This window comes from Papio anubis, chromosome 8, assembly GCF_008728515.1.
Source record: "Papio anubis isolate 15944 chromosome 8, Panubis1.0, whole genome shotgun sequence".
NCBI lineage: Eukaryota > Metazoa > Chordata > Mammalia > Primates > Cercopithecidae > Papio > Papio anubis.
In genome coordinates, this window is record NC_044983.1 from 52,549,225 (window position 1) to 52,621,313 (window position 72,089).

A 72,089-nucleotide genomic window follows, 5' to 3' on the forward strand; every position below is an offset into this window, starting at 1 on the left:
ATAAATTCCTGGACACATACACCCTCCCAAGACTAAATCAGGAAGAAATTGAATCTCCGAATAGACCAATAATAGGTTCTGAAATTTAGGCAATAATTAATAGCCTACCAACCAAAAAAAGTCCAGGACCAGACAGATTCACAAATGAATTCTACCAGAGGCACAAAGAGGAGCTGGTACCATTCCTTCAGAAACCATTTCAATCAATAGAAAAAGAGGGAATCCTCCCTAACTCATTTTATGAGGCTAGCACCATCCTGATACCAAAGTCTGGTAGAGACACAACAAAAAACGAGAATTTTAGGCCAATATCCCTGATGAACATCAATGCGAAAATCCTCAATAAACTGAATCCAGCAGCACATCAAAAAGCTTACCCACCATGATCAAGTCAGCTTCATCCCTGGGATGCAAGGCTGGTTCAACATATGCATATCAATAAGCATAATCAATCACATAAACAGAATCAACAACAAAAACCACGTGATTATCTCAACAGATGCAGAAAAGGCCTTTGACAAAGTTCAGCAGCACTTCAGGCTAAAAACTCCCAAGAAACTAGGTATTAATGGAACATATCTCAAAATAATAAGAGCTATTTATGACAAACCCACAGCCAATGTCATACTGAATGGGCAAAAGCTGGAAACATTCCCTTTGAAAACTGGCACAAAACAAGGATGCCCTCTCTCACCACTCCTATTCAACATAGTGTTGGAAGTTCTGACTAGTGCCATCAGGCAAGAGAAAGAAATAAAAGATATTCAGTTCGGAAAAGAGGAAGTCAAATTGTCTCTGTTTGCAGATGACATGATTGTATATTTAGAAAACCCCATCGTCTCAGCTCCAAATCTCCTTAAGCTGATAAGCAACTTCAGCACAGTTTCAGGATACAATATCAATGTGCAAAAATCACAAGCATTCCTATACACCAATAACAGACAAACAGAGAGCCAGATCATGAATGAACTCCCATTCACAATTATTAAAAAGAGAATAAAATACCTAGGAATCCAACTTACAAAGGATGTGAAAGACCTCTTCAAGGAGATCTACAAACCACTGCTCAACGAAATAAGAGGACACAAAGAAATGGAAGAACATTCCATCCTCATGGATAGGAAGGCTCAATATTATGAAAATGGCCATACTGCCCAAGGTAATTTATAAATTCAATGCTATCCCTGTCAAGCTACCAATGACTTTCTTCACAGAATTGAAAAAAATTACTTTAAATTTCATATGGAACCAAAAAATAGCCCTCATATCCAAGACCATCCTAAGCAAAAAGAACAAAGCTAGAGGCATCATGCTACCCAACTTCAAACTATAATACAAGGCTACAGTAACCAAAACAGCATGGTACTGGCACCGAAACAGATATATAGACCAATGGAACAGAACAGAGGCCTCAGAAATAACACCACACATCTACAACCATCTGATCTTTGACAAACCTGACAAAAACAAGCAATAGGGAAAGCATTCCCCATTTAATAAACAGTGGTGGGAAAACTGGCTAGTCATATGTGGAAAGCTGAAACTGGATCCCTTCCTTACACCTTATAGAAAAATTAACTCAAGATGGATTAAAGACTTAAATGTAAGACCTAACACCAAAAAACCCTAGAAGAAAACCTAGGCAATACCTTTCAGGACATAGGCATGGGCAAAGACTTCATGACTAAAACACCAAAAGCAATGACAACAAAAGTCAAAAAGACAAATGGGATCTAATTAAACTAAAGAGCTTCTGCACAGCAAAAGAAACTATCATCAGAATGAACAGGCAACCTACAGAATGGGAGAAATTCTTTGCAATCTACCCATCCAACCAAGGGCTAATATCCAGAATCTACAGAGAACTTAAACAAATTTACAAGAAAAAAACAAATAACCCCATCAAAAAGTGGGCAAAGGATATGAACAGACACTTCTCAAAAGAAGACATTTATGCAGTCAACAGACATATGAAAAAATGCTCATCATCACTGATCATCAGAGAAATGCAAATCAAAACCACAATGAGATACCATCTCACACCAGTTAGAATGGCAATCATTAAAAAGCCAGGAAACAACAGATGCTGGAGAGGACGTGGAGAAATAGGAACGCTTTTACACCGTTAGCGGGAGTGTAAATTAGTTCAACCATTGTGGAAGATGGTGTGGCAATTCCTCGAGGATCTAGAACTAGAAATACCATTTGACCCAGCTATCCCATTACTGCGTAAATACCTAAAGGATTATAAATCATGTTACTATAAAGACATGCACACATATGTTTATTGTGGCACTATTCACAATAGCAAAGACTTAGAACCAACCCAAATGTCCATCAACGATAGACTGGATTAAGAAAATGTGGCACATATACATCATGGAATACTATGCAGTCATAAGAAAGGATGAGTTCATGTCCTTTGCAGGGACATGGATGAAGCTGGAAACCATCATTCTGAGCAAACTATCACAAGGACAGGAAACCAAATACTGCATGTTCTCACTCATAGGTGGGAGTTGAACAATGAGAACACATGGACACAGGGAGGGGAACATCACACACCGGGGACTGTCGGTAGGTGGGGAGCTGGGTGAGGGATAGCATTAAGAGAAATACCTAATGTAAATGACGAGTTAATGGATGCAGCAAACCAACATGGCACATGTATACCTATGTAACAAACCTGCACGTTGTGCAAATGTATCTTAGAACTTTAAGTTTAATTTAAAAATAAAAAGAAAACAGCATTGTTACTATTGTCCCTAAAATTTTTCATCTTACTCCCAATTCTCCAAGAAATACAAATGCCAAGGCTGTTAAATAACTCCCATTTAGCTTTCCTTTTTTTTTTTTTGAGACAGAGTCTTGCTCTGTCACCCAGGCTGGAATGCAATGGCACTATCTTGGCTCACCGCAACCTCCACCGCTCGGGTTCAAGCAATTCTCCTACCTCAGCCTCCTGAGTAGCCGGAATTATAGGCATGCACCACCACACCCAGCTAATTTTTTGTATTTTTAGGAGAGATGAGGTTTCTCCATGTTAGTCAGGATGGTCTCGAACTCCCAACCTCAGGTGATCCGCCTGCCTTGGCCTCCCAAAGTGCTGGGATTAGAGGTGTGAGAGCTTTCCTTATAAAGACTTTTATTAAATGCTTTTCTTACACAAATTCTTCCTTCCTTGTCTGAGAATAAGATTTCTTCTCCTTTCCCGAGTCAGCCCATCTGTGCTTTTAAAACTACTTCCACTTCTTTATGATCTTTCTCTACAGTTGTTTCTCTTTTTCTCCAGCACCTTCGTTTTCTCTCTTCAGGTTATTTTAAGCCAATAAATATTTATGGAGCACCCCTCTGTGTCAGGTACCATGCTGGTCACTGAGAATATAAAGAAGAGTAACATGCATCCCTTCCCTTTCTAGAGGAGGAGGAAAGGGCTTCTCACTGCCTGAGAACATGATGGAGAGACAGAGTGTTTCACTGTGGCCCTTGCATGTCCTTGTTCCCATAGCTGGAGTAAAAGGAAAATAAATCTTGGGACCCCAGGCTCAATAAGCCAAAGTGAAAAGTCAAGCTGGGAAGGGAGTCACACAAAGCTACCTCTCATTTTTTTCCTACATAAGATAGCTACGGAGATAAAAGAGCTATATACCTCCCTCACCATGTGCCCACAATGGGCTCCAAGATCTTTATCCTAAAACAGTTTTGTTGAATTTCACCCTGACAATGTAAATTGATAGCTCATTTATCTTCACAAGCATGGAACAAAGGACAGAACTTAAAGTCATCCCTCTGCTCACCTGAGACAAATGTATATCTGATTTCTTCCTCTGCCCTATGTTTATTTTATCTTATGTAAAAATGCAGTTTCACTGAGTGAGAAAAATGCATAAGTGACTATCCCTCTACTTCTTTCTCACACGTAAAATGTGTATTCAATAAATGCTGATCAAATACTCAAAAGAATGCAACTGCTTGCCTCTTGTCTACCCACACCCTTATAAGCTTTTTTTTACTCTTTTCCCAATATATGCCCTTTTCTCTTTAAATATTGAGGTCCCAGATCCTCTTTAGAAAAAGCACAAACCACAGTTTTTCCTTTGTTCTATGTCTTTTTCCCAGGTGCCTCCTTAACCTTGGCAAATAAACCTTTTAAAATGATTGAGACTCACCACTGTCTTTGATTTACACTGACCAGTAAAATCCAAATTGCCCAAACAATGGCTGCACATCCACAGAACAATCCCTTCCTTCTCAGAGAATCATCCAAGTTAAACTAGTTAAACTGTCACAGAATGCCTCTTGCCCGAGCCTTGTAAAACATTTCACTCTTGTTCCCTTAGTTATACTGCTCCCTCAGCTCCTTCTAGTCCCTGGGATTTTTGAAGAAAGTCCTATGTTAATGGCAGTGTTGATTTTCACAATTTTTGATGCTGTGACTTAGATAGGGCTCGACCCTGCTATTCAGCATCAGCACAAGACAGCAACTTTAGAGAGACTGTTTAAAGAACAACCACACTTACATGAGGTCAAATCCTTTTAACAAGTTCCTTATTTTATATACACCTTTTTTTTTTTTTTTTAAGATGAAGTATCATTCTTGTTGCCCAGGCTGGAGTACAATGGCACTCTCTTGGCTCACTGTGACCCTCCACCTCCCAGGTTCAAGTGATTCTCTTGCCTCAGCCTCCTAAGTAGCTGACCATGCCTGGTTAATTTTTATATTTTTGTAGAGGCAGGGTTTCACCATGTTGGCCAGGCTGGTCTCGAACTCCTGACCTTAGGCAATCTGCCCATCTGGGCCTCCCAAAGTGCTGGGATTACAGGCATGAGCCACCTCACCTGGCCTTTTATATATACTTTTATATACATGTACATGATATATTCCTAGAGGTTGTTTTTCTGATTGAACTTGAATTGATACAGAATTTGGCACGAAGAAAGAGTTTCAGAGGGATAACATCTTAAGGACAAGTTCTTTGAATTGAATGTGGAGTTGGCTTTCAATTTGATTAGATTTGAAGGCATTAATGACCCTGTTTCCAGTGGCAAAGGGGCAGAACATGGCAATCAGTTGCAAAAGTCATGCAAATTTTTAACTACATTTACCTATAGAAGGTAAGTCTCTTGGGGACAAAGTATTTACCACTCTAGAACATTTTAGCAAAATGCAGAGTGAAAAAGGGTAGGTTGGTTTCTTCTAAATGTGCTGTAGAACTTAGGGGGAAAAAGTGAGTTCAGGGCTTTAAATTCCCAAGTTATCTGCATAAGGACCTGAAAAGCTCCTATGACTGCCTTAAAAACAATACAGGCCAGGGGCAGTGACTCATGCCTTAAAAACAATACAGGCCAGGGGCAGTGACTCATGCCTGTAATGCCAGCACTTTGGGAGGCTGAGGTGGGAGAATCGCTTGAGGCCAAGTGTTCAAGACCAGCCTGGTCAACACATTCTCGCAAGACAGTGAGAATCTATCTCTACAAAATTTTTTTAAATTATCCAAGTGTGGTGGCACATGCTTGTAGCCCTAGCCACTTGGGAGGCTGAGGTGGGAGGATCACTTGAACCCAAGAGTTTGAGGTTAAAGTGAGCTATTATTGTGCCACTGTTCTCCAGCTTGGGTGACAGGGTGAGGTCTTGTCTCTAAAATAAATTAAAAACTTAAAAAAAATTCTTATCTCCTGTGACTACAGAACTGAGATTCTGAAAAGCAAATCCAAAGTTTCATCTTACTGGTGGGTAAATTACAAGGCAAACTGAATACTCAAACTTGAATGGTCTATTTTATTAAAATTAGGGCACTGATTGGGAAGGAATAAGATTCTAAAATTGGGATTGGGTCATATGGACAGATTCTGATAAATCTGGAGACCTTGTGCCCCTAAATTCCACCAAGCCTTCTGTGCACTTCTACTGCTGCTGCCTGAAGAACCTCTAACGACTTTCACTTGGCTGCTTTACAAAGGGCTGCTGGTGCTCTCCAGGACATACTCCCACCACAGGTCCCTGAGGGCCTCAGAGGGTGAGACTCAAAATGTGGCCTGTAATGATATGCAATGAACACCAAAATAACTGCATGATTTTCCAACTTATATTGACATAAACCTGAGGAATATATGAGGGAATTGATCTTCAGGGTGTGGAATCAGAGTAGAGAAAATACAAAGTTGGACCAATAAGTAAAGACACACCCAAGACTGGCTAATTTATAAAGGAAAGAAGTTTAATTGACCTCCAGTTCCACATCGCTGGGGAGGCCTCATAATCATGCCAGAAGATGAAGAAAGAGCAAAGGAACATCTTACATGGTGGCAGGCAAAAAAGAGTGAGAGCCAAGCGAAAGGGGAAACCCTTTATAAAACTATCAGATCTCATGAGACTGATTCATGATAATCAGACTCATGAGACAGTACCATGAGAACAGTATGGGGGAAACCACCCTCATGATTCAATTATCTCCAACCAGGTCCCTCCCACCACATATGGGAATTATGGGAGCTACTATTCAAGATGAGATTTGGGTGGGGACACAGCCAAACCATATCACAAGGTATTCATTATGTGTGTCTGGAAAAAATCTGGAAATTAGAATGAGTTATGCAATGGACTGAATGTGTAACTCCCAAATTCATATGTTGAAACTTAAATCCAAAGGGGTGGCATTTGGAGGTGGGGCCTCTGGGAGGTAATTAGTTCATGAGGGTAGAGCCCTCGTGAGTGGGGTTCATGCCCTTTTAAGAAGAGGCCAGAGCCTGAGCTAGCTCTCTTTAGGCCAGGCGAGGAACAGCAAGAAGACAGTTACCTATAAACCAGGAAAAGGCTCCTTACCAAGAAACTGATCCTGCTGGCACCCTAATCTTGGACATCCAAACTCCAGGTCTGTGAGAAATAAATGTTTGTTGCTTAAGCCACATAGTCTATGGTATTTTGTTATAACAGCCTGAGCTGACTAAGATAGGTTATCACTTGTTTTCCAGATTTAGCCATATGCTAGAGTGAGTATTTTATTCATTGCACATTCATGTCATATACTACCAGAAAAGACAAGCAGAAGCTGAAAATAAAAGGTGGAGGCCTACCAAAACCTTCCACACTCATCTTAATGCAACTATTAAATGCTTCATTAAAAATTTTTAGAAATCTAGGGAAAATTTATGACTAAATGGGGTGCCAGACTTCTCGCATTGATGAGGATTGTTCTGAGCAAATGAAAACATAAGTAATTCTACCTATAAGCAAATTCCTGTCAAACTTTTAAATTTTTATGCCCAGTTATTTATATGGGTTATGATTTTGTACAGTTGCTTATCACTCAGTGCTTTTCTTACACATTTAGATGAAACAAACTTGTGTGACCTCTATGATGATGTCTGTAAAATAATTAAATACCAGACCTGGAGCTGAGCTGCAGTAGATAAGGACATTTAATCCCAGGCTACAGAAAACATAAAAGCATCTATATCTCTTCCAAGTGGCCAGCCACCATGGTATCCAATGTGAAAAGAGTTTTGTCCCCCAGAAAGCAAGGAAATAAAACCCTTTTCTGTGACAACATAAAGCTAAAAATGGATCTTAAAGAATGGACGGTCAGAAAGAGAACACTCAAAGGAAACAAACACCTGCAGGGCTGAGAAAATGAAAGGAAACCATTCCAATGGCAATGAGGAGCAGCAGTGGGCATGTGGCTGGAGGAAAGCAACTTTCTTTAAGTAGTCAATGCAAGCTCTGAATATAAGGTCTGGAATTTGACCTTATATTCAAATATAGTCTGAGAAACTATGAATGTTCTCCAGTTAAATATGAGGCACAAATTCAGGGAAATAAGTGCAGCAGTTCTGGCCCCTGTGAGACATGGACCATGTAGGGCCCACAGATGAAGCTCAATGGACTGAGAAAACTCAAAAATAGTAAAAATAGCTAACCTTTTAGGTGACGCTGATGCAGGTAAACTCCTAAATTGGAGCTCAGCTCAGGAGTTTTCTTGATAGTGAAAGAAAGCAGGTTTATTCGGGCAACAGTGTACAGCAGAATGGCTGCTCCATAGACAGAGTAGGGCTACCACATAGGCAGAGTAGCACTCGTGAATTGCTGGCTAGCTATATTTATTCCTACTCCTAACTATATGCTAAATAAGGGGTGAGTTATTCATGAACTTTCTGGAAAGGGGGCAGAGAGTTCTCTGAACAATATGAGGTAAATTCTGGGCATTGCCATGGCATTTGTGAATTGTCCCGGCACTGATAGGAGTTTCTTATAGCATGCAAATGTATTATAATTCCTAGTCCTAGCTGTTTTTAGCTTTGTTCTTTGCTTCATCCTACAGCAGGGCCCTGAAAACAATCCTGCTGCTTTCCTACCTCAATGTGATGCCTTGTGATTAGACCTTAGGGTAAAACAAATACTCCTCATTTTTCAGATAAAAAAACAGAGTCACACAGAGGATAAATCATTTGTCCTAGGTCACTCAACTAGGTGAGAAGCTATCCCATCCGACTTCTGTGCCTGTGTTCACCACTACCCCACATTCCCTCATCTGAGAAGAAACAGCTCTCTGGGCTGCTGCAACTGCCACAAAGGCTTGTTGTTGTTTTAATAGCTCCTTGAGAGATAGAATAGTAAATTATAATTAGAAACCCACCAAATAGCATTTATGGTTGCTGTACCTGGTTAACTTACACTACCTAAAGCTTGTGAAGTTCTTGTTTCATCAGGTGGAGACGATACTCTTGACAAGTCATTGTTATTTTCATAAACTGAATAGCTTCAAATTAATGCTACTTATCAATATCTCTATGATGCACACATCATATGAATATTTTGGAAAATTTCAAGTGCTCAGGGGGTGTGTTAGTTTGTTCTCATACTGCTATGAAGAAACACCTGAGACTTAGTAATTTTTAAAGGAAAGAGGTTTAATTGACTCACAGTTCAGCATGGCTGGGGAGGCCTCAGGAAACTTACAATCATGGCAGAAGGCAAGGAGAAGTCAGCATCTTCATCACAGGGAGGCAGGACAGACTGAGCGCAAGAAGGGGAAATACCAGATGCTTATAAAACCATCAGATCTCATGAAACCCACCTACTATCACAAGAACAGCATGGGGGAATTCGCCCCCATGATCCAATTACCTCTACATTTGGTCTCACCATTGACATGTGGGAATTATGGAGATTAAGGGGACTACAATTCAAGATGAGGTTTTGGGTGGGGACACAGCCGACCCACATCAGAGGGGGAGGGACAGCAAGCAGTTTCCCTTATAGAAGGAAAGGGACGTGGCACCCCTGGCTGGTACAGTGAGTGATTGACATGTGCTGTTTTTCTTGCTATCCAGAAGTCACTATGTGAGATACTGTGAAATATATATTTAGTCTTTATCCCCTTTTCCTCTCTTACAACCTTAAAATCCTTGGAATCTCCAAGTGCTTTCTGTATGCTAATGTTGATAGATAGCTTCAGTGTGGGCTGGTCACTGGAAAAGAAAGAGCTTGATTAAAGGGTTGGGACTTTCAGCCCTACCCCCAACCACCAGGGAGGGTGAGGGTGGGTGGTGCTGAAGGTCAAGTTGATTACCAATGGCCAATAGTTTAATCAATCATGCCTGCATCATGAAGTTTCCAGAAAACCCCAGAGGACTGGTTTGGATAGCTTCCAAATAGCAGAACCTGTAGAATAGTTTCCTGAAGGGTGCCCTGCCCTGGGAGGGCATGAGAACTCCGTGCCCCTTCCTGCATACCTCACCCCATGCATGTCTTCATCTATATCCTTTGTAATAAATGTATAAGTGTTTCCCAAATTCTATGAGTTGCTCCTGAACCTAAAGAGCCCTGTGGGAATGGGAACCCCAATTTGAAGCTGGTTAGTCAGAAATTCCAGAGGCCTAAGATTGCTATCTGTGGGGAGTAAGGAAGTCTTGGAGATTGAGCCCTCAACCTGTGAGATCTGCTGCTGTCTCCAGGCAGATAGTGTTGGGATTAGATTGGAGGACACTAGCTGGTGTCCACTGTAGAACTGACTGCTTGCTTACTGATGCGGGAGAAATCCCCACGTATTTTGGGGTCTGTGGTGTCATGATATATATTGGTTTTCACCCACAGTTCCTGGCTCATGGCTCCCATAGCCCCTGTTGCAGTCTTTTGTTATCAAGTTGGGTGTGTTAGGCCTCAGAGGCAGCCCTCTGACCCTCTTCTGCCTTCTTTCACTCTAACATTCCTCGCCTTTCTGATTGTGGCTCCTGAGATTCTCCCATGTAAGATTTGCTCTGTTGCCCAGGCTGGAGTGTAGTGGCGCAATCTTGGCTCACTGCAACCTCTGGCTCCCAGGTTCAGGTGATTCTCCCTGCCTCAGCCCCCCGAGTAACTGGGATTACAGGTGCTGCCACCACGCCCAGCTAATTTTTGTATTTTTTAGTAGAGACAGGGTTTTGCCATGTTGGCCACGCTGGTCTTGAACTCCTGATCTCAGGTGATCTGCCCACCTCAGCCTCCCAAAGTGCTGTGATTATAGGCATGAGCCACCACGCCCAGTCCCATCCTATACTCTTGGGAAAGGAATGCTGACATCATGAAGCTTCCATAAAAACCCAAGAGGACAGGGTTCAGTGAGCTTCCATAGCTGAACACGTGGAAGTTCCTGGAGGGTGGTGCCCTGAGGAGGACATGGAAGCTTTGCATTCCTTCCCCCATACCTTGCCCTGTGGATCTCTTCATCTGTATCCTTTGCAATATTATCTATAATAAACCAGTAAACATAAGTTTTTCCCTGAGTTCTGTGAGCTGCTTCAACAAGTTAATCAAACCCAAAGAGGGGTTGTTACTGGGTAGCTAGACAGGCATCAGCAGGGCAGGAGAGGGCTCCCTCTCCCTGCGACACACACACCAGGGGTGTCAGGCACCCATCTGGTGATGGCCAGGCAGTTGTTAAGCTGTCTCTCTAAAATAAGAATTGGTTACAGCCAGTGCCAGGGAAATACAGTCTCCCAATAGACAGAAACACATGAAGCTGGTGATCAGCTTCCTGATAAAATCTCAGGAGTTGGGCAAGTGGGCTCAAGCATGCGCACCAAGAGGCAAAATGGTGGAGTTTCACTGCTCTATGACCTTCCTCTAGGAATGCTAGACTGGTAAGGAGAAACACCTCAAGTGAGCAGGCATACAACTCCAGTAAACACACTGTGCCTGCAGCCCCTCCCAGGTGCTGGCAGGCCATTGTGCATGTGGAAAGCTCACATCCAGGGAAGAATTGTGGGAAAGGGATGCAAGACCCTGGAAGCCTGCCAACATATAAGACCCCAAGTCAAAGGTCAAACAATGCGCTTGATCTCTCAAGTCACCCACTTGGTCATTTTCCAAGCGTTCTTTACTGTCTTTTGTTTCTACTCTAAAGCTTTTTAATAAACTTTCACTCCTGCTCTAAAAATTGCCTCAGTCTCTCACTCTCTGCCTTATGCCCCTTGGCCAAATTCTTTCTCCGGAGGAGGCAGGAACTGAGGTTGCTGCAGACCTGTATGGCTCCACCACCAGTAACATGGGGACCGCAACTTGAAGCTCGTCAGTCAGAAGTTCTGGAGGCCCAGAATTGCGACTGGTGTGTGGGGAGGAGCAGACGGGGACTGAGCCCTCAGTCTGTGAGATCTGACACTGTCTCTGGGCAAATACTGTCAGAACTGAATTAGAGGACACCCAGTCTGTGTCCACTACTCGGTGTGTGCAGAAAAAAACCCCATACATTTGGTTACAGAAGTCTTCTGTGTTGATTATTGTTATGCTGTGAGAGCAGAGAAAAAACACAGAAAGAGTATTCTCTACACAAGGTCATAAAAGTCTTCTGTGCTGACTGCTGTGGTGTAAGAGCAGCAGAGAACAGCTTGAAGGCTTTTTTAAAACAGTATGTCTTGTTTTTTTGTTTTTGTTTTTTTTTTGCCAAATTTTACCATAATATTTGTGTTAATATTTGCCCTAAACACTTTTTTTATGGGTCTAGTGCATCCCAGGCTTTGTTCATCTCTTTCTCCATTTAAACAAGAAGCTTTTTTCCCAAGAAGTAGAACTGAAGTGCTCTTCACATACCCAGAGAAGAATTTCCCCACCTGACTTCAATAACTAAGAAACTGTTGTAGTCAATAAACATTGTCTCTGAATGAACTAAAGCTAAAAACATTTTCTGTGCAAAAATAAATTTATTCTTTTCTGGTTGGAAAGACTTCTAATTGCCTTTGCAAATGAAAGAGTTCATGCTCTAACTTGACTGTTATTCTGTTTTATTACCATATAAATAGCTTTTAAATTCAGTATATGACTCAAGTTCATGCAAATTACAAAAATAGAAAATGTTCATTTTCAGCAAACTAAAGTCTAGAGTTTAAATTTTCTTATACTCCAATAACTAAGCAGTTTAAATATGAGCATTATAGTAATCCTGACATTTTGATTAGACTACCTATGTTTAACCTTAAAGTGCATATTAATTCTCAAGACAGTGATCATCAAATTTCTTTCATCATAAATTCTTCATGGTTTTAAAGGAAAAAATAGTAAACTATATTTGTAGATCATGCTTTACTTTCTCTTTATTTTCTGATATTTTGTAACAACCAAGTGATAAAAAATTGATATTCAACAAAATGCTTAAAAATAAGTTAGTAAATATTATGTCCTCTGGAGCAGGGGTCCCAAAACCCCTGGGCCACGGACCAATATCAATCCATGGCCTATTAGGCACTGGGCTGCACAGCAGGAGGTGAGCCGCGGGTGAAGCAAAGCTTCATCTGTATCTATAGCCACTCCCCACCGCTTGCATTACTGCCTGAGCTCCGCCTTCTGTCAGATCAGTGGCAGCATTAGAGTTTCATAGGAGTGCAAACCCTACTGTGAACTGCACATGCGAGGGATCTAGGTTTCACACTTCTCATGAGAATCTAATGCCTGATGATGTGTCACAGTCTCCCATCACCCCTCAGATGGAACAATCTAGTGGCAGTAAACCAAGCTCAGGGCTTCCACTGATTCTACATTATGGTGAATTATATAATTATTTCATTATATATTACAATGTAATAATAACAGAAATAAAGTGCACAATAAATGTAATGTGCTCGAATCATCCCGAAATCCTCCCCTTCCTGCTTTAGTCTGTGGAAAAATTGTTTTTCATGACACTGGTCCCTCATGCCAAAAAGATTGAGGACCACTGTTCTGGAGAATATGCACCTTTTAAACAAATTTAAAATTTTGTTGAAATAACTTTTCATTGCTCAAGATGCTTGAAATCAAAAGGAACTACACATGCAAAGAGTCAGGAAAATAATGTTCATATTAAGAAAAAATTATTTTTTGAGACAGTGTCTTGCTCTGTTTCCCAGAGCCACTGGAGTGCACTGGATTGCCACTAGAGTGCAGTGGCACAATCTCAGCTCACTGCAACCTCTGCCTCCTGGGTCCAGGTGATTCTCCTCCCTCAGCCTCCCAAGTAGCTGGGATTACAGGTGTATGCCACCACACCCAATTAATTTTTTTGTATTTTTAGTAGAGATGGGGTTTCACCATATTAACCAGGCTGGCCTCGAACTCCTGATCCCAGGTGATTCACTCGCCTCAGTCTCCCAAAATGTTGGGATTACAGGCATGAGTCACTGCACCCAGCCTCATGTCCTTATTTCAAATTCAGTCATGCTTTCCCAACAGTACCCCAAAGTCTTAAACTCATTTCAGCATTAACTCAAAGTCCATAGTACAAAGTCTCATCTGAGACAAGGCAAGTCCCTTCCACCTATGAGCCTGTAAAATCAAAAGCAAGTTAGTTACTTCCTAGGTACAATGGGGGTACAGGTAAATACAGCTGTTCCAAATGGGAGACCAATATAAAGGGGCTACAGGCCCCATGTGAGTCTGAAATCCTGCAGGGCAGTCAAATTTTAAAGCTCCAATATGATCTCCTTTGACTCTATGTCTCACATTCAGGTCATGCTGATGCAAGAGGTGGGTTCCCATGGTCTTGGGCAGCTCTGCCGCTGTGGCTTGGTAGGATACAGCCTCCCCTTCAGCTGATTTCACAGGCTGTTATTGAGTGTCTTGTGACTTTTCCAGGTGCACAGTGCAAGCTGTCAGTGGATCTACCATTCTGGGGTCTGGAGGACAGTGGCCCTCTTCTCACAGCTCCACTAGGCAGTGCCTCAGTGGGGACTTGGTGTTGCGGCTTCAACCTCACGTTTCTCTTCTGCACTGCCCTAGCAGAGGTTCTTCATGAGGGCCCTGCCCCTGCAGCAAACTTCTGCCTGGACATCCAGGCATTTCCATACATCCTCTGAAATCTAGGCGGAGGTTCCCAAACCTCAATTCTTTTTGAGCACCAGCAGGCTCAACACCACGTGGAATTTGCCAAGGCTTGGGTCTTGCACCCTCTGAAGCCATAACCTGAGCTATACCTTGACCCCTTTTTGCCATGGCTAGAGCAGCTGAGAGGCAGGGCACCAAGTCCTAGATTGCACAGAGCATGGGGACCCTGAGCCCGGCCCATGAAACCATTTTTTTCCTCCTGGGCCTCTAGACCTGTAATGGGAGGGGCTGCTGCAAAGATCTCGAACATGCCCTGAAGTCATTTTCCCTATTGTCTTGGTGATTAACAGTTGGCTCCTCTTACTTCTGCAAATTTCTGCAGCTGTCTTGAATTTCTCCTCGGAAAATGTTTGTTTGTTTTTTTTTGTTTCTATCCCGTTAGGCTATAAGTTTTCTGAACTCTTGCCCTTTTAACATTGAATGCTTTTAACAGCACCCAAGTCACCTCTTGAATGCTTTGATCAAGCTTAGAAATTTCTTCCACCAGCTACCCTAAACCACTTTTCTCAAGTTCAAAGTTCCACAAATCTCTATGGCAGGGGCAAAATGCCACCAGTCTCTTTGCTAAAACATAGCAAGAGTCACCTTTACTACAGTTCCCAAAAAGTTCCTCATCTCCATCTCAGATGACCTCAGTCTGGACCTTATTGCCCATATCATTATCAGCATTTTGGTCAAAGCCATTCAACAAGTCTCTAGGAAGTTCCAAACTTTCCCATGTTTTCCTGTTTTCTTCTGAGCCCTCCAAACTGTCCCAACCTCTGCCTGTTACCCAGTTCCAAAGTCGCTTCCACATTTTAGGGTATCTTTGCAGCAGCACCCCATTCTACTGGTCCCAATTTACTGCATTAGTCTGTTCTCACACTGCTGATAAAGACATACACAAGACTGAGTAATTTATAAAGAAAAAAAGGTTTAATGGACTTACGGTTCCACGTGGCTAGGGAGGCCTCACAATCACGGCAAAGGCAAAAGGCACATCTTTCATGGTGGCAGACAAGAAAATGAGAACCAAGCAAAAGGTGTTTCCCCTTATAAAACCATCAGATCTCATGAAACTTATTCACTACCACAAAAACAGTATGGGGGAAACTGCTCTCATGATTCAAGTATCTCCCACTGGGCCCCTCCCACAACATGTGAGAATTATGGGAACTACAATTAAAGATGAGATTTGGGTGGGGACAGAGCTAAACCATATCACATTTATATGATAGAATCCCATTCAACAATTATTTTTAAAAATTCTGTTGAGCATTTCTAGACACAGAAAGACTAAGTAAATAGAATACAATATAAATATGATAGGAAACATATTGATAAGAGGCAGGAGGCAGACAAAGGCCTAGGCAGATAGGGAAGGGTCCCCAGAGAATCTCTGACCCTCCCCACAAGTGTTTACACCAGATGTTTTGTGCAGATAAGGGAACCTGCACAGGGGATTTGCCTGGGCATGCCCACAGCAGACTGGAGGCCCACAGGCACTAGGGAAAAGGGGTGGAGCAACCAGGAATTCATGCTTTATGCAGGGGAGGAGGCTGGCCCCTTAAGCTTGTATGTGGTAGCCCTGGTATTCAACTGTGACAAGGAAACCTGCTTGAAGAACCCCTCTCTTTGCTGAGAGCTTTTCTTTTGCTTAATAAATTCCACCCTCCTCACCCTTAAATGTGTCCATGTGCCTAATTTTTCCTCATCATGAGACAAGAACCTGGATTTAGCTGAACTAAGGAGCAAAAATCCTGCATCAGTATGTATATACACATACAAAGAAATCTAGGTTAATAGGACATACACCAGTATGCAGTAAAGGATTAACCTTGACCAGGAATGTTTGGCTCTTGACAAACTTTTAGGAAATAACCTCTAATCCTTGAAATATCCTGCCTGATAGGACAGTATGTGCTTACATGGGGGCTGTGAGCCACACTAGATAGTCTAGGCTAACAACATGATTTATGGCAGTGACTTTGGTTCACATGGTATCAACCTGACCTCTTAAAGAGCTGGAGACTAAAGTCAGTAATCTGGCCTGTTGATCATCCTTAAGTATCCATCCCAATAAAAACCCTGGACACCTGAGGTGAGCCTCCTGAAATAAACTTTGCAAAAATTTTAACAGTGAAAGAGATCTGCTTTAACCAACTCCATTTTGCCTTTAACCTCCAAACTGTCCTTGGCCATTCCTGGGCATGGGCCAAGCTAACTTTTGGATAAATTTAGTTTGTAGTTTAAATAATAGCTCTTTGCAAAAACTAAACTGCCTTTGTAAAACTAATTAAAGACCACCAGGTTAGGAGGGGGAGGGAGGCTTGACTTCTGCAACAAATAGTAGTTAAATGATTACACCATCTGTTATTCTGGAGGTCACAAGATTTCCAACTCCCTAATTTCTCCTATAAATAACATCACTATTGTAGGACCTAAGATTGGCCTTTTGAGATGTCTTTTCAGGCTTTTGCATTTCTGATGACCAGATGACCCCACCCAGACCAACAACTCCTCTGGTGGCCACCATCCAGAAGCAGACTCAATGCACGAGGACTGATTTTCACACCCCTATTGGTTGCATCCCCTACCAATCAGCAGCGCTCATTCCTTAGCCCTTTGCCCATCAGACTATTCTTGAAAAACCCTAGTCTCTGAATTTTCAGGGAGGCTAATTTGAGTAATAATAAAGCTTTAATCTTCCACTTAGCCTTACACAGGCTCTACATGTATTAAACTCTTTCTCTATTGCAATTCCCCTGTCTTGATAAACTGGCTTTTATCTGGGGAGTGGGCAAAATAAACCTGTCTGGCATTTACACTCCCAAGGTGGCAATACTCCATGCGTGTTGCCACATATGGTTGATGACAGAAGTAAATGCTGTCTGCATGACTCTACTGGGAGAGGAAATTAGAAGCTTATATCTAGAACTCTTATGGAGTCTGCCCTATGACCCTTTTCCCATTGTTGATCTTAATCTTTATCCTTTTGCTTTAATACACAATTACCATATAATAATTTTACTGAGTTCTGTAAATCCTTCTAATAAATTGAAGCTAAGAGTGGTCTTGGGGAGCTCTAGAACTTGCAGCCATTATGTAGTGTTTGTCTGGGTGAGGTTCTGCAATTTTGGCTGATCTATAATTTTTCTACAATAAACATACATTACTGATTTTATAAGAATGTTTCCACTACTTCAATCCTTTAAATGTGTGTATTATTTGATATAGAAGTAGTTTAAGGAAGTAATCCCAGGGGTGATCACTGTAATGTTATTTGTAATAACTAAAATGGGAAATAACCTAAAGAGAATGCATTAAGTAAATCATACACATCTGTATAGTTGAATATTGTTTTATAACTTATGCTATAATGAGTATCTACTGACATAAGAAATCAAAGCTATATTCCTAAGTTAAAAAAGCAGAGAAAAAACGTATTTCTATTATTGTTGAAATACACAATACAATTTATATTTCCACAGGAAAATATAGAAAAAAAATGCATAAAAATGTGAATCACAGTTTTCTTTGGATAGCGGGATTAGGGTGGTTTTTACTTTTTGCATTGCATTTATCTGTATTTTACTCATTTTCTTTTTGAGCATGCATTGTTTAAAATTAGGAAGACGGTTGGGTACAGTGGTTCACGCCTGTAATCCCAGCACCTTGGGAGGCAGGTAGATCACCTGAGCCCAGGAGTTCAAGACCACCCTGGCCAACATGGCAAAACCCCTTCTCTACTAAAAATACAAAAATTAACCAGGCATGGTGCTGCATGCCTGTGATCCCAGCTACTCGAGAGGCTGAGTCAGGAGAATTGCTTGAACCCGGGAGGCAGAGGTTGCAGTGAGCCAAGACTGTGCCACTCCAGTCCAGCCTGGGTGACAAAGTGAGACTTTGTCTCAATAAAAACAAAAAAACAGGAAAAAAACTTATTTGGAAAAAAAAAATTACTTTCAGTTCTACCCCCTCAATATATTTTTAAATCTTCTAAACCAATTTAATGATAGAATCTAAAATTGTTCAATGGCAAATGGAAAAAAAATAGTTTCAAGAGACATTGGTGGGTATAAGTTCTTGAAGATGGGGTGAAAATAGAGGCAGACAATTAGAGAAAGGTGATGAACATATCTCTAAGTTTCCTAGTTTGGGAGACTTTTTGGACACTATTGTCTTTAGCTAAGGAGACTACCAGAGGTTGTGTACTGCAACATAATTACTTTAGATTTGAATATACTGAATTTGAGGAGCATGCAGCATAGTCAATTAAAGATATGCATTTGAAAATATTGGTCTAAAGTGTAGGATAAATTTAAAGCAGGGACATATAAATCTGCGGTCATCAGCACATAGGCAATATTTGAAAATTGCTCTGGGAGAATATGATGAATGGAGACCCAAAAATGGTACCTTTGAAAACACAAACACTGAAGTGTGAATTGTAGCAGAGGACAGAGTAAAGAAACTGAAAAGAAAAGTCAAAGAGGTAGGAGGATAATCAGAAGAAAACAAGGTCACTGAAATCAAAGTGGGAAAAACAGTTCCCAGAAAGCATTAATTAACCACAGCAAAGTTCAAGCCAGACAGCCAGACAGGCAACCCATTAGGCAGTTTGAGAAGTCACTATTGGCCAGTATGGAAGACCATCTCTAAAATGGGAATATTTGCCTTCCCCTCCATGGGCTATAAGTAAGGTTGATGTAAGAAATGCAAAAATATTATACAAATTAACCATCCTCAGATGCACATAATCGAATTCCCCACCCTTTTATGTGGACACATTACATTTATCTTCCTCAAGTAGTTATCAAATATCCACTGTACTCTTTTGTGCTTTTTACCAGCTTACCTTCTGTGATCTTGACTCTTCCAGGTGCTACTTGTTTTTATGTAATCCATGAACAAAGGTGTTCCAACACAAGAAGCTAGCCTCTCCTATTCTGGTAGGAGCATAGGGCCATAGCAAAGGATGTTGGCTTATAATGTGTTTTCAAGGAACAGAAAAATCTTATTTCGTGTCAGGATATATGACAGCAACGAAAATAGAATCACCAAAGGAGAGCCACAGAGGCGATTTAATTCCATGAAATTAAAATGTACTGTGAAAAAACTCACCAGCAACCATACAAACACCTGGTATCTTTTGGGTAGATGGCATGAATTTAAAGAGGATGCCAGGAGTTTAAATTTCCCCTATCTCACCAATGGTTATAGAAAGAAAGATTAACTGAAGACAAGGTAGGTAAAGTATACCACTCACCTACTGCCCTTTCATGAGTGTGTGCTTAAAATAATAAATGCAATTAAATATAAATACACATATATACATAGATAGATAGATAGATAGATAGATAGATAGATAGATAGATAGATAGATAGATAATCGAGATGGAGTCTTGCTCTGTCACCCAAAATGGAGTGCAGTGGCACAATCTCAGTTCACTGCAACCTCTGCCTTCCAAGTCTGGCACCTCCTACCTCAGCCTCCTGAGTAGCTGGGATTACAGGTGCGTGCCACCACGCCCAGCTAAGTTTTGCAGTTTTAGTAGAGACGGGGTTTCACCACGCTGGCTAGGCTGGTCTCAAACTTCTGACCTCGGGCGATCCGCCAGCCTCGGCCTCCCAAAGTGCTGGGATTATAAGCGTGAGGCAATTACAGTATTTTAAAAATACAAACCCGATACTCCAATGGGACTCCAATGGACAGTAAAAAATTACTTAGGCCTCTAGAAAGCATCAAGAAGTCATAAACTTCTTGTAATACTCAGGTATTTTCTGCCTCTATATTCAATTGTAGCCTAGAGAGTGTGCTTGGAAGTATATGGAAGGAGTGGCAGTGAATTCCAGAACACCGGCCACCTAGACAATCGAGGCTGGGGCAGAATTCACCAGCGTTCAGAGCAAGCCCACAGTCTCCCCAACCCTGCCATCTTTACATGCAGCTTTGTCAGGGAAGTACTAACCTGCCAAGTCAGTAAGTACTTTTTCCAAGAAGTCCTTAGAAAATGTAATGTGCAAAATTTCAGTCATGCAATATTGGAAATAATGTCAACTTATACTTAAGAACTATAGCTGAAGAAATTAAGATAATGTGGGTAATAAAAAGTTGCTCTCAATGGACTTAGAAACAGTTTGCCAGTGATGGAATGAAAGGTCTTGCTATTTTGAAGCTTGCTTTATTGATCCTCAAAAGAAACTTGTTTTTTTTTTTTTGTTTTGTTTTGTTTTTGTTTTTGTTTTTTGAGACGGATTCTTGCTCTGTCACGCTCTGTCACCCAGGCTGGAGTGCAGTGGCATGAACTGGCTAACTGCAAGCTCCGCCTCCCAGGTTGACGCCATTATCCTGCCTCAAGCTCCCAAGTAGCTGGGACTACAGGCGCCCGCAACCACGCCCGGCTAATTTTTTTGTATTTTTAGTAGAGACGGGGTTTCACCGTGTTACCCAGGATGGTCTCCATCTCCTGACCTCGTGATCCGCCCACCTTGGCCTCCCAAAGTGCTGGGATTACAGGCATGAGCCACCGCACCTGGTCAGGAATGTCAATTTATACTTAAGAACTATAGCTGAAGAAATTAAGATAACGTTATGGGTAATAAAATCTTGCTCTCAATGGACTTAAAGGAAGTTTGCCAGTGATGGAATGAAAGGTCTCGCTTTAGGCCGGGCGCGGTGGCTCAAGCCTGTAATCCCAGCACTTTGGGAGGCCGAGACGGGCAGATCGTGAGGTCAGGAGATCGAGACCATCCTGGCTAAGACGGTGAAACCCCGTCTCTACTAAAAAATACAAAAAAAATTAGCCAGGCAACGTGGCGGGCGCCTGTAGTCCCAGCTACCCGGGAGGCTGAGGCAGGAGAATGGCATGAACCCGGGAGGCGGAGCTTGCAGTGAGCTGAGATCCGGCCACTACACTCCAGCCTGGGCGACAGAGCAAGACTCCGTCTCAAAAAAACAAAACAAAAAAACAAAACAAAACAAAAAAGAAAGGTCTTGCTTTTTTGAGCTTGCTTTATTGATCTTCAGAAGAAACTTGAAAAATTTTAAAGAGGCCTAACACCTACAAAACTTAAGAACAAAAGCCTGTGTAGCCTTTTCATTGTACCTTTTTTATTAGTGAAACTGGCCCAATTAACCTATAAAACTGATGTTTATGGGATTTTTTTCAATCAACATAGAAATTGACCCTCCTGGGCTTAAAGCTTAAAACTTACATTTGTCTTACCTAAGTTCCTTCAGGCCTCCCAGATGGTATTAATAGCAAGGAACTGAATCTTACCCAGTCATCCCAACCATCCAATGAGATGTCAGACCATTCATTCAACCACTTGCTGCCTGTTGACGCACTCCATTTTCTCACCCTTCCTGTTTTCCTTCTCTGCTATATAAACGTGTAACTTTAGTCAGGAATTTGGGGGGTTCAGTGAGATAGATTTGAGAGATTTGAGACTTATCTCCCATCTCCCTAACATCACCCAAATAAATAAAGCCTTTCTTCCTTGGCAATACTCATTGTCTCAGTGATTGGCTTTCTGTGTGGCAAAGAAAGAGATCTAGACCAAAACCTCAGTGTTCAGTAACAGTACTGCCTTTCTACAATTCTTTCCTTTCTTCTTTTGTTCTTTTCTCTATCCTCCATCTTACTTTTTAAAAATCTAAGAAAGGATTCAAGCTAGTTTTATAATATGTAAGTCACGTACATCTGTTCTCAAACAGATGACTTAAGAGTTGAAAATCAGATGAACTCGTAGAGACAGAAAGCTGAAGAGTTACTAGGAGCTGGCTCAGGGGTGGGGGCAGGGATCTTAGCAGTGGCTGGTGAGGATGCTGGAGAATGAAGAGTTACTATTTAATGAGTATAGTTTGTTTAGAAATGATGAACAGGTTCTGGAAATGGTTCCAGGTGGTTGCATAACACTGAAAACATACGAAATGCCACTGAATTGTACACTTAAAAATGGTTAAAATGTTAAATTTTTCTGTGCTTTTTACAATGAAAAAAAAAAAAGGCTGGGGGGGGGGGTTGGGGGCACAAAAAAAAGGAGATGCAGCACACCATCTCTTTTAGACATGACCAATTTATTCAGAGAATTCAAATTTCGTTTGGCAAAGTATATCGGGGCAGAGAGTTTGGGGTAATTATGTCATTGGAAGCTATCACATTATCTACAGCAAATTGCCTGGGGTAGTATCTGAAGCAAAGGCAAAACTTTTAAAAACTTAGTATGTGGGGGGTGATAATCATTAAATATTTGCAAATGTAACAAAACAAACAACCAGCTTATACAACCAAGGCACGAAACATGCTAATGCTAATAATCCTTTATTCAATTTAATTCAACACACATTAAGTACTTAATTTGTGCAAGAGACTGGGCTAGGTGCTGGGGTTGGGGTGGAAATACAAAAATCACCAAGATGCAATCCCTCTCAAGAACTGTATAATCGAGTAAGAACACATATAGAGATGGTGCTTGCAGGTAAAAACCGCTCTAAAACCATGGGGAGAGAAGAGTTTACTTCCTCCCAGAGGGTGAAGTCAGGACCCACTTAAATTTGGTAGTGTGGTTGAGGAAGGCCATAACACGCTAAGTAAACTGGTGTCTAAGCATGTGACGGCAACAGCTAATGGTCTAGTTCCTCCATGGCTTTAAATACATGAAAGGGAAGAGTATTCAAAGGCATTTTAATTTATCTCATTGTTAGCCCAGTATAAGGCAGGATGACAAAAAATAAATAAAAGTATGAAGAGGCAGGAACACAGATTGAAAACTTCACTTCCTAGTTTTAGTGTAAACTCAAAACTTGTGCATATACATCTAGTTCTTGAAGTCCACATCGCCAAAAGGGAAAAACAAGAAAAACCAGTCCTAGCAGTGCCCTGTCATCATGGCAGAGCACTGTCTCTTCTGTGGGACCGAAACAGCTAGCTTTGGCTACTGCCGGTAATGGACAATACGGCACATGGAAATATAAGTCCATAAATGTGCCCTCATAATGCAAGAATAAGAAAGGTGGCTACAGGAGATAATTTCAGTGATGGAGGGGATGAAACACTTTTTGGTTAATTGATGAATGATGACTCACTATGCCTTATTTCCTATTTTTAAAAATACAGAATGAGCAAGTCATTCCTGAACAAAAATTTACTATGTGTATAACATACACCTCAAAATGAATTTTAAGGGAACATATTACTGATCAAATAACACAGTTTATGCTTTTTCAATTTCCACAAATTGTTAGTTATGATACTTAAGGGAACCCTTACAAACATAACATATAACAAGTCATTTTAATATTATCATCCTTAACTTCTGAACGTTTAGCTTCTGTTACCTTATCTAGAAGGTAAACTACTTACAAATCTCATTTTCCCACAAAATTAATTCAACATCCAACCTTAAAAATAAAAATAAAGCTTTGCCAATGGTAAATTGGAATGCATGTACCTGCCAGGCTTTGATGAAATAAAAATAAACAATTTACATAAGCAGTACCTCATAAAACCAAAACCTCCTTTTGAAGTATAAAGTTCCATTCTTCCTGCCCTCTCAGAACTGCCTATCAATTAGAATCCTCCCCGCCTAGGAACTGTACCGGTTTGTAATGTCATACACAAGTATTTTTTAACATTAATAAATTATTGATATGCTACCATAAATAAAGTCACTTTTTAAACCAAAATGACTGTAGAGGACTAACAGCACACCGAAACAATTTATTTAAAACTAAGATTTGCAAAAATGTGATCTATCCTGGTCTATTATTAAAATTAAAAATCAAAAGGTGAAATATTATTTCAGACCTATATACATCAAGATGCCAGTTCTTATAAAAAACATACTTTAGTTGTAAATGCTAGGTTATGCAAAAATAATTTTATTTCAATTTAATTTTAATGAACTTCCCCCAACTATAATATTAAAAACATCACAAGAACTTAAGTTTTAATGGCAAAAAGTTCCTATTTTCCCCATCTACTAAAAAGATTGTTTTCCCTTATTAACATACAATGCCCTATTGTTAAGGCACAACTTTTTTTAGATTAAAAATGAAACCATAGATTAGGTTTATTTTATACAACAGTAACAAGACAGACTTTTTGTAGGCATATAAATACATCTTAAATTCAATCAAGATCTAAAATGAAAAATTATTTTTCTTTCTAGGATCAATCAACACATAGCTGATAGGTAGTTACAGCTAGAATAATTCCAACAGTTCCTGTTTTAACCCGTCAGATTGTCTCCTGAAGGCCATCTTCAAAGTGTGATCTAAGAGAGGAAAGCTGAATATTTTCCTTTCTGCACTGGCACTCTACCTTTCTTTACTCATGCTCAGCTATCAGAGATGGCTGTCACCTTCAAAGCCTAAGTGATATCCAACTTTTGAATTCAACATGAGACGAGGACAGATACCCTGACCCTGGGGTGACCAGGGTAGATGTTTGCTTTGCATCCTCCCTGTTACCTGACCTCCCTCTAGCTTCTTTCTGACCCTCTTCCTAGCCACCACCCCTCTCCCTCTGACACAGTTCACAAAATATTCAAAGGGAGCACCTAACAAACAGGAAGAATTTGCACAACTGTTAATTAAAACATACAAACCGAAATGTTTTTGTTACTTCATTATACAGTATAAACAATCCACTGAATAATTACTGATTTAAAATCAAAAAAGAAACACTAAAATTGGGGTGACACATACCAAGACAAACATGACCATCTTGTAGGTCCTTGTAAATTCAACTGAACTGGGGATACAAGTAGGAAAACAGTAAAAGCAAGTTTCCTCAAGCATGTGTATCTACCCAACTCTCTTGTGTTTTTTTCTACATTTACATTCTTGAACAATGGGTAGAAAGAAATACTTTGTAAAAACACTCATGTTAGACTTGACAACGTAAAGGTTTGTGGTTTTGAAGGTGATTTTCCTTTACTTTCTGAGGAGTCTTTGTAATGTAATAGTTAACTAGGCCTCTCCAGGACTGATCTCCTGTACTAGGAACTTTACCAGAGCTTCAGATTTCAGCAGCCAATATCCAGAAAAATGTATATCTAAAAGAATTTGGGAGTGAGAGTTGTGGGGGAAGCATCCTGGCTAAGAAAGAAAACCAGAGATAAAGGAGAACATGAATGGGCACGGGAAATGGTCACAAGGTAGAAGAGATGAAGAGGGACAGAGGAGGGGGACAGCTGATAGGTACTGAGATCACTGTCACTGCCTCTACTAAATGTGGTGTGTAAGTTATATTTCAAGGAAAAATTACCTCAAAATAAGGGCAACAGTGAAGAAAAGATGAGGAGCTGGTGAGGTATGGCTCATTAAAAGTAAAATGTAGGCCGGGCGCGGTGGCTCAAGCCTGTAATCCCAGCACTTTGGGAGGCCGAGACGGGCGGATCACGACGTCAGGAGATCGAGACCATCCTGGCTAACACGGTGAAACCCCGTCTCTACTAAAAATACAAAAAAATAAGCCGGGCGACGTGGCGGGCGCCTGTAGTCCCAGCTGCTCGGGAGGCTGAGGCAGGAGAATTGCGCGAACCCGGGAGGCGGAGCTTGCAGTGAGCAGAGATCTGGCCACTGCACTCCAGCCTGGGCGACAGAGCAAGACTCCGTCTCAAAAAAAAAAAAAAAAAAAAAATACATAAATAAAAGTAAAATGTAATGACTTTGCTACTTTTCAGAAATAATTTTAATGTAATTCTGGGAGATTACATTACCCATTCATGAAGGTGTTTTACTAGTATGCTCTGGCACAATGTCTTGTATAAATAAATATAAATACTGTTCCTAATTTCGCAGTGTATATTGGCTTTTAAAAACAAACAATTTTAAAAATGAACTTTTTATAAAAGTACTTAAAAATCATTAGTAACTAGACTATACCCAACATATTATAAAAATAATGTATTTAACTCTCAACCAATATCTTAAGTTTTGCACACAACACACACTCTTCACAAAGTCATTATCTATATGCAGATTAATAAAATAAAAATAAAAATAAAATCATCACTTTGGGAGGCCGAGGCAGGCGGATCACCTGAGGTCAGGAGTTCGAGACCAGCCTGACCAACATGGAGAAACCCTGTCTCTAACAAAATACAAAAAAATTAGCCGGGCATGGTGGTGCACGCCTGTAATCCCAGCTACTTGGGAGGCTGAGGCAGGAGAATCACTTGAACCCAGGAGGTGGAGGTTGCAGTGAGCCGAGATCATGCCATTGCACTCCAGCCTGGCCAACAAGAGCGAAACTCCATCTCGAAAAAATAAAATAAAATAATTCCTGCTAATTTGAACTAGTTTGCTTCCAATTAAATCAGAGTTCCCATATAACATTGAAATTAAATTCCACTTTTTACTTGCCAGTCCCATTTCCCTAACTTTGACATACTACAATAAAAACAGATGCTTATACCACAGGACTCTGGCAACAGCATATACCTTTGCCATCTTGCCATTTCTCCTGAAAAAGAAAGTTTCTTCAGCTTATTGCAAAGTAAAAAAGATGAGGTCTGACTCTTTTCAAAATTCTCAAGTCCTATTTAAATATCAAGTGTTCCAACTACCAAAACTTTGAATTTTCACTGAAAAGGCGCACTAATGAGGCCCACCACCTTCTTGAATTTGGCCAGTTGTAAGAGATTGGGTGAAAACATTTGTGTCATATTAGACTCAGTTTACTAATAAGAAAGTAAAGGGCTTTGGACAATGTAACATACAAACCTAAAGTATGCACATTCCACCAGGCTAGAAAGTACATTCTTTGGTCAATTTTACTTCCAAGATAAGAAAATAAAGGGAAAGTTGCATTATGGTTAAAAAAATTAGCAAAGAAAGAAACCATGAGAAATCCCTCTCCTTATCAGTATGTTATGGAATACAAGGGCACTGGAGTCACATGAAATAATGGCATGGATAGTTTACATGAAGTTTCCAGATATCACATTGAGAGAAACCACACAAACCAATGAAAGATAGTTCACAAAGCAAGGTTCTAGTTACGGTAACACAATGAATATGTCACAACTTTTTTTTCTAACCAGACTGAATAGAAAAAAATTTCATCAAAAAGTACCTTCAAACTTCTCTATTTTAATCTGAAGGGAAGTTAAGAGAATCTCAAAAGTTACTACACTTTCAGTTTGGTTAGGCTAGATACATTTATTAATAGTAAAAGCAACCATGGCAAAAGCAACCATACTCATTCTTGATAATGAGAGAATCTTCTATATACAAACCTGGCAAATTAAAAAAACAATACTAAAAGTCTGAAAATAATGAAACCTAGTTCAATTTATGTAATGTCAAAAACTTTCAATTGTAATAGAATCATTTATATTCTTATAGTGCCTTACAGCATATTTTATCCTTATGAGAAAATGAACCAAAATTATAGTGCTAACCCTGCATCCTTAAACCAAACCTCACAAAGTTAAAGACTAAGTGTTGGTCAGAAGGAAAAGGATGCAACCATGCATCTTCCGTAGGGAAAATGAAAATAGACAGCAAGAGAGCAGAAATGCTGAACTCATGAGTACAAACACATTTATATCTTTATAAAAACAAAACAACACACACACATACACACAGAAATTATTACAATGCAAACCACCATGTGTCTCTATTTTCTACCAGCTGGTGAACCTGTTATTAAAATTTCAAAGAAAAAAATCAATTAAACTTTTTCTATTTTAATCCATAGAAATATTCAGTAACATAAATACAACATTTGTTGCATATTAATGAATGTGTGGCTTCTTGTGCTTTCCATCCAAATTAGAGGTAAAAATCCCCAATGACTTTATTTTCAATGAGATAGAGTTGTAAAGTTATATTAAACATCTACACAAAAATCAATCTTTCCTTCAACCGAATTCTATATGAAAGTACTAACAGTGAAGATTCATGATGTTGTGTGAAAATGGTGACTCATAACAATGTAGACTGAGCTACAGATTTTAATTCACAAATATATATATGCGCCTTGTGTATGACAACTGTATGAAAATAGTCTCAAAAATAAAGACAATACTTGAGACACAAAGCAACCCATTTTCCCTGATCTTGCATCCTATTACAGGGAAAATAAGTCTCTGATGCTTCATAAATACTTTAAAAAGTTCGGGATGGCCTTAACCATGCATAGTCTCCACCAATCCTTCGAAGCTTCCAGCATTTCAGGCTAACCATTTCAGCTGTGAAGAACTGCACCCTGTAATCAGTTATGCTTATTTATGTCCTGTCTTTTCTAGATCTGGGAGTTTTCTGACCAGGGCCTGGTGGTTCATTCTGATGCTAGCAAGGAGTCCCCCTTCAATGCCGTCTGAACCAGTGTAACTGATTTCTTCACCACTCAGGGTAGTCATATGCCCCCCAAGGGCTTTTAAGATGGCATTACCAGCACATATATCCCACTTTTTGATGTATGTCACATGGATATATAAATCAGCTTTTTCTTGACTCTTATCAGGCACATCCAAAAGTGCTAAAACTTTATAACCTAAAAGATAAACAAAGAATTTAGGTTATTATTCAAAAAATTTTAAGAAAGTAGCATACTTTTTTGATTAAGTATACTGTTAAAATAACAGGACGGGGTGTGCAGGAGCTTGCTGCAGTCTCTGCAACTGCTTAAGTTTAAAACTATTTCAAATTGAAACAATTTTAAAGTAACAGTATAAACATTAAACTCAGAACAAAAATACATTGCAAAGTAACTTATTTTTTATTTTTTTTTGAGACAGAGTCTCGCTCTGTTGCCCAGGCTGGAGTGCAATGGCGTGATCTCGGCTCACTGCAACCTCTGCCTCCCGGGTTCAACCAATTCTCCTGCCTCAGCCTCCCGAGTAGCTGGGATTACAGGTGAGCATCACCACGCCCTGCTAGTTTTTTTTGTATTTTTTAGTAGAGACAGGGTTTTTCCATGTTGGTCATGCTGGTCTTGAACTCCTGGCCTCCCGATCTGCCTGCCTTGGCTTCCCAAAGTGTTGGGATTACAGGTGTGAGCCACCGCACTCGGCCTGCAAAGTAACTTATTAAGCTAGTCTCAAATGTAACTAAATATATACCTATAATTTAAAATTTTAAAATATACATTGTGGTTATTTTCTATGGAATGACACATTCAGTATGTGCCATTTTCTATGGAATGACATATTAAACACACAAGTTTTACCTAAACGTCTAAGTAGGCCTCATGTGAAAGAGCGGTGGCTCAAGCCTGTAATCCCAGCACTTTGGGAGGCCGAGGCGGGTGGATCACGAGGTCAGGAGATCGAGACCATCCTGGCTAACATGGTGAAACCCCGTCTCTACTAAAAATACAAAAAACTAGCCGGGCGTGGTGGCGGGCGCCTGTAGTCCCAGCTACTCGGAGGCTGAGGCGGGAGAATGGCGTGAACCCGGGAGGCGGAGCTTGCAGTGAGCCGAGAAAGAGAACTAACAGTAACACTACCACTCTAAAGCCTTTTTGTAATGAGGCAGAATTTTAAAATTAATTAAAAAAAGCAGAAGAAACTGGGTCTAGAATCTAGTTATCTCATCCCTACTGGGTATTCTGGACATTTTTCCTAACCAACCTAACAGAGAGCCTCTAAGAATATAATGAAGCCATATTAAAGAAGGCAGATATATAGAAAAGAAAATTAAAATTATTAGGCTTAAAAGTTAAAAAGTATTGGCCAGGTGTGGTGGCTCACACCTGTAATCCTAGCACTTTGGGAGGCCACAGCAGGCAAACTGTCTGAGCTCAGGAGCTCAAGACCAACCTGGGCAATATGGCAAAACCCCGCCTCTACTAAAAATAACAAAAAATCAGCCATGGTGGTGCATGCCTATAGTCCCAGCTACTTGGGAGGCTGAGGCACAAAAATCACTTGAGCCCAGGAGGCGGAGGTTGCAGTGAGCCTAGATTACACCACTGCACTCCAGCCTGGGAGATAGAATGAGATCGTATCTCAAAAAAGACAAAAAAAAAAAAAAAAAAAAAAAAAAAAAAGGAAGTATTACTTCTCCCTTTATGTGTGCTGAGATGATTTTCCAACACATTTGTTTGCTGACCATAATTTGCTATTAACGTGAATTAAAACATTTCTGACATGTTAGACAGTACCCATAACAGGAGCTGACAAACAGCCCCTCAAGCTAAATCCAGGTCATGGCCTGTTCTTGTAGGGCTCTTAAGATGAGAGTTTATTAAAAATATGTTCAAAAGTTCATTAAAGAAAATCAAAGAATAGTATGCAACAGAGACTGTATATGACTCACAAGGCTTGAAATTGTATTATTGGTTTCTTTTCCGAAAAACTAGGCTGACTAATAACTAAAAACTGTACTGACTAATAGTACAGAATATACAGTAAGGTGGGTGGGCACTAGCCTCTCTTGCTCATCCCAGGCATGCAGGTTAAAGAGTTCAGGGGTGTTAGTGACTCAGGGGTTAGCCTTTCTAATAATACTTACAATGACTCCTGGCGTCTTTCTGCCATATGAAGCATCTTAAGTGCTTGATCTTTCTTCCCCTCTGTGATATTCCCACAGATAAGACAATTATTTTGAAATCAGATTGCATAAAAAGCAATCAGTGGTAGATCTAATGGGAGGGAATATGCTTTTGTGTATTCAAGAAAGAGAAATCACTGTTGTGGGACTGCTTCTTTTTTTTTTTTTTTTTTGAGACGGAGTCTCACTCTGTTGCCCAGGCTGGAGTGCAGTGGCCGGAGCTCAGCTCACTGCAAGCTCCGCCTCCTGGGTTCACGCCATTCTCCTGGCTCAGCCAGCCTCCCGAGTACCTGGGACTACAGGCGCCCGCCACATCGCCCGGCTAGTTTTTTGTATTTTTTAGTAGAGACGGGGTTTCACCGTTAGCCAGGATGGTCTCGATCTCCTGACCTCGTGATCCACCCGTCTCGGCCTCCCAAAGTGCTGGGATTACAGGCTTGAGCCACCGCGCCCGGCCGAGACTGCTTCTTTCTAATAAGAAGGGCAGAGTGACGAAACTCCCACCCTCGAGGTTACCAAACAGGAGACCAAGCCTGCCTTAAAAGTACACCATTCCTCCTCACTTTCTTCCCAAGCATGGACAAGCAAATCAGTCTCCTAACACAGCCTTGACCATGCCAGGAACATTCTCCAGGGATCACACAGGAAGAGGAACATACCAGCACCACCAGCTGGGATAATTGTAGTCTGGTTTCCAAAAGTCTGAAGAGCGACCTGTCTGACCATCCCTGAATGGGAACGAGACACAACGATCCTTGGGGTCTTCTCATTGTAGGAAGAGCGGGCTTTCACATTTGAACCACCATCTACCATTGCCCAAGCTGAAAAGCAAATATAATATCCATTAATGGCACTGAAGCTTTAAAACTAAAGGTTATATTCTTCAGAACCCAAAGTGCCATGTATGACTGACAAAATACTCTCTTCTAAAAAGTTATTTGTATTTTCCCCCAAAACAGAAAGTTTTATTTTTTTTTCAGAATACAAAAGTAATATATATGTATTTTTACATTAAAATGGACATGTATTAAGATGAAACTAAAAAAGGTCATGTTATCTTGCACAGCCAAAGACAACGACTATTAAATATTTAGCTTCAGGATTCCCATGCTCCACTGGCATGACACTGCAACTCCACTTCTCCCTGCATCTATCCCACTTCCTTCCCTCCCTTTCACAATTGTGATCCCAAGAGCACTCCCTAATAAACATCCTGAAGCTAATCTCCAGCTCCAAGTCTGATTCCTGGAGAACCCAACCTGCAACATAAGCACGACTAACTTCCCTAACTCCAGTTTTAAAATGCATTTTCTCCTATACTGCCTCCACTTCTATATACTCATGGTTTCAATTATTTGCATATTAGCTCAATCTCCTAAGTGACTTTATAAACAGAAAATAGTTGAAAGAGGTGAGTTAGGTTTACATACCAGCCTTATCAGAGAGTATTAAAGAAAAAGCCTTAGATTTCAAAAATAGAATAGAATTTTTAAAAGGGAAGGGGATGCCAGAGATGGCTTCAGATGATTTTCTTGGTTTGGAAGTTTTCTTCACTGACTATAAAACTATACAAGAGAACAAACTTACTCAGAATTATCCCAATTAGATTGTTGTTTTAGCAGTCACTCACTACAGGGCAAGATATAGTCCACCATGGCTAGTAATGAAACCAGCTGCATCACCAGCTTATTTCTGGCTGCAGAAAAAAAAATCAAAAACATTAGCTGAGTTTGGGTTTCTGAGTTCCCCAAGAATGATGGCAGTCTCCTGGACTCTTCTCATACCTCCTTCTAAAAACTATACACAGCAATAAGAACAACAGACAGAAATACCCATGCTCTGTACCTACAGAGTAAGTAGGAGACAGAAGAGAGCTATCAACACAAACGTATGAGAAAGTAAGGGGTAAACACTGAAGATCAGCAGGATAAGCGCTGGAGCTGACCCTAGTATGGGGATTATAGCAAGAGCTTCACAGAGGTGCTAAGAGGTCAGATAACTCTCAGTGGCTGTAGGACTCAGATAATAGCAGCCAGGATTTCTCCCCAGAAGGAAGAGGTTCCATCTAAAATGGGAAGTACTGAAAAAGTCCTGAAACTTGGCAACAAAGCATCAAGAAGCACCTTGGAGAAGATATGGGACCAGAACTGTAGTCTTGAGAACACCCTCGTGGTGGCAAGGGAGGGGGTGATGACGTAAGACAATTTTTGGGATTTGGAAGGTAGCAACTAGAGCTGAAGAGAAGGAAGAGATTAAGATAGGGGCTTTATTGAAACAAAGTCAGATCAAACAAGAAAGAAGAGCTCTGAAAACCAAAAACCATACTGATAATGAAGATAAAGCCTTTCCCACACTAACAGAAGTGAAACCTCCTGAACTGAGAATCATCCAAACTCCCTTCCTGCCACCAACCTTCCATTAATCCCACAACAGCTGGCCCAAACAGGAATAAGAAGTATAAAACTGCAATGTGCACTGAAAAATATAAAAAGAAAACAGAGAGAACACAGATTAAAACATTTCAGTATACTCAAATTTCCACAATGCAGAGAAAAACCATAAACCAATATTCTAACATGATTAAAAATAATAAACAACAATATACTGAATAAATGCCATGAAACAAAAGATCAACAACTCAGAAAAGATGGGCAAACAACAAGACGTGAAATGGGCGCTCACATAACACAGAAAAGAAACTGAAAAAAAAAAAAGAACAAAATCACTGCAGGCTTAGCACTAAATCACAGGACAAAGGGCAACAGACTTGTTCAAAATATGGCAAGCAATGAGAAAAGCAAAAAGGAAAATGAAACAAGTAAACAGATAAAAGGGACTACAGAGAAAGTGATAGATAAAAAAACCAAAAAAGAGTCAACATACATATATAAGGAATCCCTGAAAAAGAAAAATTAATGGGATGGAGCTAATCTTTAAAATTACAATTCAAGAAAATGTCCCTAAAAAACAAAAGAGAACCTTAGTCTGGGCTCAGTGGCTTGTGCCTATAATCTGGGAGGCCAAGGTAGGAGGATCACTTGTTAAGCCCAAGAGTTCGAGGCTGCAGTGAGCTATGATCATGCCACTGCACTCCAGTCTGGGCAACAGAGTGAGATCTTGTCTCTAAAAAAATAAAAAATTTAGGAGAGGATCTAAATATCTACCCTGAGAGACATACCGAGTACCTGGGAAATCTGCCCAGAAGGCCAATTCTAAAAGACATCACAGTTATATCATTAAAGTTTAGTGAGTTGAACAGTGTCCTACCAAACTTCCTGTCCACTTCGAACTTTCAGATTGTGAACTCATTTGGAAATAGGATCTTTGCAAATGTAATTAGTTCAGCTGAGGTCATCATGGAGTAAGGTGGGCCCTAAATCTAATGACTGGTGTCCTTATAAGCAGAGGAGACATAAAGGAGACTGTCATGTGAAGACATGCAGAGATTGGAGTGACGCATCTATTGACTAAGGAATGCCAACAATGTCTGGAGCCACCAGAAGCTGCAAGAGAAAACTTCCTCCAAGCCTGCAGAGAAAGCATGGTCCTACTGACTCCTTGATACCAGACTTCTGGCCTCCAAAACTTTGAGAGAATAATTTTCTGTTGTTTCAAGTTTGTTGTAACAGCCCAAGAAAACTAACACAGAGTGAACCAAAGACTGTAATAACTAGCCAAGCAGTCTTTTAAGTATCAAGACTATAGACAAAGTTGTTAGCGTGTACTCAGGGAAGATCATATCATGAGTTAGCTCTTCTAAGGTAATCTATTAGAAGACAAGCTTTATCAAACCAAGGGGTGACTGAGAAACTCTTAGCAAATGCATTGTTGGTTACCATTGAACAAATTTAACTGTGGATTTAAGAGGAAACCAAAGATGGGAATAAGGTAAAAGAATAAAGGTGTATAAATGGTTATCTCATAGTTGGCTGATCAAAGTTTAAGGACACCATTTAACTCTGACAAACTGAACAGCAGAGTCGAAAAGTAAACATCAAAAAAATGTAACTGTCTAAAATGAAATGATGGTCAAGGCTAAAATATGCTAATTTCATCGCCACTTACAGTAGTGAACCAAGAGACAATGAGACAATGTCTAAAGAAAAGGACTACATGAGTATGTAAAGAAAAAAGGATAAATAAAGGCATTAGTAAAAGCAACAAAAAGAACAAATTTAACTTAAAAATAATAACAGTAGTTGTTTGAACCACACTGAACATATACAATTCATTAAGATCATAAGAATATTTTACAGAGAGCCTGTTCCTTCCTGGAAAAACATGTTCCTGCTGGAAGGGTTCTGTACTTTAACTCCTTACTCTGAAAATTGGTAAATAAAGTAAATAATTAAACATTTATCCTGCTTTTCTAGAAGAAATATTTCAGGATAAACAAATTAATTCCAATTAATACAGAAAGTTCTCTATAGAAGAATTCAAGCTAATATATGTAGAAACAACAGAAATAGAAAATCCCATTTTATAACATCTTTAAGAGATCTTAAAACGATTATGCAAAAGGTTTAATAAAACTGGATCTCAAATGATGTCAAAATCTCTCTCCAGATTTACCTGCTAGTAGCAAAAAAAATAAAAATTTTGTAACTAAGAGATCAGGTCACGAACGCTTTAATCATCTGAGCATCATTAATGGTAAGACAAATATTATGTAATAGGATGCAGTAGGAAGTACGTGAAAAATACCTACAATGTATTAATGACAAAAATGCTTAACCTCAATCCTATCAAGGATTCAGATCTAATCTGCATTTTATAAGAGGATATAAAAATAAAGAAGTTAAATGATACCCTGTGGAAACAATCAGACAAGTCCAAAAGACGGACTATTCTAAAGGAGAAATGACTTAAGCTTCCCAACATCAATGTCATGGGGGGCATAACGGGGGCCTAGGAGTTGCTCTAGATTAAGAAACCTTAACTTAACAACCTATCAACCAAAATAAATGCCTGTTGGTTGACTGGATCTTGGTTTGAACTAACCAGCTGTAAAATCCACTTTAGCAGCAATTGGGGAAATGTAAATATTTGACGACATTAGGAAATAATTGTTAATTTTATTATATTAATATACTGTCCTTTTGTAGGAAATCTCCTAACTTGTTAGAGATGCATACTGAAGTATAAGGGTAAAATGTTTATTATGATCCTTATAATTTTCTTTAAGGTACACAGGCTAAGAAATAGGAAAGCAAATATGTAAAACTGTTATCGACTGTTAAATCAGGATGAAGGGGTATATAAGCATTCATTATAATATTATGTTTGTTGAAATTATTCATAAAAGTTTAAAAAAAAGAGAAAAACACAAAAAAATCCTCCTTTTTATAAATATTCCCAAAACCAGTTTTACTAAGAAGTGAATTTACAATGCTTTATCTCTAGAGGTCAGTATTGTTGTGTAAGAGAATAAAAATATTATAGCATATCTCAGTACATACTACCAGAATAATGTAAGAATTGCTGACTTCATATTTTTAAAAATGTTCTTCATGTTACATAAACTCAATACATTCATCAGTAACACATGAACACAATTATTTCAAGTGCCTAATACAGTAGGTGCTTAAATAAATATAAATGATGGATGATACTGAGGTATAGTGGTAAGGTAGAAGAGCAGCTACAAAACGTGTTTATCTTACCTGTAGGATATGCTAAAAAAAAAAAAAAAAAGAAAGGCCCAGTAGGAAATAAAAAGTGGTTGGTATGTTCCTACACCAACTTCAGACATTACAATTTATTATTAATAGCTACAAATTTCCACTGAGTGAATACACACTTGACCTTTGAACAACATATGGGTTTGAACTGTGTGGCTCCCCTTACACCCAGATATTTTTCAATAAATATTTTGGTAAACTTTTTGGAGATTTGTGACGATTTGAAAAAAATTCACGGACAAACTATGTAGCCTAGAAATACAAAAAAAAAAAAAAAAAAAAATGAAGAAAAAGCTAGGTATGTCATGAATGCATGAAATGTATGTTGGTACTAGCTTATTTTATCATTTACTACCATAAAATATATACAAAGTTTAAAATGTTAAAACTTATGAAAACTTAAGCACACAAGCACTTACAGACCATACATACATAGCACCATTCAGTTAAGAGAAATGTAAACAAATATAAAATCATAAACTGCACAAAATTAATTATAGTACATATTACTGAAATAATTTTGTACCACCCCCCAATGCTATTGTGTGAGCCCAAGTGTCATGAGCACCCACTTAAAACCCTATGTGATGTAATCATCTCTGTGTGAGCAGTTTGTCTCTCTGGTAAATTGCTTATCATGGTAAAAAGTGATCTCTTGTGGTTTCTGCATATTTTTCATAGTGTTTAGTACAATTTCATAGTGTTTAATGCAAACTTTGAATAACACCATGAGACTCATTTCAAGAGCCACTAGTGATGCCAGAAGTGCTCCCACCTAGAGAAAAATCATGACATTACAAGAAAAAGTTGAATTGCTTAATATACACCACAGATTGAGGTCTATAGCTGTGGCTGCCTACTAGGTCAAGATAAATGAATACTGCGTAAGAATAATTGTGAAAAAAACAAACAAACAAGAAAACTCATGATTGCTGAAGCTACACCAACAGGTGCAAAAACCTTAACACTTTTTATGAAATACCTTTTTATCTCATATGAAAATGCAGCTATTAAGTGGGTACAAAATTGCTATATGCCTAAAGACTGTAGTATGATTCAAGAAAAAGTAAAGTCATATGACAACTTTAAAAAAAAGGAAGGTGAAGAATCTAAAGCTGGATTATTTAATGCCAGTAAAGGATGGTGTGATAATTTTAAAACATCTGGTTTTTAAAAATGCCAAGATAACAGAATCTACCAATCAAGAGGCAGATAAGTTCCCAGATGCCATTAAGAAAATTACTGCATTCTGTCTGCTTGAACAGGTTTTCAATGCATATGAGTGTCTTACCCTGGGGGGGGGAAAAAAAGCCACAAAAGACATTTATTAGTAAAGAAGAGAAACTGAGCACCAGGATTTAAGACACGAAGGATGGGCTAACTCTACTGTTTTGTATAATGCAGTCAGCTTTATGACCAGGACAGTCCTTAGCTACAAACCTGCTAAACCCTGAGTCTTGAAAGGAAAAGATAAAACACCAGCTGCTTGCTAGTCTTCTGACTGCAATAAGAAGGCCTGGACAACAAGAATCCTTTTTCTGGATTGAGTCCACTAATGCTTTGACCCTGAAGTCTGAAAGTACCTTGCCAGTAAGGGACTGCCTTTTAAAGTTCTTTGGGTATTGGACAATACCCCTGGTTACCCAGAACCCCATGAGTTCAGCAATAAAGGCATCAAGTGGTCTACTTGCCCCCAAACACTATGTCTCTAATCCAGCCTCTAGAGCAGGAGGTCATAAGGACCTTCAAGGCTCATTATACAAAGTAATCTATGGAAAGGACTGCTAATACTAATAGTAGTGAACCCTGATAGAGAAGATCATTCAAAGTCTGGAAGGATTACACCACTAAAGATGCCACTGTTATAGAAAACCCATGAATTCATCAAGCCGAAAATGGTAAATTCCTGCTGGAAAAAACTGTCCAGATGTTGTGCATGTCTCTACAAGATTTACAACAGAGGCAATCAAGAAAATCATGAAAGAGTGCGGATATTATTTTTAAAAGGTGGGAGGTAAAGGGTTTCAAAATAAGGATCTTGGAGACATTCAAGAGTAAACAGACACCACACCAGAGGAATTAACAGAAGATGACTTGATGGAGATGAGTGCTTCAAACCAGGGCTAGATGATGAGAAAGAAGATGTAGAAGAAGCAGTGCCAGAAAATAAATTGGTATTAGACAATTCGGAAGAAAGGTTCTCATTATTCAAAACTGCTTTTGACTTCTTTTATGACATGGACCATTTTATGATACAGTCACTGAAACTAAAGCAAATAAGGAAGGATTGGTACCACACAGTAAAATTTTTAGAGAAATGAAAAGTAAAAAAGTCAAACAGACATTACAACATATTTTCACAAAGTTACATAAAGTATATCCTGCCTCTCCTTACACCTCCTCCACCCGAGACAAGACTAATAATCCTTTCTCTTTCTCCTCCTCCTCCTCTGCCTATTCAATGTGAAGACAAAGAGGATGAAGATCTTTATAAGCCATTTCTCTCTTATTCAGTCATAAATTTGCTCTTACGATTTTCTCAGTAACATTTTCTTTCCTCTACGTACTTTATTGTAAGAATACAGTACATAATAAATATACAAAATATGTGTTAATCAACTATGTTATTCATTAAGATTTCTGGTCAAAACAAGGCTATTCGCAGTTAAGTTTTTAAGGAGTCAAAAGTTATACACAGATTTTCAACCACCAGTGCCCCAACCCCTGCACTGTTCATGGGTCTACTGTACTATACTTACTTATACATTTATATATTACTTCATTAAAATACTATTCAAGTATCTCTTGATTCTAAGAATTTCAAACTCAAGGAATTAATTCTAATTAAGTCTGATAAAAATTTTTATAAGCTTTGCTCCAACTACTGCCAACAACAATAATATCTAGTTCCCACTATAGACAAGTGTAGCTAAATTCTGGTAAACATACCCAATACTTAACTGGTATTCCTCCAACATCAACATACCGTCTGGATCTGAAAATAACATTCCAAGAGAAAGGCACAAGGCAAGCAAACATTCAGTGTGGGAATGGAAGGTCAACCCAACATAATTCTGAACTTATTATGTTAGAGAGTTTGCAGACTAGCAAGCACCTTTGTGTTCCAGCACACTGGACAAGTTAGTTGCATTACAGAAGAATGGGGTATTATATTACTAATTTAAAAAGACATTTTTAGAAACCACTTTTTGCTAAGTTAGGGACGTTTGGCTTCTTTAAGGTGGGTAAGCCTACAGACAAGAGAGGAATATATATTCTTATTAAATAAAAGTTTCTAAAAAGGAGAATTTTATTATCCCTATTCTTCCCCCTAATACCTACAGATGTGAAAATCAATGCCCAGAGAATGTGAATCTATTTGCCAATCTAATATCAATTTCCTCTTCATTTCCTTTATTTAGCTTCCAATTCTCTTTGGAATAGCAGGCTCTGTTTGCAGCTAAGGGTGTCATGTGACATTCGGCCAATAAAATGAAGCAGAGGTTTAATGGATAGGACTTCAAGATATTTTTTTCCTAATACAAAGAATATAGGGTAGACCTTTAGTCTCTCTTCTTTCTCCTTTCTTCCTGCCTAGAACAGAGAACCATGGTAAATGAGAGGAGCCACCTTTGTGAACATGCAAACAAAAAGCTACATTCTAAGAAAAAAAGTAAAAAGAGAGGACTCAGATCCTTAAACATATTATGGAGTCACTAAAGCACACCTATACTTTGGCCTTCTTGTTAGTTGAGAAAAAGAAACCCTTGTTGAACCACTGCAATCAGATTTACATTGTGTGTAGCTAAATGCCATCCTAACTGATATAGTGAGATAATAAGGGAGAGTGTCAAAAGAACAAGAGGGATTCAAAGACTTAAGCTCTATATTTAACTTTTATATGCCTGTTTTTTTTTAATTAAAAAAGGTCACCGTAATTTCCATTTTATATTCCTTCCAGAGTTACCGAAGATTGAAAAAGCTTATGTCAATGCACTTCATAAACTGTGAAAATACAAAATAATTGTAAGATACTATTAAGGAGTGGTTAGTTCTTATAGTAACATTTTGAACTTATGGTTTTCATCATAGGAGCTCCTAAGTCCATTTTTTCATCTATAAAAAAGGATAATGTCTTTCCTTGTCACATAGTTACTGAAAGGTTCAAATAGGATAACATTAAGTATACTGCAAATTGTTAAACACTATATAAATATTAGAAATTATGGTGTTATTATTTTGAAAGTCGTGTGATACTGATTTGAATAAAATTTCTATGGTTGATTCTACCACTAATTTACATGAATGACCTTGAGGAAGGTATTAAATTTTTGAGTCTCATTTCCTCATTTGTTAAGTGAGAGTACTGATTTTAGTAACTGTGCCCCTCTCTCTGTGTAGCAGTACTATGCTGTACTCCAACATCTACTTTCTGTTTTCCTTGAAAGACAGAATCCCTAAATTTTAGTTTGGATGGCCATTGAAAATAAGGACTACATTTTTTTGCCTTCTTTGCGACTGGGTTCTAGATAGGTTTTGATCAATAGTATGTGAGGTGAAGAGATGCATGTTTGACTTCACAAGTCAAACCCTTAATGGGAAATGTCCTCTATGTCTCCCTTTTTACCCTTTCCACGGGTGAAATATGGCCGAAGTGGTGAGCCATCCTCAGTCACACAGAGGAAGACAACAGCAAAGCAACAATAATAGAGAGAGAACTGCATGCCTGGCACCAGGGAACCACCCTGGCAGTCATGGGCTGCTTATATACTATCTGTTAAAGAGGTTGTATTCAACCTCATATATTTTGGTGTACATTACAGTAGTCTAAATTAACAGCCTAGTGTGTATTCCAACTAATTCAGTAAGGATTAAGGAAAATATGTGAAGATAATCCATAAGCCATAAAGCAACTATATAATTAATCTTACAGTACATTGTCATAGTAATGGCATAAATCTTTTGTAGCTTATCAAACCATCAACTTTAAAAATTATTTGAATTATGAAAAGAAGAAAAAAGGTCAGATAGCATAAAGTGGACTTGATTTTGAAACACAGAGCCAACACTCAAATAGATGTTTAGCCAATCTCAGAGCAGCCAGGATTTGGGATTCACAGTTACGCAGCAAAGCAAATACATAATTTTAGAGTAATCAAAAATTAACTTTGTCTTTCTGCTTCTCCCCACTTCACAGACAGCCTTTTTATGTTAATTATCAGTCACGCTCCTAAGACACAATGGGGATGACTGCAGTAAATGATGGTAGTATAGGATGCCCATTGTGTCCATATCCTAAAGCTGCCATAAAAAACTACAGGTTGAAAATTCCTAATCCAAAATTCCAAAATCTGAAATGCTCTAAAATCCAGGACAAGCACTGACATGATGTCACAAGTGGAAAATTACCTACTGGACCTCATGATAGTTCACAGATAGAACTTTGCTTCAACCACAAAATTATTTAAAATGTTGTATAACATTACCTTCAAGCTATGTAAACAAGCTATATATGAAATATAAATAAATTTCATGTTTATACTTGGGTCCCATCTCCAAGATATCTCATTATATATATGCAAATACATTAAATCTGCAATGTGAAACACTTCTGGTCCCCAAACATTTCAGATAATGGATACTTAATCTGTACCACAAATTTGGTGGCTTATAAAAATATATATATTTTCTTATAGTTCTAAAGGCCAGAAGTCTAAAATCAAGGGGTCAGCAGGGTTAGTTTCTTCTGGAGGCTCTGAGGGAAAATAACTTCCATGGCTCTCTCCTAGCTTCTGGTGACTGTAGTCCTTAGCCTATTGAAGACATCACTCCAATCTCTGCCTCCACCTTCACATCATCATATCCCACATATGTCTGTGTCCTTTCTGTTTCTTATAAAAACACTCTAATTTGCTTAAGAACCTTCTCTAATCCAGTATAATCTCATCTCAATGCTTACCTTAACATTGTGTTGTTATGGTTAAACTGTGTCCCCCAAAAAGATAAGCTGACATCTTCACTCCCAGCACCTCGAAATCTGACTTTATTTGGAAATATGGTCATGGTAGATGTACTAGGTTAAGATAAAGTCACACTAGAGTAAGGTGGGTGCTTAATCCAAAATGACTGGTGTGCTTGTAAGAGGAGAAGAGACACAGACACACAGGATGCCATATGATGATGGAGGCAGAGATTGGAATAAACACTTATAAGCCAATGAATGCCACAGAATGCTGGCAAAATGCCAGAAGCTAAGAGAAAAACAAAAAGATTGTCTCTTACAAGTTTCAGGGAGAGCATGGCTCTGCCAGCACCACGATTTTAGATTTCTAGGCTCTAGAACTGTCAGACACTACACTTCTGTTGTTTAAGACACATGATTTGTGGTTTTTTGTTACAGTAGCCCTAGGAAACTAATATAGGAGTGGACACAAATTTGGGTATATGACAGTAAATACTAGAGACAAATGGTTCCATAACAATAATTCTTGAAAGCTCTAGCAAATTTCATACCTGTATATTCGGAAAATGGCTTATGTATAACTCCTAACACAGGTTTACCATTTACAGCTACACACACCATAGTAGTGACGTACTTTCGAAGATCCTCTACGAGAAAAAAGACAAAACAACACACACAAATGTCAAAGTAATGTGCATAAATTCAGGATACGATACTACACTTTAGTTCATTAAAAAATTTATATACATGAAATGTCTTTCCAAAACAACAATCCCTTCAAGCAAACAGAGTCCAAGGGCAAGAGCCAGTTTAAAGGAGTGGCTAACAGTTCTGGTTCACAATAAGATACCATCTCACACCAGTCAGAATGGCTATTATTAAAAAGTCAAAAAATAACTGATGTGAGTGAGGTTGTGGAGAAAAAGGAATGCTTATACACTGTTGGTGGGAGTGTAAATTAGTTAAGCCACTGTGGAAGACAGTGTGGCAATTCCTCAAAGGCCTAAAAAAAGAAATACTATTTGACCCAGCATTTCCATTACTGGTCTAAAAGAATAGAAATCATTCTATTACAAAGACGCATGCATGTGTATGCTCATTGCAGCACTATCCACAATAGCAAAGACATGGAATCATCTTAAATGCCCATCAATGATAGACCAGGTTAAAAAAAAAAAAATGTGGTACATATACACCATGCAATACTATGCAGCCATAAAAAAGAACAAGATCAGGTCCTTTGTAGGGGCATGGATGGAGCTGGAGGCCATTATCCTTAGCAAACTAACACAGGAACAGAAAACCAAATACCACGTGTTCTCTATGTGGGGAGCTAAATGATGAGAACACATGGACACATAGAGGAGAACAACACACACTGGGGCCTTTCAGAGGATACAGAGTCAGAGGAGGAAGAGAATCAGGAACCATAACCAATGGATACTAGGCTTAATACTTGGGTGTTGAAATAAATGTGTACAACAAACCCTCACGACACAAGTTTACCCTATGTAACAAACCTGCACTTATACTCCTGAACTTAAAAGTTAAAAAAAATTGCATTTAGAGTCATAACTCTTTTATATTATAAAAATCACACAAACAAAAGAGTTCTGGTTCTAAAGGCAGACTACCTGGGTTATTCTCCTAGCCCACCATTTTGTTAACTGAATGTCTTTGAGTAAATTACTTAAACTCAGCTTCCTTATCCGTATAATATAAACAACAACTAAGCACTCATCTTTAGGTATAAATTAAAATAACTTTCAATTTAAAAAATCAAATTAGACACTTAATCCCTGCACAAGGGATGTGCTCACTAAATGTTATTATTATAAGAACAGGCCAATCTCAGTTTAGGAAGAACTTTTTATGAACAAATTCCTTGATATTCCATATTTCTATTATCTATTCCTGAAAAGTTCTATGTTGTAATTTCAGTTACTATTAGATATATACATCTAGTGTCTTCTCCCTGTTCTCCAAAGTTATATATTGATTGTTATGGTTCAAGTTCAGCACACAAGCACTGAAATACAAAGGTAAAAAGGTAGAAGCCTCCATATCTAGGGAACTTACCATCTAGCAGGATAAACAGATTAACTTTAACATATAAACCAAAGGAAGAGCGAAAGGCAGAAATTAGCTACCTCTGGGTAAGAAATAAGGCCTGAGACGGGATCTACAAAAATAAAATTTGACTAGGACTAGGTAAAAAAGGGGACTGGACGGGCAGTAGTTCTGTTTTATTACTTACTTGCTTTCTGAGTACCTAGAAATTTACTATTTTGAATTCCAAAGTCAGATGTACATGCATTAAAACTTAAATTCCTGGCCGGGCACGATGGCTCAAGCCTGTAATCCCAGCACTTTGGGAGGCCGAGACGGGCGGATCACGAGGTCAGGAGATCGAGACCATCCTGGCTAACCCAGTGAAACCCCGTCTCTACTAAAAATACAAAAAATTAGCCGGGCGTGGTGGCGGGCGCCTGTAGTCCCAGCTACTCGGGAGGCTGAGGCAGGAGAATGGCGGGAACCCGGAAGGTGGAGCTTGCAGTGAGCCGAGATCGCGCCACTGCACTGCAGCCTGGGTGACAAAGGGAGACTCCGTCTCAAAAAAAAAAAAAAAAAAAAAAAAAAAAAACTTGAATTCCTAATATCCTGAGTAAATATTAAATTCTGGCTAAAGAAGTTTCTTCAGTTACAGGTGTCCAATATAAAACATTTTGCTACTACTGTTAAAAATGCTTCTTTACTGAACAAACAGTGAGCCACTATCACCTATAGGAAGTATGCCTTGGTTCTAGTTCTCTACTACTAAATGTCAATCAAATGTTTTGAGTTCAGTTTAAAAATTACCTGTATATTCCTGTGTAGCATCAAGTGGGTCAATCCAGACAGTAACACTTTCTGCTGGTACCTCTTTAGGAGTAGTTACTTCCTTTAGGATATCCTCAGGAATCTTATGATCCCACAAGATAACCTCCTGATCAGCTGCATCCACGTGTTCCTCAGTATTTATCTGCATTAAAAACAGGTGACAGTTAAAAAAAAGTAAGAAAAACAATCACTATTTGATAAACTACAAAAGTATTACAGACAAAAATCACACAAATTATAAATAAGTAAATCCCTATTTTTATTTCTTTCGATGCTCCATATTGCAAAATGAAAAAGAAAAAAAAAAATCCATGACATCAGGTCTTTAAATGCTTCCCAATCTAATATTCAAACTTGGTTTGTTGACTAATCAAGACAGATAATTCAGACATAGAGAAATATAGAGAAACTGAGCATCAAAGAAACAAGCTACTTAAACCTTAACAACGCTTTATGAAAAAGAATAGCTCTTTTTCATATGAATAACAACGCTTTATGAAAAAGAATAGGCCAGGCGCAGTGGCTCAAGCCTGTAATCCCAGCACTTTGGGAGGCCGAGGCGGGTGGATCACGAGGTCAGGAGATCGAGACCATCCTGACTAACATGGTAAAACCCCGTCTCTACTAAAAATACAAAAAACTAGCCGGGCGTGGTGGCGGGCGCCTGTAGTCCCAGCTACTCGGAGGCTAAGGCAGGAGAATGGCGTGAACCTGGGAGGCGGAGCTTGCAGTGAGCCGAGATCGTGCCACTGCACTCCAGCCTGGGTGACAGAACTAGATTCCGTCTCAAAAAAAAAAAAAAAAAAAGAAAAAGAATAGCTCTAAAGTGTTAAAATAGACAATATTCTGGAACACAACACAAGCAACTAGAGTTAGAAGAAAGATATATCACAGAATAGAGAGGTACAGTCAATTTTCTACCTTTTTTTTTTTAACTAAGGAACAAAATTAAAACATAAAATAAATTTAACTTACCATACAAATACGTAAGGATGTGGGGTAAGGAGAGAAATATAAGTAGAGGAAGGGTTGTTACGAGAAGAGAGGAATATATTCTCGCCTTACCCCACACGCTTACATACGTATACACACACACACACACTCCCTTACATATATATATTCTCTCTATATATGTTACATATTATTTCTTATATATAACATATATATACATGTGTTTGTATAATACTTTATATAAGTATTCTATTCATTTACAAATACATTACAGATTCCTTTAAATTGAGATTGCTCAGCTTTGGCACGAATGACAATTTGGACTGTATATTTCTTTGTCGTGGGGCTGTCCTGTGCATTGTAGGATGTTTAACAGCATCCCTGGCTAAATGCCACTAGAACGTACTAGATGCCAGCAGCAACACCCTCAAGTGCAACAAACAAAAATGTCTTCAGACATTGTTAAGTATGCCCCTGTCCCATCCTATGAAAAAAACAGTTTTTAACAGTGTACTTCTTAATGCATGCTAAAATATAGCCTAATGCTTTGGCCAAGTGTGGTGGCTCATGCCTGTAATCCCAGCACTTTGGGAGGCCAAGGCGGGTGGATCACGAGGTCAAGAGATAGAGGCCATTCTAGTCAACATGGTAAAACCCCGTCTCTACTAAAAATACAAAAATTAGCCAGGCGTGGTGGTGCGTGACTGTAGTCCCAACCACTCGGGAGGCTGAGGCAGGAGAATCGCTTGAACCCTGGAGGTGGAGGTTGCAGTGAGCTGAGATCACGCCACCGTACTTGCCAGCCTGGCGACAGAGCAAGGCTTCATCTCAAAAAAAAAAAAAAAATAGTAATAATAATAAAAAACAATGTTTTAGAACTGCATTTACTTTTATAAACTTGCATATACCAATGGACTAAATCTAAGAATTGAATGTTAAGTTAAAAACAGATCATCAATCTTATTTGAATACCGCCTCACCATGAGACTTCTATCACATAGTAATACACACACACACAAGAAAAAACATCCCCAAAATGTGGATTTTAGTTAGGGACTTACACCCTCAGCAGGACAGGCTGTTGGGTCCTGTGCTTTCTGACAAGTTCCCTTTCCAGAATAGGTCACGTTTATGCTACATGTGATACCATGCCTAGACCCCATGCTACAGTGCCAGAGTGATCACAGCACTGACAACACATGAGTACTGTCAATACACCATCTCTCACCTGGATTCCTAGAATAGTCTTCAGAAAGTCACAGACATGATTTTAAAAAATACCACAACTATCAGCAATCTCCAGAAGGTACCCTGAAACACCCCAAATTATCACAGGAGAGGTTAAAAATAGTAATAGTCTAGAAACATCAAACCACTTAAATCATTATTTTTTTCTTTTTTCTTTTTTTGTGAGATGGAGTCCCGCTCTGTCTCCAGGTTGGAGTGCAGCAGTGCGATCTCGGCTCACTGCAACCTCCGCTTCCCAGGTTCAAGCGATTCTCCTGCCTCAGCCTCTGGGTAGCTGGGACTACGGGCGCCCGCCAGCACACCCGGCTAATTTTTGTATTTTTAGTAGAGATGAGATTTCACCGTGTTGGACAGGATGGTCTCATCTCCTGACTTCATGATCAGCCCGCCCTGGCCTACCAAAGTGCTGGGATTACAAGCATGAGCCACCGCGCCTAGCAAATCCTTAAGTATTTCTTAGTACAGAGCAAAGTAAACATTCAATTTATTCACTTATGTCTTTATTAATTCAGCAAACGTTTATTGACTGCCTATTATATGACAGACACAGTTACAGGTCCTAAAGATACCACAGTGATCAATGTGAGACAAAAATTTCTGCCCTGTGGAACTCAGATTCCAGTATAGATAAACGAGACACATGAAAAAAACATGTAGCATGTTGGAGAGTGGTAAGGAGGAGGAAAAAAAAAAAACAAAAGGACAGAAAGAGTGCTAGAGAGTAGAGAAAGGATTGTTAGAGAGTAGAGGAAGGGTTATTCTTTAAGAAAAAGGGTAGATAGGATTAAGAAAGGGTGGCTAGGCAATTACTCATACTAGCTAAAACCAGAGAACTACTAAGTCCATCAATTAGTAGTTTATCCATTATCCTGATGAATGGATAAATATATTTGGTATATCCACACAATGGAAAGTTACTCAGCCATATATGGGAATAAAGTATTGAAGATACTAAATCATGGATGAACCCCCTTGCTTTGTGAAAGCATCAACACAGAAGAGACCATATACTGTTTGATTCCATTAATGTAAAATGTCCAGAAAGGCAAATCTACAGAGAAAGACAGATTAGTGGTTGCCCAGGATAAGGGATAAAAACAAGAATAAATAGTTAATGGGGACAGTGGTATTATTAGGGTGGTGAAAATGTTCTAAAACTGATTAATGATGATAGTTGTACAATTTGGCAGTTCTACTAAAAATTACTGAATTGTATACTTGAAATAGGCAAATTGTATGATATATAAACTACGCTGCAATGAAGTTGTTTTAAAAAAAAAAAAAAGTAAGGTAGCTAGAGAAGCCCCTCACTGAAAAGGTGGTATTTGAGTGAAGAGATCTAAAGAAAAATAAGCTTAGTGGGCAGCTAGAAGTGCATTCTAGCCCAATAAATAACAAATGAAAAGATTCTAAGGTGGGAATATGCCTGGTGTGTTCAGAGGGCAGCAAGGAGGCCAGCAAGGCTATAGCAGACTGAGCCAAGGAGAAAGGCTAAGGAGTTGAGGTCAGAGAGTAATGGAAGCCAGATGGTGAAGGACCTTGCAGGCTGTAACACAGAGCCAGTTGCTCTCCATCATAACAGTTATCAACAATGTGCAGAGGGTCCTAGTCATTGCAGTAAGCTAAAGAGAGGGGGAGAGGAGCAAGTGGGGAGGTGCAAAGTTTAGAAAGAAAGAAACAAACCCATAATATGAAGTTGATTATTGAACACTGAGAAAATCTAAAAGAACTTGCAGATAAATGCAACTCCAATCAAAATCCCCACAGGTGTTTTTTTGTTGTTGTTGTTGTTGTTGTTTTTTTTTTTTTTTTTGAGACGGAGTCTTGCTCTGTCCCCCAGGCTGGAGTGCAGTGGCGCGATCCCCACAGGTGTTTTTTTATTGGTGGTGGTGGTGTTTTTTAACCTTCTCCTTGGAAACTGGACAAGCCATTTCTGAAAATTACCTGGTAGAACAAAAAGTCAAGAAGCAACACATTTCGGGAAGAAGGGGTAAAAAATACCATCATGGTGTGGTGACTTACCTTATCAGATATCAAGACCTATTTTAATGCCAGAATAATTAAGACAGTGTAACACTGGTGAGGCATTTTGGCTTCAGAAACCACTCTTAACAACAATGCCAGACTACTTCAGATCAATGAAGGTTAATAGTAACACCAAGCAAAAAGGAATAAACTTTAAAAAAAAAAAAGAAATGTGACTCCTAGAAAAGACAAAGTAGTTTATGGGCCTTAACCACTGTAGCTTACAAAAATGGCAGTGCCAAGTCCGGCAACTATGGAGCTTCACTGATTTTTTGTAGAATTCAAGTCAGCTCCATATACTTGCAACTGAGTATGAGAGAACACATTATAGAACAGTATTTGAAAAAATCTTCACTGAGAATCGGGTTAGGGAGAAACAGAGCAGGAGAACAAGAACGTTAGCACAAGTACCTAATCTGCTTTTGTGTAACTGCTATTTATAAACTGCCACAACCACTACACACCTACAAATTTGAAAAATCTACTACCCACCAATATCAACAACCTTATCAATAGTTGCTATGGTCAACACCAGAAAGTCTTCCTCAATCCTTTTTCACATGCCACATCCAATCAAGTCAGTAAGTCCTGGAAATTCTACCTCCCAATTCTAAATATGTAAATATGTCACCATGTCTACCAAGAAAATATTAGTTTAGGCCACCATCTCTCACCTGGATTCCCACAATAATCCTCAATTGTTCTTGCCTCCTACAGTGTATTCATTCAGCCATTCATTCAACATCTAATGGCTATATACTCTAAACTGTTTTGGGCATTGGGATACAGTAATGAACAAAACAGACAAAATCACTGCTTTTACAGAGCTTCCCTTCTCAACCCAGCAACCTGCCATCTTCCTAAATCAGACCATGGCACTCTAGTTTAAAATCTTCCAATGGTTTCTCATTATGCAGAGATAAAATCCAGACTCCTTATCATAATCTACAACGTTAGGTCCTAGATGATCTGGGTAATGACAGCAGTAAATGTTATCCAGTAATTTCTCTCTATTTGCACTCTTATTTACTGTACTCCAGACTTACTAGTCTTCTTATGATCACTCAGCCTCAGGGCCTTTGTACTTACTACATTCTTCTGCTTGTACACACTTTCCCAGATCTCTGCATGACATCATGATTCTTATTCAGGTCTTGGCTCCAACAAGACTGCCTCAAAGTGGCCTTTCCTGACTACCACTGATAAAGCGGGACCACTAGACACACTCCCTGCATGACCCTGTTTTTCTTCTTCAAAGCCCTTATCAGAAACCATGTTGCTTGTTTACATTTACCATCTTGATCAGCTAGAATGTAAGTTCTGTGAGTGCAAGGACACAAATTTTCTTTATTACTGTAGCTCCATCCCCATTGTCTAAACCAAAGTAGGTACTCAATAAATGTGCCTTAACTGACAATATTATTCTTAGCCACTGTAGTTTTTTAATTTCTTCCCCATAATCCTCTTCCACTCAACCTACTCTTCCTTCCTCATCCTTACTGCCTGTCAAAGACATCAACGGGGAATTGAAGCATAAGAAATCAACCCAAGCTCCAAAAACCCAAACCTACGAACAGCCCTGGCCAATCCCTGCCCCCTCCTGATACCCAGCCAATCACTCCCAAAGAAGCCCATTATGGTGGGAATGAACAATGCAGCTTTTAGAGAACCTATAATTTTAGAAAGGTAAGCAAAAAAAGGTTCTAGAAATCAGAAAACACTAAACTGATCTTGGTCTATGCTGATACATAATAGCTCATCTTGCATTCTCCACCTATACCTGGCAACTATCAAAACACTCTCAGATCCTTTTGTTAGCCTCTATGTATAGCAAGTATGGATTTCTTTAGGTTAACTTGCCTCCTGTGTAGGCATTTCTAGTACTCACAACGTCCACTTTTCTTTTCCTTCCTGAACTTCTGGGAGACTATACTTCCCATCTGCCTCGTAGTCAGAGGCACATGAGAGTGATTGTGGCCAGTAGAATATGGACAAAAATGTAAATGCACAAAATATGGACAAAAATGTGAATGCACATCACTTTCTGGCTTAGGCAATAAAAAGAAAGCTCCTGCCCAATTCTCCTATCTTTTCTCTTTCCCTGCCATGTTGACATGGCAGAGTCACACATCAACATCAACTAGGTCACAGTCACTTCATGGAGGACAACTGCTTTGGAGAGTGTCAGGCTTCTGAGAATTGGAGGATGTCATTACTACAGCATTGCCTACTCAGTCTTCCCTGACTAATGTATTTTTCCTTTTATAAAAGTAAATACTCCTAAGCAGTTTAAGCGCCAGAAGAAATTCACACGTGTGAATCAATTTGAGTCTCTTCCTTTAAACCTCAACCTTGCATCAGGAACTCTGAGAAAACAAAACAAAACAAACAACAAAAAAAAACGTTGTTGTTACTGGATGGGAGGTAGGGGAAATAGGAAAAATAATTTGGGGGATAAAATAGTAATACCTAGGTGCAGATCTGAAGGGAAAGCACAGCTTAAAGGAGGAGGCAGCATTAGATAGGAGAATAGGTACAGAATAGTAGGAGTGTTCCATAATTGTGAGGATAGAAAATGTTTAATCTATATGCTAAACAATACCTTAAAATTAGTACAACCAAGTCAGGGATCAGGAATCAAATGCTTACGTAATACAAATGCTCCTCAACTTACGATGGGGTTACGTCCTCATAAACCCATTGTGAATTGAGAAGCATTTGTATTGCATAAGTTGAAAATATCTGAAGTCAAAAATGCATTTGACACATCTAACCTATCAAACATCACAGCTTAGCCGAGCCAACCTTAATTAAATGTAGTCAGAACACTAACATTAACCTACAGTTGGGCACAATCATCTAACACAAAGCCTACTTAATAATAAAATATTAAATATCTCATGTAATTTACTGACTATTAAAACTGGACAACAGAATGGTTGTATGGGTACTACAAGTATGGTTTCTTTACAATGAATGGTGCATATCATTTTTGTACCATTGTAAAGAAATCCCAAGTTGAACCATCTTAAGTTGGGGACCATCTGTGCAAAGGTTCTTAAGACAAGTTGATCTATTTAAAGATTTTATTTAATTATATGGACATATACACACACATATACATATACATATCATACATATACACACATATATGTATTTAGACTTGTCTTTTAAATTCCAGAAAGGGGAAGGAAACTATTCTCCATCAGTATTGTCAAAGTTCAAGGCCCCCAAATACAATCAATGCCATTACTATGCTAGTTCAGTTACTTTGGGGTTTGAAGGGACTTCTGGTTAATGCCTTAAGAAGGAATCGATCATTTACTTCATTTCTCCATAAATCATTATATCCTAACCTCACACAGTGCCTATCATACTATAGGTGTGATAGTTAATTTTATATGGCAACTTGACTGAATTATGGGATGCCCAGAGATTTGGCTAAACATTATTTCTGGTTGTATCTGTGAGGGTGTTTCTGGATAAGATTAGCATTTGAATCAGTGAACTCAATAAAACAGACTGCCCTCTCTAACGTGGGTGCACAGCATTCAATGTTTTGAGAGTGTGAATAGAACAAAAGGAGGGAGAAGAAAGACTCTGCCCCTTCTTCTGCCTTACTGCTGAGCTGAAACATCAGTCTTCTCCCGCCCTCCAACTGAGACTAACACCACCAGCTCTCTGGTTCTCAGGCCTGTGGACTTGGACTGAATCACATCACTTGCTTTCTTGGGTTTCCAGTTTGCAGGTTTCCAGCTGACAGATCAAGGGACTTCTCAGCCTCCATAATCACGAGCCAGTTCCTTACAATAAATCTCTATTGGTTCTCTTTCTCTGCAGAACCCTGACCAATACAGTAGGCATTCAGTAACTATTTTCTTTCTTTCTTTTTTTTTTTTGAGACAGAGTCTTGCTCTGTCACCCAGGCTGGAGTGCAGTGGTGCGATCTCGGCTCACTGTAGGCTTCACCTCCCAGGTTCATGACATTCTCCTGCCTCAGCCTCCCGAGTAGCTGGGACTACAGGCGCCCGCCACCATGCCCAGCTAATTTTTTGTATTTTCAGTAAAGATGGGGTTTCACTGTGTTAGCCAGAATGGTCTCGATCTCCTGACCTCATGATCCGCGCACCTTGGCCTCCCAAAGTGCTGAGATTACAGGCGTGAGCTACCACACCTGCCCTCAATAACTATTTTCTAAACATATAAATAAACATCCCTCTACCTGTCCTATTCTCTTCCCACCTTTACAGAAACCTGTTACTATCAACTACTCTCTCTCAAATATATCTCTATAAACAATTAAACATACTGTAGTGTCTCGTAGCTTAAACACAAATATACCAAAAAGAAAGCACAGAACCTTCTCTTAGGAAACATAATACACCTAACACCCGAGCCAACTTTCTTAAAAAACCAATTCCTCTTTTTTTTTTTTTTTTTTGAGACAGAGTCTTGCTCTGTCACCCAGGCTGGAGTGCAGTGGCGAGATCTCAGTTTACTGCAAGCTCCGCCTCCCGGGAGCTGGGACTCCTGTCTCAGCCTCCTGAGTAGCTGGGACTACAGGTGCCCGCCACCACACCCGGCTAATTTCTTTTTTGTATTTTTAGTAGAGACGGGATTTCACTGTGTTAGCCAGGATCGCCTCAATCTCCTGACCTCAGGTGATCCGCCCACCTCAGCCTTCCAAAGTGCTAGGATTACAGGCGTGAGCCACCACACCCGGCCAAAAGCCCAATTTCTCAAAAGACTTGTCTTTACTCACTGTCTCCATTTCCTCACCTCCTAATCATAGGTTGCCTGAGTTCAAATGCCAACTCTTCAATTTACTGGGTATGTGAATAATTTAGGCTAGTCACTTAACCTTTCTGAGCTACAATCACCTCATTGGTAAAAAGGGACAATGATCTATCTCCCTGTAAGGTTCTTAAGAAGAATGAAACAGAAAAGGTAAAACAAACTTAGTACAATGCTTAACACACAGTAAGCATTTAATAAAGGCTGGCTGCTACTATTCTTGTTAAATGATTGTTTTCAGTCTTCATCATCCTTGGTTCTAGGCCCTGATATTCCCCTTTCATGTTATATTCTCTCCCTAACCAATTCTGTCCACAATCAGTTTTAATTAACATCACCACACAGATGACTCGCAGATTTGTATTTTCAGTTCAGATGTTTCTTCAGAGCTTCAGACTCATATATTCAACTGCCTCTGACAGCTCCCCTTGCACATATCAAAGGCATCTCTAACATAGCAAGTCTAAAATGGCATTCATAATCTGCCCCCCAACTTAAGCACCACTCCCCTTCACTAGCAACAAAACCCCAGTTGTGAAAGCTATAAATAGAGGAGTTATTTCTAACATATCCCTAAAAATTATTTCATTTCCTTCTACATCTATCTTCTCTACAACCATAGCCCTAATTCAAAAGACATTAGCTCTCACCTGAAAGAGCCTCCTAACTGGTCTCCCAGTATTTACTTTCCTCCCCTCCAAACCATCCTCCAAGCAACTACTCTGAGTCCTTCCATTCATTTATAACATTATAGTTAAGAGTATACTTCTGTTACATCTGTTATACTGCCTTATATAGAGAATTAAACACACTTGAGATGATTCTCTGACCATTAAGTGAATCTCAGCAAGTCTAAGATTATTCTCATGGTGAAACCTCGTCTCTACTAAAAATACAAAAACTTAGCCGGGTGTGGTGGTGGTGCCTGTAGTCCCAGCTACTCGGCAGGCTGAGGCAGGAGAATGGCGTGAACCTGGGAGGCAGAGCTTGCAGTGAGCCGAGATCGCACCACTGCACTCCATCCTGGGCAACAGAGTGAGACTCCATCTCAAAAAAAAAAAAAAAAAAAAAAAAGATTTTTTTCTAGCTGGGCAATCTTTGGCAAATTATTTAGCCTCTCCAAGCCTTTATCTGAAAAATACAGGCTGTAGTACTTAACCTCCTTTATTGTTGTGAAGATAAAATTAATAATGTCATTAAGAAGTTTAATTAAATTTTTGTGGCTTGCAAAGGGCTATGCAAATGTTAGCTAGTAAAACAAGCTCAGCAAAACTTCCCCACCGCTTGAGTCCTGGTCCTCATCTCTCACATGGCCTGTTCTAACAGCCTCTAACTAGTCCCTATCTACCTCCAAATGCCCAAAGCCCAAAGTATGGCTTATTGAGGCCTCAAGAAAAGTCAGCTAAATCTGGCCTTCTTTTAGTATTCTAGTAGTAAACTATGGATTGGGTCCAAATTCCTTTGAACGTGGAATATGACCTAGCCCCTACCTACCTTCCCAGTCTCTTCCACAATAATTCTCCCAAGTGCATTTTACTCAAACTCATTAGATTACATGAATTAGCTGTCCTACTATCTCTCTTGGGCCTGTTCCTTTGAACTAGTTTCTTTGCCTCTGTTTTCAGCGCTTATGTCTACACCAATTACTAGTTATTCTAATTTTGCAGAAGAGGACACTATGGTTCAAAAAAGTTAAATGATTGGCCAGTATCACCTAGGCTGGTGACTGCACAAGATGTCAATGCAAGTGTTCTGTGCACTATATTAGTGCTTCTCAAACTTTTCTGGGATATACTTCTGTTGAAAGACAGAAGCATAACTTCCATCTTATAGGTCAAGGAAGACAAAGACCCAAGTTGCTGCTACCAGCTTGGAGTACCATGCTTTACCTTTAAATAAGTCACTGTCAGAACTTTGAACAAATCAAGTTGAGGACAGGAGCCCCTCAAACAGACAGTCCCCTGTACATTAAATCAAAACTATAAATCTAAGTTTGTCTGTTCTGTGGCTGCAAAGTCACTCCACAAAAGTATCTTCAGCCTTCATTTTCACTGTTACCTGCAAGGATAAAGAGACAGTGCCATACAAATGGCTGGAGTTATTATTACTTTGACACAATGAAATAAGCACTGCCAAAGTGTTTAGGAAGAGGAGACTAGCTGCCTGGAGGACTCTCTGGGATCTCTAACCTGAAGAAAACTGAAGACAAAAGGAAACCCAGGGAGCCTAGGTGAAACTTGAGTTTTGTTAAGACAGCACTCACTTTTCTAGAGTATGATTCCTTAACTTGGGCACCAATTGACTAATGGAGCAGATAATTCTTCATTGTAGGGGGCTGTCTTGGGCACTATAGGATGTTTACCCTCTACCTGCTAGATGCCAATAGCATCCCACCCCTGGTTGTGACAACCAAAAATGTCTTCTGATGTTGTCAAATGTCAGTTAGGGGACCAAACTGTCTCCAGCTGAGTGCTCCAGAAAAATCCCTGGTATATCCTTTTACTGAGGAGTGAACATTAGATATGAAAGCTCAGACTTTAGACTCTACATAGGAAAGCAACGGGAGAAAACAGATCTTTCTATATTTACACAGGGCACTAGGATAAAAGAAAGAAGTATCTGATGCTTCTCAAAGGTCTTTTTCCACTAGGAAGTAAAGTAAGTGGAATATAATTTAAGTTTCTTACGAAGAAATTTGGGGTGAGGCTTCAAAATCAACCAGGCATTTAAGACTGTACTTCTGGGCATTAGGAGAGGGGAAGGCACAAAAGGAGAAAGATTCTTTTAGGTTGATTCTCCACTTAGATGGCTACAATATTTGGCCTTTAGCCTGTAACACAGGGGTATAAGGAGATCGCTCAACATGACACCATCTCCACTTTGACACTGTATAAATGAGCACAAACCTCCTCTATTCCTTCAGCCATGACCCAACAGGAATACTGCAGAAGCACATGCAAACATTCAAATAGTCACAAGAAAACAAAAAGTTGTTTTATATGAAGCCAGAGACTTCAACATCTGCAATTCCAAAAGCTTGGCTTTTGTGTTTAATGAAATGCAGCTCACTACCCTTGGCAGCCATTCCCTTATTGTTTGCTAATAAATGAGAATGCACACACATACAGATGAGTTTTCAACATTTAAGAAACTTTTGTTTTTACTTAAAAAAAAATCAACTCTGCTTGCTACATTTCACTATTATTGCTTTTAAGCTTCTAAAATTATAAGTTTTAAGCAGGCTTCTAATGTTGGATAGTTTATATAAGCTGGAGTGTCATGAGCCTCAGGTTTCCCATTTGTAAAGTAGGCAGAAATAAAATTTACTTCTTAAAGTTGCTGTAACGATCAAATGAAGTCCTGTGTAGTCAGTATTTGGGCACGTAGGATATATTCAATAAATGGTTATTATTAGTACTGTTAAAACTATTAAATAACAACTTCTCTGAATCTCCTGTTTCCTGTATACATTCTTGGGGAAGGAAACACATATGTTTTGGAAAGGCGGTAAAATAGTTCATAAACATATCTTACATCTAGATGCAAAAAAAGATAAGTGTTATTTGTGATGATAAAAACAGAGTAGAGGAAAAAGAAAAAGTGGAAATATTCTGTGTTTTAAGTAGAAATTTGAAAAAAAAAAATTCTAACGTTAATTACATCTGGTATCCAGTAGCTCATGATAGGAAATCCAATGTTCCTTTCCATCGGAAAAAAAGAAAAAGACGAAAGAAAGGGGAGGAAGAGAGGAGAATAAAAAGCAAAACCAAAGCAATATTATGACAGACTGGAAGAAGCCTTACACAAAATACATTAAACAATGACAATATTCTCCTCTTTCAAGATCAGCAGTAAAAGGTCAGTCACCTTCCAAAGAAGCCTGGGTTTGCACAACACTGTTTAAAATTTCAGTGAAGACAATTTTTCTTCCCAGTAGCCAAAACTACAGTTAGGTGAGTTAAGATAAGGTGCTGCTACACTAGGTTCAGCTCTTCCTCAACAAAATTTGCAGTTTCTGGAACTGTAAATTTTAAAAATGCTTTATTCAACTCAACAGCAGCTCCACTGAAATTATGAATTCAAAAAGTATTAATAACAAATCCAAAATGTCTGGATTTCCCTAAGAAAATGTCAACTCCCTTCCTAGAAACCTACCCAAAGAAAAGGCAAATGTTATTTAATTCTTATTCTCTGGAGTAAACATGGATCTTTAATCAAGGGCCAGGAAGCATCAACAGCTGGTATATTTCTAAGTACCTCCTTAAACGGCCCGCAAACTATAAACTTAAGAGCCTCATGACAAAACGACAGCGAAATCAGCATATTCACCCCCACCCCCACCACCGCACGCTAATAGCTCTGCAACAAGACTCGGTTTTTCAGCTGGCTACTGGCCAGCCAGCCAGAAAATGTGTACTCCAGTTTCGACCCTTCTAGGGATGAAATCAAGGAAGGATAGAGGGTCTTGGGGGATTTTAGCCAACCCCTTCATTCTACGAAAGAGCCTGAAGCCGCGGGTGCAATTAACTTTCTCAGCCTTTTCGTTTTGAGGCCTCCTGATCCTAAGTACACACGGCGCACACCCGACCCAGGAGGAGCCAAAAAGGCACGGGCCCTGAGTCAGACTACATGCAACCTCACCCAGCTCCTCTGCTGTTTTGTCTGACCTTGTGCACGTTAACTTCTGCGTCTCAATTTCCACATCTACAAAATGGGAACCAGAAGCTCCACACCCCATACAGTTCAGAGTCGACGGGCCGAGACGCGCTCCCCGGCTCAGGTGGGCGCTCCGCCCGTGGGCTCCCACCTGGACGCTGGGGAAGGCGGTCTTGAGCAGGTAGAACATCTTGCGGTTGGACAGCACGTCGCCGCTGGTCATCTTGTCCTCGGCTCCCTCGCGCGTCTTCCCCTTGGACTTCTCGTGGAGGACATTGCTCTCGCGGACTCGCCTCACCTCGTCGCCGCCGCGGACTGCGGCCAGCACTGACACAGCCAGCATCTCGCGCAAGTCCACGGTGCCCCCGTCGGCCGCGGCCGCGGGTCCCGCCGCGCCGCCGCCAGGCTCGCTGCTCAGGCCGAAGAGGCTGAAGCGGCCAGCCAGGAAGCCCGAGTAGAGGTGGTAGAGCACGCCGAGCCCCAGCAGGCAAAACACGGCCACCCCCAGTGGGGAAAGGCGGATGCCCATGGGTGCCATGGCGCGGGAGGCCGGGCGCTCCGGGCTGCGGCTCTCACAGGCCTCCCCGCGCCCGCCGCCGCTGCGGCGCTCCGGGCCAGGCGCCGCGCGGGCTACACCGGCGTCCGCTCCCCCGCCCCGATGCGCCCCATCACTCCCTCCCAAGAAAGGCCAAGCCGCGCCGCCGAGAGCACGGACACCGCCCCGCGCGCCTGACTCGCCAGGCAGCACGGTCTAGGCTCTTCCGCCGGCCTGCCGGTCCGACTTCCACGTTAGCCTACGGCCGCGAGGTGAAAGGGGAGCGTGGGTGTGTATCCGGGTTACGCGACGGGGCGGGGCGAGGGCGAGGGGCGGGGAGAGCTGGGCACCTCCCCTTGGGGCGGGGCGGGACGGGAGGCGCTGGACTGAGCTGCCTTTCTTGGTCTGAGTGGGAAGGTATTCCTGGAAGCGGCGAGCAGCAATCCACGCAGGAAACTGTGCTGTGCTGAGTGCCTTGTGGATGTTTAAATTAAATATTCCATTGTACGACTATGGATGGCTGTAATAAAGTCACAGTAACAGTCTAGTCTTCTCATCACTCAGATTATTGAGGAATGGAGGAAAACACAATAAACCATTTTAAAAGATTGATTTGCAAGCTTTTTTAGCCAGCGGGGGTGAAGACAGCCTGTACCTTTAAGTCGCTTCTCCGCGCTCTTCCCGGCAGGACGGGGGACTGGGCGGTGAGGGGAAGAATTGTACTTGGCTCTTTATTCTATTTGACATCTTTGTCGTGCCCTAAATGCTTTTTTGTGTATAGAGTTTCCCTTCTCCACCTGCCAGAATAAACCATCTTCGAAGCAGCTGAAAAACATGCCTTGATCCCGGTTTTTCATGAGAGAAAACAAACCAGGGGCTTCTCTCATTTCCAAGGGTATTCGAGCCTGGCTCTCTTACCAGAGCTTGAGGAGCAAAGGAATTGCTTGACAGAGTCCACTTAAAATATGTATATCCGGAGATGGTCAATCTAGAGCATGTAATCTTCGAGTCAGTGTAGGCCCTCTAAGAATCTGACAGAAATAACTACCTTCTACTATAACACCGATCTTAGCTAGAATGATAGTGAATACTTCATAAGTATTCATAAGTTTATCTTTAATCTTAAAAGTGAATATTAAGATTGTAACATTAAGTATCGTTCTTAAATATTAAAATATCTATATAAAATCAACTTAAAATGTAGCCTGTTTTACTCTTCATAGCAAAACAGCATTGGTTTTAAGTGGACTTTAGAATTAACCACCTGAAAAACTACAAGTATACCAAACTTCTAAACATCCATTGCTAAGCAAGTCATGTAGAGCCTGACCTTTACCGCTTACTTACAGTTCAGGGCATCTGTAGAATTTGCATATGATAATACACATACAACAAAAGCACTGACTATTGATTGTTTGGTTTCCCTGCTAGCAATCTAAGTAGCTTAAAAATAATTACAGCACAAAATCAAGTACAAATACAAATCAATGAAAGAACAATCCCTAGAGTATTGACAGCACCAGAACTTAAAGAACTAGCATTACCTTTCTTGTCAGCTTTTGAGAGCAACTTTGCAATGAAGCAAAGCTGCTTTCAAGTATCTGAAAGTGAATGTCACAGAGTAATTCTCAAAACCCATCCCAGAGATAAAGATCAGGGTTGAAATATAAAGGTTTAAGTTAAATGGAACCACCCCAACCTAAACTATGAGAGCAACAAAAAGATGAGTTGGATAGTAGTCATGTCAATATTAAAAAGCATCATTGGGAAGTCTAACTGAGGTTTCTCAAAATAAACGGATTAATATTTTCCAAGGATATTGGCGAATAATATAGGGTCACATTCAGTGTGGCAGTATACACAGTATACCACTGAGGCAAATACTAAAAGCTCTGGAGCATTTCTACTGCAAAAAAGGGAATTAAGACTTGAGGGAGAAAATGCGAAGGTATGTGAAAAGAAGGAGTCACTTTAAAGATTGTAGCTCCAAGAGGCGTTCTAGCACTCAAGTGGTAATTGATCATAGAGAATCAGTATTAACAGATAACATGTAATCAACAAGAGAAATTATGACAATAAGAAAACATTTGATTATTTACATGTGGTACAGTGATATCATAAAACCTTTATAGGAATTTGATGGAAAGAAACTTGTTTTTTTAGTGTCAAGTTGTCAGAAGCTTCAAACAATGCATACATACAAATGAAAATTATATGGCTTTCATATATTAAGATTGTGGACAGTCTGTTTCTAAAACATAATCTACATCTATTCTTAAAATTGTTTTCCCCAAGATTTAGAAATAAACAATTAAATGTGTTAACTTTTTAAATTAAAGCAAAATAATTATGTAGGCTGATGCAAGTAAGACAACTTGAATCTGCAACTAGAAACTATACCCAATGAAAAACCCTGCCTTAAAATAAAAGATAGACAAATGGATATATTTTTACTTGTTTTAGGTTCAATTGTTAAGATGACTAGTTTTTTTCTGTAATTCCCCACTTTAATTCAGTTTTCTCAGTTAACTGGCTCACACTAGTTCTGATTACATCAGGCAAAGGACCTCTTCTAAATGTCTGCATAATGCTACCTTTCCTACAAATAGCAGTTTTCCTTATAGTCTCCATGTGTACAGAATAAATAATATCAATTTATGAAACATTATTAGCATCTGAGATGTTAAGGACATTTTGGTTCCTTTCAATGACTCCTGACTTCAAATTTACCCTGGAAAAACTTTTTTATAAAAATTAATCTTGGCCGGGTGCAGTGGCTCACCCATACGCCTTTGGGAGGCCAAGGCAGGTGGATCACAAGGTCAGGAGTTCAAGACCAGCCTAGCCAACACAGTGAAACGCCGTGTCTACTAAATATACAAAAATTAGCCGGGCACAGTGGCACACACCTGTAATCCCAGGTACTTGCGAGGCTGAGGCAGGAGAATTGTTTGAACCCAGGAGGTGGAGGTTGCAGTGAGCCGAGATTGCCCCATTACACTCCAGTCTAGGCAATAGACCGAGACTCTGTCTAAAAAAAAAATTTTTTTCCTTTAAATATGCATTGGAGGGGTACAATGTAATTAAAGAAAGGTTCAGCTTAGTTGAACCCTCATTAAAAGTGTTTTTACTACCTTTCTGAGAAAGAAAACAATGAACTGATGGCATTTTACATGTTTAAAATATAAAACTTCCAAGATTATTATTTGCATATTCTTTCCTTAAGTGATTCTATCCTATAGAAACAATAATTCTGTTTTTTTAATGGATCCAGTGATACAATGTTTGCTTCTGCCATTAAAGTTCCATCTTTGGCAGATAATTGAAGTTCAGAAAAGTGGCTTTCATATATCAAGATTGTGGATAGTCTTTTTCTAAAACAGGATCTACATCTATTCTTAAAATTGCTTCCCCCAGATTTAGAAATAAACAATTAAATGTGTAACTTTTAAAATTAATGTAAAATAATTTTGTTAGCCTTATAGCATTTTACTATGGCCTCAATCCTAGCAATAGTAATATTGAATTCTTGTTGGAGACAGTTCTGTAGGTATAATCATACTTTGGTATCTGCAGGGTTTGGTTCCAAGACCCACACAGATACCAACATTTGAGATGCTCAAGTTCCTTATAAAAAATGATATAGTGTTTTCATATAGCCTACACACATCCTCTCATTTACTTTAAATCAACTCTAGATTAGTTATAATACCTAATACAATATAAATGGTAAATAGTTGTTACACTGTATTGCTTATTTGTATTATCTTTACCATGGCATTGTTATTTTTACTGGTATTTTTTTCCAAATATTTTTGATCTTGTTGGTTGAATGCATGGATGTGGAACCTACAGATAGAGAGGGACCACTATATATACAATAGAAAAGTGGAAATAGTTGCAACCCTTTGAAATTATAATCACTCTGATCCATATGCACGACATAAAGCCAGGTAAGTAATTTGCATATCTTTATATCTTCTGACCTAACTCAGATCCTATGCATATAGCAAGAACTCAGTAAGTATTTATGAAACTGGACTTTTAAAAGCTACTTTTTAGTGAAATGTTGTATATTTTGTAAAGTGTTTCTCAAAAAAAAATGAATTTAACAAACATTAAAGACCCAACATTCATTTTGCTTATTCGAAACATTTGTTTCACCAGCATACAAATCAGTCTATATATATATATCTGCTTTGGCATCCTTAAGATATCAAATATTTCTTAACTTCTTTGTTTGTACCCTTCATTAAATCTTACTGCTTACAAAGCATCAATTCAGTGAGTAATGTAAATTTTCCCACATTATATTTTATTCTCTAGGTGATCTGGACATATACATTTTGCTCACTACCAATCTAAAACCTGAGGTAAAATTATCATCTTAAAATATCATTTATTAAAAAAATATGTAGTCCTGGCACAATGGCTCACACCTGTAATACCAACACTTTGGGAGGCCAAGGCAGGTAGATTGCCTGAGCTCAGGAGTTTGAGACCAGGCTGGCCAACATGGCAAAACCCCATCTCTACAAAAAATACAAAAGTTAGCCAGCGTGGTGGTGCATGCCTATAGTCCCAGCTACTTGGGAGGCTGAGCAGGAGGATTGCTTGACTCCAAGAGGTTGAGGCTGCAGTGAGCCCAGATCCCACCACTGCACTCCAGTCTGAGTGACAGAGCAAGACCCTATCTCTAAAAAAAAATATATAAAAATATCTAAAATTGTCTCATCTGCAGAAAGTAGCATTTGAGTGCTATTCATCAATCATGATTAGAATATGTACTTTATGGAATTTTGTTCATAATTTATATTACATAAAATTCTCAACATAATGCATATTGCTATTACATAGATTTAGACATAAAACAAGACAAACTGTGTCATCTAGAATGTAAGAACTCAATATAGCCATGATACCCTAGCAAGTGTTTCTCAAACTTTTTGAGAATTAAAATAAGTTTTACATCTAGACACAGCAAACAAAGGCTTCACTAAACAATACTTACCCTGATGTATGACATATTATTGTATATTTTTATACCCTTCAAACTGATTTGATGGCTCTGTAGCAGGACGAGTCACAGACAAAACTCCTCAGACACTGAGTTAAAGAAGGAAGAGGTTTATTCGGCCGGGAGCATCGGCAAGACTCCTGTCTCAAGAGCCGACTCCCTGAGTGAGCAATTCCTGTCCCTTTTAAGGACTCACAACTATAAGGGGGTGCACGTGAGAGGGTCATGATCGATTGAGCAAGCAGGGGGTACGTGACCGGGGCTGCATGAACCGGTTGTCAGAGTGAAACAGACCGGGAAGTTTCACAATGTCAGTCTATAATCTATAGATAACATCAGTTGTTAGGTCAGGGGTCGAATTTTAACTTCCAGGCTTAGGTCAGGCAGGCCCCGGCCTGGTTTTGGGTCTAGTTCCTTAGTTTTGGGTCTGGTTCCCAGGCGCCAGGCTACCTGCCTTTAGTTTTGCTTCTCTTTCCTTTTCTGAGTATAAAACAGTATAAGACGATATTGGAGGGTCTGTCTCTCTTCTCTCAGTTCCATTAATGTGTCACTGTTGAGAGACAAATCTCTGTGATTTCTTGTGTGTCTCAATGTCTTTCCTGCAGAGGGACTGACTTCCTTTTCAAGAATGTTATCTTTTCAAGGGTGTTTATACAGAAACAGCCTTGGAAGACACAGATGGTGTTTCCCTCTAGAGCAAAGGACAAGTTGGTTTTATTTACATTATAATGTAAATGATGGCTCACTCTGGGGCAAAGGTAGGGCAGGTTTATTGCTAATCATAAAAGATTTAGGGTTCCTCAACTCAGAGTTCCTTTCCTGGAATGCATCCAATTGTGTGTTCACAAGTTGAGACCCTCTTATTGTTACCCTGTGGAAATTGGGGCTTGAGGAACAAGTGCAAATGCTGACACTCTAAATGCCACAATTGCTTTGTCTTGAGCCTAAAGTCTAGTGACTTCTGTCAGCATCCATGTGCCTAGCAGACTCACTTGTTAGCTGCAAGCAGAGTAAAATCTCAGAACCTTCACACTCTTGATAGTCACAATCCCCACATTTTGGAAAAAACTCCTGTAGTTTATATACAGAATTATAATTTTGTCCACATTGAGATTTCACTACACCCTCAAGTTAAAAAGAAAACTTGAAAATTAAAGGATAATCATATGAAAAGGGACATTTTTAAAAAATTCAGACTTTTTCAGAGATGACTTAAAGAGTCTTTATAACTTCTTGTAACTTTTAAGCAAAGTTGAACTATAAATTTTTCCTTGTCATGTTATTTCATATACTTAATGTTAGCATGCCCAGAAATTGACCTAAAAAGGATTAATAATAAAGCCAGTCTTTCTAATAGCAAAAAAAAAATCTTTTTTGCTTTTATGAATTTGAAGAAAATCCTAATCATAATTCAATAAATAAAACAACCCAAATTAATTAAGTGGTAAAACCAACTTTCCCAATTTATTTCTTTATCTTAGTCCTAAACCAACTAGAAAATATATAGTTTTGCCACATCAACTTGCTAAAAGTTGTATTATGCTGTAAGGTCTTCCTGAATAACCCATTCTTTGCGTAGAACTAGCTGCTTACTCATCTGTCTTCATGTATAAGCCCCATTCAGATGGAGACACCTCCTGCCTGCCCCTGAGGTTTTCACAGTTGTGAAACTTTGCTTAAAAGTTACAAGGTTCTGAGATGAGACACACCCATATTTCTCTGGGTGATGGGAGTTTGTGAACAAATATCTGTAGTAAAGAGGAGCCCAGGAAGGCAAGCAACTGTAGAGTCATTCTGTCTCTCAGTGCTTCTAAAACTGTCATGTTCAGCAGATCCTGAAGCTCTTTAAGAATGACTCATAGTCATGTAGAATACAAAAGCAATTCTAGTGACCCACTTTTTCTTTCTTTCTTTTTTTTCTTTTTTGAGATGGAATCTCCCTCTGTCACCCAGGCTGGAGTGCAGTGGCACCATCTCAGCTCACTACAACCTCTGCCTCCCAGATTCAAGCAATTCTCATGCCTCAGGCTCCCGAGTAGCTGGAACTACAGGCATGCACCACCAGCCCAGCTAATTTTTCTATTTTTCATAGAGATGGGCTTTCACCATATTGGTCAGGCTGGCCTTGAACTCCTGACCTCAAGTGATCCACCCGCCTCAGCCTCCCAAAGTACTGGGATTACAGGTGTGAGCCACCACGCTCAGCCTTTTTCTTCTGTGTATCAGTGTTCACACTGGCATGAAGAGCTCCCATTGGGTCATTCATACTGGTCATGTTTCACACCAAGCTCCTTATCACTCTGTAGTTCTCATATACATTCACATAGGTGTCTTGCATCTGGCCAAATCATTTCAGCCAGAGTAGCAAAGTTATTTTTATTTGACATCCACACACATGGGAAAAGCCATAGCAACCCGAAGAAGTGTAATGGCCTGATGGTACTTTCCTTTGCAGAGGACTGTAGCAGATATGGCCACTGTTACCCTTCTAACGAAGTTCCTCAAGAAATAACGTTATTATACCTCATGACAAAGTTACAAACACCTGCTGAGTGCACATCAAATCAGAAAATTTTAGAGGTTAGAGTGCTAGAGCAATAATTTAGCTCAATCTCTTGATTGTATAGGTGAGTAAACTGAGTTCCCTGAAGGCTAGGCCAAATTGAGAAACGTGGTCTCCCAGTTCCCATTTAGCATGGTTTCCACCAAATGCCCAGATATGGATGATACAAATATCCTTGGGAACACAGTAAGTGTGTTAGCCCCTCAAATGCAGAGCCCGAGTTTTCAGCACCTGCTATGGTGCCTGCTCCATAGTGGGTGCAGCGTGTTCTTTCTCATTCTTTCTTTTTTCATTTTTTAAAATTTCTTTGAACCACTTTTGACTTCCATATGATTTGATTCAGATTGTATTTTTACTTTTCTTCACTTCTTGAGTGCTTTTGATTGATACAACTTAATTTTAAATATTCTCCTATTTCTCCTTTATGAGTCACTTATTACTATGACGAACCCTGACAAATTCTCAAGTTTTATATGCCTCATATTTTTCAAGGCTGGTTTTAGATATCACAATCTTTGAGAAGCCTGCTTGATCACAAGACCATTTTGTGTTTTGCTTTTGCTTTTGTGTGTGGTAAATACAAATTTTATTCTGTATAAAATATAATAAAAACATTCATGCATTCTAAAGGTCTTACAACTCCAATCAGTGTAACATTTTTGGTATTTAAATAAACAAAATACTTATTTCAAATTAAAATATGGTGCATATTCTGTTTCTTTTAACCTTTTAGTTTTACGGGTACATGTACAGGTTTGTTACATGGGAATATTGTGTATTGCTGAGATTTGGTGTATGAATGATACTGTCACCTAGGTAGTGAGCATAGTACCTGATAGGTAGTTTTTCAACCCGCACCCCCCAGCTCCTTTAATTGTCCCCAGTGTCTGTTGTTCCCATCTTTGTATCCATGTATATTCAATGGTTAGCTCAAAACTTGCAAGTGAGAACATGCAGTGTTTGGTTTTCTGTTCCTGCATTAACCCATTTAGGGTAATGGCCTCCCGCTCCACTCATGTTGCTACAAATGAGTGTTATCTCATTCTTTTTTATGGCTCATTCTTTTTATGGCTGTGTAGTATTCCACTGTGCATATGTACCACATTTTCTTTATCCATTCCACCACTGATGGGCATCTAGGTTGATTTGTGTTTTTGTAATTGTGAGTAGTGCTACAATGAACAAAGGAGTGTATGTGTACTTTTGGTGGTACAATTTTCTTTTGGGTACATACCCAGTAATGGGGTTGCAGGGTCAGATAGTAGTTCTGTTTTAAGTTCTTTGAGAAATCTCTAAATTAAAGTGACTAATTTACTTTCCTGTCAACAGTGTGTCAGCATTCCATTTTCTCTGCAACCTGGCCAGTGTGTATTTTTTGACTTTTTAATAATAGCCATTCTGACTGGTATCTCATTTTGATTTGCATTTCTCTAATGATTAGTGATGTTGAGCACTTTTTCATACCTTTGTTGGCCACATGTATGTCTTCTTTTGAAAAGTGTCTATTCATGTCCTTTGCTCATCTTTTAATGGGGCTGCTTGTTTTTTGCTTGTTGAATTGCTTAAATTCCTTATAGATTCTAGATATTAGATCTTTGTTGGCTGCATAGTTTGATAATATTTTCTTCCATTCTGTAGGTTGTCTGTATACTCTGTTGATAGTTTCTTTTGCTGTGCACAAGCTCTTTAGTTTATACATTCCTCTTGTCAATTTTCGTTTTTGTTGCAACTGCTTTTGGTGACTGCTCATGAATTCTTTGCCAAGGCCAATGTCCAGAATCATATTTCCTAGGTATTCTCTAGGATTTTTATAGTGTAAGGAATTCATTTAAGTTTTTAATCAATCTTGAGTTGAGTTTTTTGTTTTTTTTGTTTTTTTTGTTTTTTTGTTTTTTGAGACAGAATCTCGCTCTTGTTGCCCAGGTTGGAGTGCAATGGTGCGATCTTGGCTTACTGCAACCTCCTCCCAGTTTCAAGCAATTCTCCTGCCTCAGCCTCCCAAGTAGCTGGGATTATAGGCACCCGCCACCATGCCTGGCTAATTTTTGTATTTTTTAGTAGAGACAGGGTTTTATCCTGTTGGCCAGGCTGGTCTCGAACTGCTGACCGCAGGTGATCCACCCGCCTAAGCCTCCCAAAGTGCTTGGATTATAGGCATGAGCCATTGCGCCCTGCCGAGTTGAGTTTTATATATAGTAAAAGGTAGGGGTTCAGATTCAATCTGCTAGCCAGTTATCTCAACACCATTGTTGGGAATAGGCCCCCAAATCTGGCCATAAACTGGCCCCAAACTGGCCATAAACAAAATCTCTGCAGCGCTGTGACATGTTCATGATGGCCATGATGCCCGCGCTGAAGGTTGTGGGTTTACTGGAATGAGGGCAGAGAACCCCTGGCCCACCCAGGGCAGAAAACCCCTTAAAGGCGTTCCTAAGCCACAAACAATAGCATGAGCAATCTTTGCCTTAAGGACACATTCCTGCTGCAGATAACTAGCCAGAAGGCATCCCTTTGTTTCCGCCCATCCCTTTGTTTCCTGTAAGGAATACTTTTAGTTAATCTATAGTCTGTAGAAATAATGCTTATCACTGGCTTGTTGTCAGTAAATATGTGGGTAAATCTCTGTTTGGGCTCTCAGCTCTGAAGGTTGTGAGTCCCCTGATTTCCCACTCCACATGCTATATTTCTGTGTGTGTGTCTAATTCTTCTAGTGCCCCTGGGTTAGGGTCTCCCTGACGGAGCTGGCCTCAGCATCATTTATTGAATAGGGATTCCTTTCCCCCATTGCTTGTCATTGTCAGCTTTGTTGAAGATCAGGTAGTTGCAGATATGTAGCTTTATTTCTGGGTTCTATATCCTGTTCCATTTGTCTATGTATCTGTTTTTGTACCAGTACCAAACTGTTTTGGTTACTGTAGCCTTGCAGTATAGTTTGAAGTCAGGCAGCATGATGTCTCCAGGTTTGTTCTTTTTGCTTAGGATCACTCTGTCTGTTCAGACTCTTTTCTGGTTCCATGTGAATTTTAGAGTAGTTTTTTCTAATTCTATGATAAATTATGTTTATGATTTAATAGGAAGTGCATTGAATCTATAGATTGCTTTGGACAGTATGACCATTTTAACAATATTTATTCTTCTATCCATGAGCATGGAATGGTGGGATGTTTTTCTATTTGTTTTTGTCATCTCTGATTTCTTTCAGCAGTGCCTTGTAATTCTCATTGTAGAGTTCTTTCACCTCTTTGGTTAGCTGTATTCCTAGATACTTTGTTCTTTTTGTGTCTATTGTAAGTGGTGTTCTTAATTTGGCTGTCAGCTCTCTCATTACTGGTGTATAGAAATGCCACTGATTTGTGTATGTTGATTTTGTATCCTAAATCTTTACTGAAGTTATCTGTCAGTTCAAGGAGCTTTTTGGTGGAGTGCTTAGGGATTTCTAAGTATAGACTCATATTGTCTGTGAAGAAAGATGATTTGACTTCCTCTGTTTCTATTTAGATACCTTTTATTTCTTTCTCTTACCAGATCACTCTGGCTAGGACTTTCAGTACTATGCTAAGTAAGAGTGGTGAGAGTGGACATCCTTGTCTTGTCCCAGTTCTCAGGGATAATACTTCCAGTTTTTGCTCATCAGTTATAATCTTGGTGGTGGGTTTGGATCTTATTATTTTGAGGTGTATTCCTTTGATGCCTAATTTGTTGAAAATTTGTAAGATGAAATGATGTTGAATTTTATCAAAAGCCTTTTCTTCTTCACTGAAATGGTCATGTGGTTTTTGTTTTAATTCTGTTTATGTGGTGATCACATTTATTGACTTGTTATTTTGGACCAACTTTCCATTTTAGGAATAAACCCTGCTTGATCATGTTGAATTAGCTTTTTGATGTGCTGCTGGATTCAGTTTGCTAGTATTTTGTTAAGGAATTTTGTGTCTGTGTTCATCGGGGATATTGACTGGAGATTTTCTCTTTTCATTGTGTCTCTGTACAACTTTAGTATCAGAATGATGCTGGTTTCATAAAATGCATTAGAGAGGAGTCCCTCCTCCCTGATTTTTGAAACAATTTTAACAAAACTGTTCTTTATTTCTCTCGAGGGTTTGACTGGTGTAAATTGGGTATAGTTTACTGACTTTGTTTCTGGCTCAGCTTGACACTCCTAGGCTGCACTCTCTAACCCTGGGGGCTGGCACCAGTCCTGAGGTTTTATTCTCTGGCCCCTCAACGTCAAGCACCAACTGTGCTAGGGGTGCCGAGGTGCTCTCTGGCTGCTAGTAAAAGCACTCCATTGGGGGGCCACCAGCTAAAGCACTCCTTTGGAGACAGCAGAGGCTGCTGTTGGTGCACTCCCTGGGGTGGTAAGGACTGCTAGCAAGGGCACTCTGTCAGGAGGCTGTTGGCAAAAGTGCTCCAGTAGAGTGGTGGGGGCTATCAGTAAAAGCACTACAGTAGTGGTCTTTGGCAGCACACCAGCAGAGCAGTGGAGGCTGTCTATGTGCTCATTCCATTGCAAGCAGCCAGGCAGGGACCCTAGGAGGGGCCAGTAGACAGGGGGTATGTAGCTCCAATTTGCCCTAGTTCCAGGGGGAAGACAGCCCTGATCTTTCTAGGTCTGGCAGTTACAAAAGGCCTGAGCCACCTAGAGGAGTATGGAGAGCCTTGGGGAATGGGTGTCTATGGCTGTGTTCCTTTGCAGCTGTCTCTGCACCAAACTTCCTAGGTTGTGTGCAGACTCAAGCTCTGTCTCTGCTGACTGTCTGGGCAGGTCCCCCTGTCAACTCAAATGTCCATGGGTATTGTGAGATTTCCTGCAGCTGGGATCCCAAAGGTCCATGGTGAGAGTAAGCCACACTGCAGTTACTTCACTTACCCTTTCCTCAGAAGCTGTTTAGGGGGCCAGGTGCAGTGGCTCACACCTCTAATCCCAGCACTTTGGGAGGCTGAGGTGGGTGTATC

The 72,089-nt window shown here is 39.6% G+C and overlaps 1 protein-coding gene and 1 pseudogene across 2 annotated transcripts; both read right to left on the reverse strand.

Moving 5' to 3' along the window:
- Positions 1-26,131: 26,131 nt before the first annotated feature.
- LOC103886817 lies at positions 26,132-26,937 on the reverse strand (annotated as a pseudogene). The gene has a single exon (XR_650641.3). The product of XR_650641.3 is annotated as a histone demethylase UTY-like (transcript).
- Positions 26,938-27,639: 702 nt separating this feature from the next.
- On the reverse strand, positions 27,640-59,842 carry IMPAD1 (inositol monophosphatase domain containing 1). Its single transcript, XM_003902778.4, has 5 exons — positions 59,170-59,842; positions 45,324-45,486; positions 43,016-43,111; positions 31,481-31,642; positions 27,640-28,821 (listed from the first exon to the last, which is right to left on the reverse strand). Exons 1-5 carry the CDS (start codon positions 59,554-59,556, stop codon positions 28,550-28,552), a joined length of 1,080 nt encoding a protein of 359 aa, XP_003902827.1. The 5' UTR covers positions 59,557-59,842; the 3' UTR covers positions 27,640-28,549.
- Positions 59,843-72,089: the final 12,247 nt, after the last annotated feature.

Coding starts and splice junctions, on each gene's coding strand:
- IMPAD1 (XM_003902778.4), bottom strand. CDS start 59,556: ATGGCACCCATGGGCATCCGCCTTTCCCCACTGGGGGTGGCCGTGTTT. Junction 31,643..43,015: donor GCCATTTTCCGAATATACAG/GTATGAAATTTG, acceptor TTTGCTTTTCAG/CTTGGGCAATGGTAGATGGT. Junction 28,822..31,480: donor TATCCCAGCTGGTGGTGCTG/GTATGTTCCTCT, acceptor TTTATCTTTTAG/GTTATAAAGTTTTAGCACTT.